Genomic DNA, 72,089 nt, shown 5'->3' on the forward strand with positions numbered 1-72,089 from the left:
TCAGTGTTGTGCTTGTAGCTATGAGCTTTTTATTGCAAAGCAGTATGCTGTTGAAATGTTTCATTAATCTAAATTGTAGTCAAATCAACTGTATAGAGCAGATTGCAGTTAGAAAATGTTGAAAGCTAAAAATAGCATAATTAAAGCAACTTTCTTGTACCCTTTTTCACTTAATATTTCTTTCAACTCTCAGAGTTTAAATTCAAGACAGCAGTATTACATTTAACTTATCTATCATCAGATATCTGATGCCAAACAATTTATTGAGTTCAAAATCGTAAAAGGTTTTGTTACCTCTTATAAGGTAATGAAGGTGAATGATTTATCCAGTATCTGGGTATCTTCAGGGAACAAGATGTTCTGAAGTTTGTAGGTAGGTTTTTTTTTACCTCATCAGGACTGAAAAGCAGTCTGAAATTTTTCTTTTTTTTTTTCCTCTTTACCTGTATTGCTCTTATTTGTTCATTAGAAGTCTAAGAAATCTCATTTTAAAGTCCATCTGACAAATATCTTGAGATCTAGAAAGATCCTAGTGGAAGAAAATGTAAAAGTGAATGATTAAATTTAGACAGTGACTCGGAAAAACCCATACGCTTAGGTTGAAGGCACACAATCCAATCTTATGTTTCTAGGTAGAACATACAAAAGACAGCAAACTAGGAGCCAAATGTTTATTTCCAGCTTCAGATCTTTTTGTTGCTCAGCAAATTGAATAATTATGGTTGGATCTGCAATTTAAGCAGTGTAATTATCCAGATTAGTAGACTATGCTTCAGATTTCTGGGAGAATGGGTATCATTTTTCAAGTCCTACTGGCCAGGATAATTGTAGCTTCCAAGTAAGCAATAGAGGATGATGGTTGCTTTTAGTCTTGTCCTAATAACCAGAAACATCAGGGCATCTCAAGCTCTTGTCCCATGAACAGATTTAATGATGTGTAATGACACTACAGACCTGGTTTCTCTGGGCAAATAAAAATGTCTCCCATTTTTGATCATTCTATTTGGAGCTGCACACTCACCTGTTCCCTCTCCATCCTTAGGAATGCAGACACATTCCTTCATTACTGGATTTATATAACATGTAAAGGTTCCCAGTAAAGGGGAACCTTGATTTAAAAAACAAAAGCATACAGAATCAGCACAGTGTACAAAATACTCTTACATCTCAGTTGCTAAATGTAAGGATTTTTCTGATTAGTCCTTTCTACTTTGAGTGATTAGTAGTTTATGTTGATTTTTTGGAAATGCTTATGATTTCTTGATTTTTGGGCTTGCCATTTAATCAGAATTGAAAGTAATAGCAAGTAGTAGGTGCAATCTCCTAACTTGATTTTTGGCAGTTCTCTCCCCTTGCATAACATTACCAAATTCTGAGGATTACAGACATTACAAAATAATAGACTACCTTCTCCTTATAACTCACATTGTATTGATTATTTCCCTTCACTTTTTAATGTCTGAATTTCCCTTGTGGGGACAAGGGATTTGCAGAGCTTTTGTTCAAAGCTTGAAAAAAATAACATTAAAGCAATAATTTGTCAGTGAATCTAAGAATTTGTTCTTATGTTTGACTTGAAACCTCTCCAAATCATGCTTAGTGTTTATTTTTCTGGATGGCCCAGTGCTGGGAAAACTTAAATGTGCCTACAGATCTATCACTCAACACTTGGGATGTATATTTTAATAACTTAGACATTTAAGTGACTCTAGAGAAAGTGGATAATTCTTTGGAATGCTTTTGAATGCTTTATTCCTTGGGAGTGCCTGATGCAGCTATTTAATGGTGGACCATTCTGATCATTCTCTAAAAGTGTTATCATTTTAATGAGTCAGGCTGGATCACTTCTAGAAGAGTAGCTCTCTACGCTTGACTTCAAGAACACAAACTGGAAAATACTGCTAGACTCTATAGTTAAATTCAGAGGTTCAGTTAAGTTGCTTCACATAACTGGATGTTTTTCATGTTGGCCTGAAATGGGTTCTCTTCACATATGTGCAAGATTCTGATCCACACAGAGCATTGGGGTATTTGATGTTGTCAGAGAATGGCATTAGTTAAAATGTGCTACATCTTGTATATTTGAGTCTACTTGGTTCTTCTCCTTGCTGTCCCTAGGAAGAAAGTGTATGCCTTTCATCAGATGTGATCTTTCATTGGAATTCCACTTTCTACTGCAACCAGATAATTTCTTCCCCCAAAAAGTGATTTGGCCTTCTTCAGGGCCCAAAACATGTTTAATGACTGACAAGCTGAATTTGCCCTCTATATTGTAACCAACATTTCACAGAAATCATGAACTACAAAATGTTTTGTTGCTTTTTCTCCAAGTTCAAATTGTATTAATAAGGTCCAGTCAGTCAAAACTTTGAACAAAGATTTGAACATCTTTTTCTTTGCGAGTCAAAGACAGTAAACAAAATGAGAGATGCTGGGAAATGTTGGAGTTGCTTTCTCCTTAAAACAACAACAACAGCAACAAAACTGAAATGAATTTAATTTCTGGCCAACTACTTTTGGCAGTGTCTCCTGTATCTCACACTAAGCTTCTAAGAGGATTATTGATTGTACATGGTAGCAGCTTCCAGTTTCCACATTAGCCTTAGGAGGAAATTAGATGATCTATAAGTAAATACTGTAAGCGTAAAAACTGTGCTGAGGCCCTTCATTATTCATTTGAATTGGATGTTTTGGTTTTTAGAAGACAACTCCATTGATGTTATGGATGGTTTTACTGTTTTGTTTAATGTTTTATTTATGTTGGAGTAGAAAGCCACTTATCATGTTACTTTTTAGTATAAAAAACATTAAAATATCATTATTCTTTTTGCAAGCTCATTGTGAAATGAAACCCAAGCATTTGCCCCTTTCATAATCCTTCAAAAATACTACATTTATGCTAGATTTAATTAGTTAAGCCTTATTAGAGGAAAAAAAAATACTTAGCATATTTTAAAAGCCAGACCATTAATTTAGATTCGTAAGCATAGATCAAGCTGCCTACATTTGGACATCCAAGTTGGGAAATTTCAGAATGCTTTGTAATTCAAATTAGTTTAATATTGAATAATTGCCATAAACAGTTTGCCTTATTAGGTTCCAGTAAAAAAATTGACTTTGATTCTCAGATTAACATTGAATAACAGATTATTTCAAGAATATTTGATCTGAATATAGATCATTAAGTAGAACAGGGAGGAGGGAAAGAATTAAGCTGATTAAAACAAGATTCATTAAGTATTAGTCCATACTGAATGCATATACTGCCTATTTGGTGAAAAAATTGCTGTAATAAAAAGTTAGGGAACAGTTTAATGAGCTTTATGAAACAAATTCAATGTCTGCTAAAACAGAAACCTCTGAGAAAAAAAAAATTAGAGAGATGAGACAAAATGAACACATTGTGTAACAAAACAAATCAAAATATCTGACCAAAGTCAAGACTTGAATAGCTTCTCTATTTCCTTCTAATTTTCTTAGTGGAAAATAAAATCCAACAAACAAAAAAACAAGCCAAAATAATCCACAAGCAAGCCTTTAAGACATTTGTAGCTACTTGGGTTGATCTTGCTAGTTGGTTGTATTTTGTGATTCTTTATGGATTTGAAAGAAAGATTTCAGTGTTTAGAGCTATATGTTCTACAATTTTTTTATTAAAGATATTCCCACTAGGTAGCTGGTTTTGAAACGTACTGATTATTTAAATCCTTACTTTCTCTAAGGACAATTCAGCAAGTGAATCAGGAGGGAGAGTGAGCCTGAACACATGAATTTGGTAGAAATCTCAGTGACTTGCTGGCTCAGAATTTGAGAGAGGTTAGCATTTTTATCTGATATGACACAGCACTCTCCTCCAGTGAAACATTTTTGGTTTCTGTTACCAGAGAGATTTGTTTTTCAAGTGGACTGCCAAGCTCCTTGCTTTTATCTCCTGCAGGCACTTGAATGTATTTTTTGAAAGTGTTCACTGTGGTAGGTGGAGAACTACCTCAAACTTTACAATAGGTGCAAGATCATCTCACCTTCAGAACACTGTTCAGGTTGGAGGCTAACTGAAGGCTGAAGACTTGCTGCAGACTGGATTTCTGTGCTAAATACTTCCCTTTCTCCAACGTTAACTAAAAGAATATGAAGATGACACTGAACACCCTAATTTATTTCTCAGAGTTTTTTTTCTGCGTGACTTCATCCCTGAATTTCCAGTTTTAGCATCTTAGCAGTTTCACACCCTGTGACATAAAAAATGGATTGTGTCAATGAAACAATGTAATTGGTTTCTTATGATTTTATGATACTTTCCAAAATATCTTCAGTTAACCAAAAAATAAAATGGATTTGAACAGCAGGCAAATTGTTATTAAAAGGATTATGAACTTTTATCTATGCTGAGCATTTGCCACAAGCCATTTAGATGTGAAATTGAGAATGAACAGAAATGTGGTTTTGTTTAAAGCCATTTAAAGAACTCTTCATTTCTCCTTCTCAGCTGATTTTTCATTTTTAAAATTGTGTCTTCACTTGGAATCAAGAATTGAATTGAGGGCCTGAGGGAAGCAAGGGGAAAGGGGAATGGGTCACAATTTCCTCCAAGGAAAATTTTGCCCCATCCTTCACTAATGGTTTCCGTAAAGTCATGTGCTCTGGAAAAGTAGCAAGTTAAAGATTCAAGGAGTATGACAGTAGAAGTGCCAGAAGTTCCAAGCTGTTTAATCACCATTGCCATTGGAATATTTCCTGCTAAAAGCAAGCTTCCCAATAGTCGAGTTGTATACTTAGAATGTAGACATTTTATTATACAACACTTCAATTTTAGAAGAAGTGTTTACTTATAAAATAGTTTGGGTTGAAAGCACATTTGAAAGTCATCTAGTCCAACCCTCTGCCATGGGCAGTGACATCCAAAGTGTTGAATTTCCTCATGTTGATGAGGTGCTAAGAACCTCTTCTGCTAATTGCTATATACCATTTTGGAACTGAGCAGTTTTGTAAAAGCAATTTGTCAATTTATTGCAACAGGCCTGCCTAATTTATGTTGTGAATCCCCCTAGATCATTGGTGTCAATGGTTCTGTCACCTATTTTGGCAGATGAGTGAAATATCTTTCATTTTCAAATGCTTAGAGTGGTCAAGTAAGCAGGGGAATTCATCAGCTTATGTGGAAATAAATAAAATATACCCTTTTGATCATGCTTGTGCATATTTGTTGAATGCAGTATGAGATAATTTCTCCTGGGAGAGGTAATGGGAACTGAAAAAAAGGATTAGCTCGTATAGCAAGGCTTTAAAACTTTTAGTGTAGATTTTACTTTAAAAGTTTGTTCTTAATGAGAGCAGGCTCAATATTAGCCAAAAGAGGTGGACCGACTGTTGGGATATTCATTGTTTGTTTTGTTTTTTTTTTGTTGTTGTTGTTTTTTTACATTGTATCCATAAAATTTTTGCAAGATACATATGATTTCTTCATTAAGCTTATTTACCACTTGGCAGTTCTGCTTTTGTTAATGCTATGTGCTTTGCATCTTTAAAGCTTTATTTCCCACATCTTGCAAGTTCATTCTTTCCAGGTCACTTCCTCAGGGCTGAACAAAGCATAAATTCAGAGCAAAGAAAGGCAGCATGAAACCTGGGCATTCTACAAAGAGACCTTTGTACAAACCCCAGACACACGCACAGGCTTTGCTCTAGACCATCACCTCACATTTATGCTCAGTGCTCTCTCACCCAGGAAGAGAAGTGTGGGCCCTCAAGAGCTCATCTAAACAAAAGGTCATGGAGGGGTAAATACTCCAACTGGATTAAGTCGTATCAGCTCTTACTCAAACAGTGCATTTCAGTCTCCTCTGCATCCCAGCAAAGCTCAACAAATAGAAGACATAACATTATCTTCTGGTTTAGGAGTTCACACGTGGGTTTTGGAGCAGAAGATTCTCGTTTGTTTGCTGTGAAGCTCCTGTGAGCTGGAGCTTTGCAGTATCATGGCAGAGAGAGGTAAATGCAATTTCTAATTATGAGAATCATAACTTTGAATTACCTGACTTTCATTTCAAACCTAAACTATCTTAACACAGTATCAATTCTCATTTCCACATTTATTTCCTCATTAAAAAAAAAAAAATCTTTGTACCTGATCCTCTCTTCCTTCTGATGTGAGCTGTGCTCTTCTGAGGCAAGCTACCCTCCAAGAGAGTGATAGTGGTTCTTGTAAGTCAGCTGGGACACTGAATATAACAATAGCTATTTCTCTATTTTCTGAATCTGGTAAAATTGATTTATTTTTTTTTACTGTTCATTATAATAATCGCCATTACCAAAAGCTATATTCTGTGGCACTTGAACACTATTTGCTTAGTTGGTTAACATTTGTTGGATTTATTTATGCACAATCCAGTGTCACTTGATATGAAAACTTGCCAAGGAATATATTTACTTACTATTTAATCTAACTGTAATATAGAAGAGGTGCAGAACCAATCATAAGTCATAAAATAAGATAGCTGTTCTTCCTGTTGTCATTAAAACAACAGAACACTCTCATTAGGCATCACCTACTAAGTCTGATATCAGAGGACCAAGAGCAATTAAATTTTCAGTCTAAAATAGTTCAGACTAAAATAAAAAGTGTTGAAATATACTTGGTGAACCTCTGGAAACAGTTCTTAGTCACAGGTAGTGAACAGCATTAAATTTTTGTTTTATTTTTTTGCTTTAATTCTATTTTAAAATAATGGGGTATGGAATGTAGTTAAGAATGAGCTAGCAAGCACAAGGACTTGATATTCTGTACATTTTTTCAGACAGAAAATTTAAAAATCATGTGTGTTTTCATATGGCCTCCACATATGTAAAGGAGTCCTGCACAGTTGTCAAGTCCTTTTATCTGTGTTTGTTAACAAAGAAAATGTGAAGTAGACACATAGCTTGTCGTACAAATTGAAGAAACTTTCTGCCAAATATCCTTCTTTTCATTCCTTCTTACTGTGTGAATCTTGACAACAGTGTATTTTCACAGCTTCTGTGTGCAGAAACTGTACTGGAACACAACAAATTCTCACTATTTCTTGAAAATTACTACCTGTGAGCCAAAAATTAATAATAGCCATTGTCAGCAGCACATTGAGAAATATAGTCTCTTTCCTAAACTTGATGGTTTGCATTTGAGCTCTCATCACTAAATGATTTGCTTTCAGGATGCAGTTCTTAGTATTTGTTTCTTTGTTGATCTCTTCAGGTGTGAAATCCCATCAGCAAGGAAGTACTGAGGCAAACCTGCTGTCTGGATGGATGGGCAGTAGTTTGGATGTTAGCAGCAAGTTTGAATAAACCAAGCCAAGGATTTGGACCTGAATTTGACAGTGAATACTGAGACAAGACTTCCCTCTTATACTTCCATGAACATATAGAAAGCTTTGATGTCATTGTGATCTGCAATGGTTTGTTTTTCACATCAGAACAGTGATGAATAGGAAAAACATTACTCTGCCAGCTTGACTTTTGATAGTAACTCCTCTCTTTACCCTGACTAATAGTGTTCCTGCCACCTGTAAATTTCTATGGGATTGTTTTAGAATTATGTACGTGCTTTGTTAAATAAGAGTTTCTTTGGTATTTGAAGTGTGCTGGTTGTCTTGCTCACTTCAGAAATTCCGGCTTGCAGGTTAAATTTCTATTAAAAGGCATAGCATTGAAACTAATCTTCCAGTAAATTAATTAAATGGTTTAATGCCATGAGAAGTGCTGAAGTTTTAATCAAATAAAAGTGCAATCTCTGGGCAAAATATTCCCATCTCCTTTCACTTGGACAAGCTATGCCTGGTTTTTTTACTCTTCTTGTACCTGCTGCATGACCTGCAGCAGGGATCATACTAGCTGCTACAAGAATTCACAAGAAACACCTGATTTCAAATATATAAGTGGTTACATTATTTGTAGAACCAGAAACTTTCACATATTATTAAGACGTTCACCTTGACATGTTTTTCTTTACCCTCCTTCTGCTCATATGCAGTCTGAATTTACTTGATATAACAAACTAATATGTTTCTCCAATTCTGGGGTCTTCTGTCTGTTTTATCAAGCTGAAAGACTGAGTTATAGAGCATGGTAAATATATCCATGGTAAATGGATATATATATACATGGTAAATGTAGTTTATACAATGTAATTGGAAATCTAGCCTAGCTCTTACTGCAAGTGAAAGGAGAAAACTAAAATAAATTGAGTTTCTCTGGTGTCTTTAAAAGACGTCTTAGGTTTGGGAAATTCATATCAGAAACTGGGAATAATCTACAAGCATCATGGAAAAAGAAGTCTGAGGTCTAAAGTCTTCACAGAAATTAGCACTTAGAGCAATTCTTTTAAAAGTTTGTTATTTAATCCCCTAGTGTTGACTTCTCCAAGACAATAATGTAGATATCTTTCACATAAGATAGATCTGAGACCTGGATGCTGTTGTATCACCATGATTATAGCCTAAGGAGGATCAAAATCATGCCCAGAACCTCAGACTGCTTTACATCCTCACTTCTCAGTTTGGAAAGGACTGCTTTTCTATGTATTTCCTATGAACACTTCACTGAAACCTTCCTTGGTTATTTTGCAGCTGTGACCTTTCTGTCTTTATTCAAACTGGGCTCTGCAGGGCCTGTTAAATCTGCCATGGAATTCTCTTCTACCACAAACCCAATAGTGCATTTTTCCTCCTCCCTTCAGTAGGGTCCCAGGCCATCCTGTGATCTGTAAAATATTGCTCCCAGCATCTACTGCTAAACAGTTGAGAAATGGACTTTAGAGCCCTCTGGAAGAGAGTCACTTCTAAGCTGACCTAGGAAGTCCAGTTTTCAAGTTTTTCTAGTTTTAACTACAGAACAGAATTTTGCCTTTTTGTACACTTTAGTATGATTTATACTGCATTAATGTTGTGGGGGTTTAAGATTATTAAAAAACTTTCATTTCTACAGCAAGCCCAGAACCTAACAGAATAAATCCCTGATTTGCCTACAAAATGGATTCAAAATTGTTATGCTTTTGCAATCAGTGTCTGATATTGGACAGCACTGGAGACAAGACTGAGCTAATCATAGGTATAATTAAGCTAAAGTAACAATTTTTGACTTTCCAGCTTCTTGCTCTGTAAAAATATCACCAGAAAGTACTAATTTTGAAGTCTTTGCTCAAGTAGATAACTTAATCCTCTGTGTATAAAATATTAGTTAAACAATATTTAAGTATTAAAAAATGTAAAATTAAAGTTGCTACAACATCAGACACCCTGAATAGATTAAGATAACATCAGGAAAGAGAAAAGTCCAGTGGAAAATGGCTACACATCTGTCATCCTATTTCTTTTTTTCAGTTCTGAACTCTGTAAATAAATTTATTAGACATAATTGGTATGGGTTTGGATGAGATTAAAATCACTTTCTTTTCATCATTTGGACTAATTCTGATCTCTGCATTATATTATATTATGGAAATAAGAATAAAACACAGAAGATAACAAGAATATTTTAATTTGTTTGGTTTTGCCAACTAGAACTCACAACTGTCTGCATGTGAGAATGAAAAACTCTTGCAATTTTTTAGCTTGATTAATTTATAGGTGGAAGACAAATGTGTATTTCATATAGTATCTGACATGAGGATTACATATAGTAGTGAAGAACAGGATGAAATCTCCCTTGACAAACAGATGAAAAATTTGTTTAACAAGACACTGAAAATAAGGCATAAATTAAATTCTTACTTTTATCATTCACATGAATTTTTTTTAATCTTTATATGCTGGCTCTTTCTGAGAGGACACTAAACAATACAGAATTGAGTTTTGGATTTTGTTTGTTTTTGTCAGTGAGAGTAATTTCCAGAAGAGGTTTTGTAATGACTCAATAGTAAGTGATTTCTTGGCCTGTAAGTATGTGTAGACAAGAACCTGTGCTAGCAAGAATTCTGATTAAATGACCTGCAGTAAGTTTTCTTGAGGCTAATGGTAAAGGATTTTTGTAGACTGTTCCAAAGTATTCAGTAGCCAAAGAAACTTCAGTTATGTTTCATAGTAGCACTTTGCCTAATCTGTCCACTTAGCAAATCAGAAGCATATAATTTCAAATGTAGTAAATGTGACCTTTTTAAAGATTTCTTTTTCCCCCCTCTGGCAGGATCACTGATCTCCTACCAGAGAATCTGTGGCATACACTAATACATTTTAAAAGCATGGAGAGCATTACGTGGGAATGGGTTTTAGTTTTACTGACGTAGAAGTGGACTATAAAATACACAAACCAGTAAGAACTTAGGCTACAGCTCCTAGGAGACTGAAGCCAAGCCCAGCCATCTGTGATCAGAAATTTGCAACCTGCTGCTGGTCTGACACTGGTGCATATGTGGTGCTGTGATTGTGCTTTTCAGAAGCACAGGTCTGCAGTGAAAAAGTGGTTTTCCACTCCCAGATTTGTTAACTGTATGCGTCTGTTCTGTGCTGGTGGAAGCGAAGGGGGCTAAAAAAATATCCCTTACAAAAGTGAGAGAGCAGGAATGCAGGAGCCTATGGGTAACACTTTGAGGGAGCATTTTCATCTCAGTTCAGGGATGATGCATTTGTGTTCTGTTCAATTCGACATGAGAGGGGGCTTTCCTTGGGTCCTGGTGCTAGGTCTGTTTACTGGCTGGATATTGACAGCTGTGGAAATGCATTACCATGGAATTCTCCTTCAGAATCCTTAAAACATCTCTAGCTTGAAATAACTGGGATAGATGAGAGGTTTTAGGATTATACTGCATTGGTTTACGTAGATATAATTCTCTTTAAATCCTAGAGAATATCAGAAATCAATCCAGTGTCATGGATAATCTTGGTAGAGGGACACTGTTGCTGAGCTGGTCTGTTCAGGTGAAACAGACTTTTATATTCTTTTTTATAATGCCAAGTATTTCAAAGAGAAGTTTATGTTCTTGTCTGCTGTGGCAGCATCACATGGCTGGCTGTTACATTTTACCAACCTTGCTCATTCCCAGGATTTTGCTAGTTCTCATAACAGCTGTGATACACCATCTTTCTTCTTGTGATATGTGGTCCATAACTGATTAAACTACAAGGGCCAAACTTCTGCTTTGGTTATGACATTGAATAATTCCTGCTTGTAAAATCACTTTCACAACGATGTTGGATTGAATTTGAGTAGCAACTGCAGTGGCTGAGTTGCACCCAAAATCTTGCTTGAAACAAACTGACCTATGGCTAACTACTGCTGAGGAAGACACTTATACATTGCTTTATAGAGTTTTATTGCAGTGTACAAAAGTAGTTTTACTGCCTTGCTTTTCCTGTGCTCATGATAGTTTTCATCACTTTCATAGTTATGTTGAGCTTTGTCACAAAGAAACAAGTTTAAAAGTTTTCCCAAACCATGGAAATTGAGATCTAGTGACCACAAGGTGGACAACCACTAGTTTAAGTCAGTCAGGTTTTTTTGTTTGTGGCATCTGTGCAGCCAGCAGCTACCTAGAGAGTGTTTTAAATCTTTTATTTTTTGCTTCTGCTTTAGCTTTATTTTTCTGTTTCTAAATTTACTGCCTGTCTGTATAATAACAATTAGCTCTTCTCACAGTAAAACACTAGCTCCACTGTGATTTTTTAAAGCAAAAATGCTTGCTTTCACTTTATCAAGTTGCGGGAGTAATTTCAGACATGAATGTAGTCCAAAACATCTTTACTAACTACTGCATTTTCATCTTCTAATTTAAGCAATAAAAAGTGAAACTGAGACCACAGAGGAGTCTATCATTAGTTTAAGGAGAAGCAAGCCTTGCAATCCAAACCTTCTGCTATGGATAGACCCATCATTCAGATCAATTATGAGATCTTTAATCTGGACTCTGCAGTGACTTTTACATAATAATGCTGTCTTCGAACTGCATTGATGTGGGTCACTAGTGAGCATTAAAAACAAAACTGAAATCTGAGATGCTGTAGTCAGAAAGCAAATGCTGAGGGCTGTGGTCATGACAGTGTAATTTCTGTTTCTCATGATCTCCTGGGATACCACAACAAATGAACAGAGAGCTTTCAGCTTCTCGAGCAAGGGGAAAGAAGAATCATCATCCTTCAGAGAGAGATGGAAATAAGAAAACTACACTCCACTTTACAACATTAAACTCTCAGTTGATTTTTGGTTAACTCCTAAGTTTATGTGGTTTAGAAACAGTTACAGCAGGACTTTCAATACTGAGACAAGCACAGGAAAGGTTACATATACGACCCTTGTTCCGGTGATGCAAACCCATCATATTTAGGTTTATGTGCCCTGTGTTCTGTCTTTCAGCAGTATTCATTTATTGGTGAGCTTCCAATTGGTTTATTTCTCAGAAGTCTCAAGAAGATGCTTATTTGTTGACAGTCTTTCCAGTTATCTTTCTTGAAAACACAACTGTTTTTTGTACTGTTAATTCTCAGGTCTGTTTCCTCAATGTGTTCATTTCAGATTTGGTCCCAGGTTAATTATTTCCCTTTCAGTTGAAAGTGTTAGAAAGTCATGTTTAGACACCATTGTGTTGTAGGTCCTGTGCTTTTCCTTTGTAATAACCAGAAGAGCTTTAATCAAAACTCAGGTCTCTCCCTGCAGAGGCTGCTGCACCTGTAGAAGATAATGAAGGTGGTGTTAGCAGAACCAAGTGTGCAAGTCTTTATTTACTTAAGTATTTATTTGTATACTTCTAGGACATCAAAATGTCTGCCTTCTGTCTGTCTTCCAGAGACACTAGAGAGAGCTTGGCTGGAATGTGATACTATAATATTGCTTGGAATAGCACCTTCAGTTTTCTGTGATCAGTGTCCATGTTTCTGTCAGTAACAGGAAGCAGTGCTAGAAGTTTCTTTTTCTTTCATTGTAGGATATATCTCATCTAATATTCGGTATTTGCATGTTTTGTCTCTGTCTGGATCATGCACAGTTAAGTGTCCTATGGTTCTTCTTGCCTCTATGGCACACCTTTGGCCATCTATGGCCATCAGCAGGGCATGTTCTTTGTGCAGGTACAGGGAAAAGGGCAAATGAAGGAATTCTTGTAACATTCGCTCAGTAATTTGCTGAAATAGAATCTAAAATATCTTTTAGCATTTAAACAATGTCTAACTGAAAAAAAAATATCAGAGAGCAAAAGATTGTGTGTGTTTTCTTCTTACAGTAAAGGATACAAGACTTGTTTTGCCACCACCACAAGTTAACAAAATTCACTCAGTACAGAAGAGATGGGAGTAAAGGTTGCCAATTCAACAATATTGCATACATAGTGCTACAATGGTCTGTGTTTTACTTTTGTAAAGCAAATAAGGATTAGTTCAGTAATTTGGTAATTGGTGAGGAAATTAATTGTTTGAGATGCAGAGATTACTATGCAGTCAGAAGTTCCTTAATTGATCAGAATTTGAAATAATATAATCTTGTAATATAAAGTAGCATATTATATTAAGGAATGCATTTCCTAATACTGGTAACACTTTTAGAAAACTTAAACCTTCCTACTTTCAATTCCTCTCTCACCTAGATGAAAACATGGTCCTGATGAGCAAAGAACAGCTTATGCTCCTTTGTCAGGGTGCTTTTTTAGTGGTTGGTGTTATATATATTGAAATTATTTGGTATTATCACTGACCTCTAGAGTGAACTGTTCTTTACCACAGAAACCAATCAACTCTCCTGTCACGAGGCCCTCAGCAGAAGCCATTCAATTGTAGTCTGAAGACAAAATACAGTGAGTCTCTCTTCAGATAAAAATCCCACTTTGAAAAATGCTAGGTTCCAGGAATTACACAAACTGCAGTTTAAATTGCTAAAACTTTTTGAGAGACGTTAAAGGTTTAGGCATTTGCCTTGAAGCACAGCAGAATAATGGAGACATTTTCTAGCTAATTCCAGTCACAAGAAGGATATTTTTCCACAGAAATGTTGTCCTTTATCAGCAAAGTAGCAAACCTTTATATAATTGGTCTAGAATTTCTGCTGTTTTTTTTAATGGCTTTTAAATTTCACAGGGCTCTGGAAGACTGGTCAAGTACCCAAAGGAATGGAATGAGTAGCGTATGTTATATTAATGGATTTAAGGACATTTTTTCTTTGAGGCAGATGTGTGCAGTGATGGAATAAATTTACAAAAAGATGTTTTCAAGCACTTCAGAGACTTAAATTGGACCAAGTTGTAAATTCTGATTAGCTAAGGTGGAATGATCTTAGAGCTACATTTAGCTCACTCAGATCAGCCCAATTCTAATCTAGGATGTCATTTTTACAGTGTAGTCTTACATTCTATTTACATGATTCTCATTTTCTGTGACTAGATACTTGACATTGTACAGGATACTATTGTGGGTAAAATTTTTCCTGGCTCCTTCCCTTTTCTGTCACCTCAAGGTGGTGAAGGGCCCAAATTTTGTGGTGTATCTTAAATAGCCCCTTAGCTGCTTTCTTTTCATTATACTTTTTTTAAGTTGTTGGAATGATAAATTCAGTCTGAGAAGCATAGTTGATGTGGACTCCAAAATTTGTAGTTGAGATTTTATGAACTTTGTACAGAGATTGTGTGATGTAAAAGAACAGAAGATTGGGGGGCACTGTGTTAGGATAGAATTGCTAGCATTTCTTCAGTAGTAAATAATTTTTAGTTAGAATTCTCAGGCATATACCTCAATATGTCTTCCAATGTATCCATCACTTGGATTTGGAACATTGAGAACATAAGGTTATTAAAATTCTCTACATCAGTAAATGATTTCTATTGTACAAATAATGGATCTCCTGTGTAGGAGAAAAATAATTTAGAGCCTTAGTTTTATTTTATTTTTTAATCTTTCTGCATCCTACCAAAAAGAGTATGCTGTGAAGAGCTGTGAATTTAGTTCCAGTACTTGATTGATTCTAGCTGAAATCTGAGCTGGATGCTCAGAATTAATTTATGCTGGAATCTCACTGCTTCCCAAGTACAATTATTCAGAAGTGGAGATTTCATTACTTTGCTGTTTTCTTCACAGACTGCTGCTGATTAACCAGAATGTTAAGATTTTCTTTCAGTATCTGATGAAGCTATTTTTGCTTCTTCAAAGTAAAACCTGCTGAGATGAAGTGGCAAAGGCACTGATGATATAAATGGCACACTGTGTCAGCTCTTACCTCAATCAGCCTTAAATAAACATTTGTTTGAAATGGTGAAACAATTAATGTAAACACAAAGTATCAAATTCATCTCCGGAATGAGTCAGTGCCCAACTACTGACTCCTGCTGGTTTATACTAGTGTCCAATCTAAGCACAATTATGTCTGTCATAACTTGTGAGGTTTTCAAATGACCCTCCCTTCAGACTCCCCTTGGTAGAAAATGATCTTCCAGTAGGAGAAGAAATAAAATAACAGAAGTTGGAAAATACATCAGGAGCTCAGAACTGGGCAGGTACCGTTTGAAACAGAAGTAATTTTAGTGTGCTGACACGTGTTTCTTGGGAAGAGTGATGAAAAGAGGAGAATTCTGTGAACACGCTGTTTTAGCTAATATGAACTCTTCATAGAAGACATTTTGAGAGAGAAATTCTGCAAAGGCAGTTCAATATCAGAGGTGAAGGATTATGCTCTCAAGTGTACATATTGTAATGTATTGAAAGTTTCCACTAGTTTAAAGGTTTTTTTAAAGTAGAATGTATAACACTTGATGAAACATAGACTAGTCTGACCCTCTGTAATCAAACTGGCTTTCTGTGCTACTGTGCTCTTCTTGACTCCTTAGATCTTCAAAATTTAGTTATCTTTCATCTGCAGAGACAATTATTTAAAAGCTGCCTTCAGTTTCCTCTTTGAGCTGTGAACAATTTCAAAATCTCAAACAGGGACAAAGAAGTATCCAGAAATAAAACTATGAGCTCAAAATGTTTTAAACTGTGCAATAATAGATGTTATTTAGTGTTATTTAATGTTTCTTACTTTACAAAAATGAACATTACACTTTAATATGGATTTTCATAAACAGCCCCTTTTCATCAGCAGAAAGATGTTGAACTCCAATGTTTTTTCCTTCTATGAAATAAGCAAAACTGGAGTTCTGCATTAGTTTTGGAGCAGAGCCCTTCAATTCTGTCACTGCTAATTGGCAGTGTTTATTCTGTGAAAACTCTAGCCAGAGTTGTGTCCACAAAGAACTTTTCCAGTCTCTCAGCTGATTAGTGTTTCACATGTCTGCCATGACATTTTGGGAAAAGAGCTAGTTCTAGGGAAAAAAAAATAAAAAAACAAACTAACAAACAAAAGACCCCAGACCAAATCATAGACAAAATTATACTATTTTGGAGGGGGAAAAATGAAAGAATGCTTTTTTTAAAAAATAATGCAGGACTTTTATCATTCTACTGGCTGTCTAGTTAGGTACCTCCTGTGTTGCTATAAACAACTGATTTATGTAACCAGAGAAGAGAAATATGCACAAAGTGTAGGGAGTTGATGTTTTCTCTATTTCTTTGCCCTTGGGTTTTTATCTATGTCATTAAGTTGTACGAAAAAAAGGATTTAAGTTTATAAATGAAAGGAAGCGTCCAGACTAACTCAGTAAATTTGGATTCTGGAAAAGTCAAAGAAGCTTTTTCACAGGAAAGCCTTGCTACTTCCACTGAAGGTAACACAAATGTTATGAGCCGTTCTTTGGAACACCTTCATTTTCTCCATTCCATCCTATATGCACTTTGCTCCAGACAGAAAAGATTGGCTATATGAATCTTACAATAAATTGGATAAATTGGGGTGATATTTTAAAACGTAGTATCTAATGGTTTCTTCTCTCTGTCTGCTGCTAAACTGTTCAGTGGGTAGTCAAACAATTTTCACAGTGGTCCTTACCAGCAGTCACCTCACTGCTCACCACAGCTGCAGTTTCATCCCACTTAACTCTTGGCTTTTGGGTGGTCAGCTACACAGACAGGATTGGCTGGTTTGCTTGATTAGTACTTCTGTATTTAAAGGCAGATGTATTTCTAGAAAATATAAATATTATCCATAACAAAAGGAGATATCCTGAAACCTCAATGGAAAACCAACATATTTGTAATTATAACAGGAGAACTCCAACTTGTTGACTGTACCAGTACAGTGAAAACCTAGTTGAAAGATCAGCTTGTCATACTATTTATAATATTAAGTTGTATTTGGAATCCTTCATTGCAATGGCACTGTTTTGTTTTGCAAGAAAAACCAAAGGAACTGAATTGTTGTGTGTTAACTACAAATATTACTGAGTTTTAGAATTTTTTAAAATGAAAAATCATTTTCTCTATGTCCCGAAACATGACTATGTAAATGGTGGTTGAAGGGCTTGAATCTCATTTTGTATAGAGGACATTTTAAAATAAGACCCTGTAAATTCAAGAATGGTTCAGTCATGGAATTAGAGTAAGAATATATTTATGAATTATTAATATTAAATTATATACATCAGAAATACTATCTTCATTGTTCTGCCTCATATGATGCACATCTACATTAACTTTCTCTGTACCATATTATCTACAGGACATGATATACCTTCACTGACACACTTCTTTTTTATTCAGTGACAATTCTCTTATTTTCATTCCATTTTATCTCTAGTCATAAAAAGTAATCTATATTTAATATGGCTGAATCCAGCCAGGGGATTAAAAATCTAAAAATATTTTTACTCCAGCATGTGCCTACAGGCTTTTATTACATGGCATTCACTGTCAGAGCAGAGAAGGATGTGGTCAGGAGGAAATTGGTCAGTCTTTTTGATCAGGCAGAATATTACCTGAATTATTTTAAGAGGTGATAGGGAAAAGTTTCTTCCTAGATCGAATTTGCTTTGCTGAACAAGGCAGCCTATGTTAAAATGTTGTTAATAAGTGATTTCCTGTCTCAATCCCCTCTCCAATACCTGTAAAGGGAACATGGCCTGGAAGTGTTCCATATTATTGTCTAAAAACTTCTAGTAAGTGTACTGTGAGCTCTAGATTTTGGTATATGTGAGGATGTTTCTCTTTGTTGTGGTGTTGCCCACCATGACAAGTGTAGGGAAATACAAAGAAAGCACAAAAGCTATCAAGAAAACTAACAGATGCATACAAAAGACACCTGTAAGAAAGCAAGCTGATACAATTTCATGTACAAAATCTGTCTGGATTTCAAAAGGAACTGGATCACAGACATAGATTCTCTCCCTGGCTTTCCCTGAAGAAGATATGTAGTCTCATCTAAGTAGCTCACAAATGAGCTATAGACGTATTTTGCAGTGAATTTTTCCCAACTGGTTTGTCTTTGAGTTCATTCAGCCTTGTATGATTGTATTGTTCATTGTTAAAAATTGCTGCAATTGCACAGGTGATTTGTCTTGAAATGTTACAGGTTCTTTACGTTCTTCAATTTTGCTTACAAGGTACTGATCTCACTACCTGATATTTGGAATATGAAAAGAATGCTGCTTTCACTGGACTATTGAGCTCCAGATTTTTCTTTTAACTTGTTGTTCTGCACACCACTGTACATGATTCGTTCTTATCCAATTTTCATTTGACCTTTTGCCACACAGTGCATTCTGATTCAGTTTCAGGTGAGAAGTGTATTTTGAAACATTGCATATCATTAATGAAGGTGAAGTATTTAATATTGTCTATTACGGGAGTTGAGTTGACTACTAAAACATGCCTAAGTTACTCTCTTCCTATTATGGTCTATTTATTTTAGCTATACTTGCTCAAAGCAAACACATGTTTAAAAAAAGTCAACAAGACTTCACTGATGACACTTTGTTTCTGTTCCAAGTCCCAGCTCCATGCCTGTCCTGAGCAAATGAGCCAGGTTGTGGGCAAATGTGCCAGAGCCTGAAGGGCAGGAATCATAGTCACAGCCATTTCCAGCTTTCTGCAGCAAACCACATTGGCAGAGGGCACTGCTGGTTTTCTTTCCAATGGGCTCTTGTCAAAGGGGGGAGAATTAGAACCTTGTTTCTCCTCTCACTTAGTTTTACATATGCTTGCTAGGAATGAGATATTTCCAACTATGGCTTATAGGGCTCCAGCAGAATCTTTTCAGCCTGGCTGTCTGCCAAGAAAGTAAAATCTTCAGAAAACACAAGGCTATCATATTTCCCTGAGATTTGTGAGGAAGTTGTGTGTGTATGTGCACTACAGAGCACTCATGCAGTAACCCTGATGTTTCTCCAAAAGACTGAGTTTACTGTGTAGCTGATATATTGCCAAAATTCTAATTGTGGTTACCATTTTTCTGAACAAATGTATATGCTCACTGTAGTAAATCAAATGTACTCAGAATGCAGATACATAACAAATATATGTGGAATTTTTGGACATATGGTGACCTGTTTGGTGCTGCTGTGTGTGCATAGCTGATGTGACCCAAATACAAAATAAGTAGGGTATATATGTACATATGTATGAATTACAGAGAGGTGATTCCCAGGGGAATTGGGAAAATCTCAGGAGTCAGAAACACGCAGGGATACACTGCATAAAACCTCGTGAGTTACAATGTTTAGGATTTGAGGAGAAATAATTAATAAAAGGACTGTGCAGGAGTTGTATGACTTGGTGGTTTTATCTGTCCAGCAACAGCTAATATCATTATAGGCATTCACAAATTATACCCCCGTCAACATTTATAATTTTCTGTTATAATCTTCTGCATTCACAGATGGGACCTCTAAACAGATCTTTCCAAGTATAATTCCAGTCATAATTCAGTTTTCATAGTACTTTGCATAAATGGCTATTTTTTGATGATACATTGCTCTAATTCATTACAGCACTTTTGTCAGTTCTAGACTGGGAAAATTGACAAAAAAAGCCAATTGCTTTTCATATAGTTTTGGTTTATGAAAGAGTTTCAGAACCAAATTGTGCAGACATAGGTCAGAGGGAAATATGATGCAATTTATGTATTTCATGGTGTTGAGCGAGGAAGGCTAATACAGAAAACAGTGTTTTATAATTAACCTGTAACCTTATTGACTTGAAGCATGTCAATTTTAAGAAAAGCATCTGTGTGCTTGACTAATCTATATTAACCATTGTAGTTATCCTTATAAAGAATAAGCTCATTAATATTTAAACTGCGCATTAGCTGCATCTCTTATAAGGAGATAATATTCCCCATAACTTCCATTAATTATCACCAAATTAACATGGACTGAGAAAAACTGATTTGGAATAAATATTTCATGTTTTAAGACAAACCTGAGTAAAAATGATAACAATACTTTTAATAACCCATTATCTGCTCATTTTAGAGTGCATCTGTTTGTAAAATAGATACAGCTAAGTTTTGGATAGAGATTGGATCATGATGGACTTTGGACAGCTGATCTCTTATCCCATATTGCTTTCACTTTGTGTTGCTTTCCATTTGCATGTTCTAATTGAGCCTAAATTTGAGCACCCATGGAATAACTGTGATTTCCCAGAGCTGCAGTACTTACATTTCTTTAGTACCCATTGATCTGTTTATAGTCTCAAGGTTAAAACATGCAGTTGCACAGAGATATGTGTTGTAAATTCGTGGAATCTGGTACCAGTGAAAGCTTGCTGTATAGATAGGACGTCAACTGAAGCTTTTCTCAATACAATGCAAATTTTATAAGCTACTGCTCAGAAAACAGTTTTTGTGCAATGACGTGACAGGACAATCTGAAAATGCGCTCTGTGCTGTGTCATATTTATTTGGCTTTCATTTGAAAACATAATTCCTGCAGGGAATTCTGTTTCAGCCACAGAACGGAGGCCTGTGAACAGCTCTTCATTCTGCCTGAGTGTTCCCATATGAATTGCTGATGTTTAGGAAAGCTCACAGTGACAGAACAGGAGACAGCAGCTTTGTGCTTAGATGACAATAGTCTGTGTCTGTGCTAACAGCAACTGGCACCATTAACTACCTATCCATAGACTGAAGGCAGAACAATTACCACTGCATGCATTAGAATGATGAAATCCACTCTGTTTCTATAGTAACAAGAGTGACAAATTATATTATGACCTTAAGAAAGTACAATGTGACCATTTTTTTTTCCAATGTTTTTGCAGTTTTACGAGAAGCAGCAATTCTCAGAGAAAATAATGCTTGAGATGATGCACATAATTGGCAAAGATAAAGGTAAGATGCACTTCACCAGTAACAAAGAGGTGCACAACATACATTCAAGCTGGAATGTTGATTTTGACTTTTGTTATGTAGACACATACCCAATTTAGCACTGTCTGAAGGGGATTCTTCTTTTCTGTTTACCACAAATAATTTTAAGTGGAATCATTAGTAAAAATAGAGTATGAAAAAATATAATAAGGACTTTAGGAAGTCTAACTTCTGCAATTGTTTTGCCACCTGGTCTAAACTATCTTGTGATAAACAGTTGTATATTCTGAGCTTTTTCCCTCAGAAGCACAACAAAGTGTCAAGACTCTGTAAGAGATTAATTCATGGATATGTTTGTTATATTGCAGCCTATCCAAGCTAGCATGCATTTAGTTAGTTTGTTTGTTAGTAGCAGAATGCTGTGGCTAAATGTTTTGGTAGGTTTTGAAAAAAATCTATCTTTATAGATATTTTATTAATATTATAGTATGAACCTCTTGAGGGACAATAGTTTTTGAGTTCTTTAAACTGATTTCAGTATTCTGTTTTAATATTGCTTTGTTTCATAATCACCTCCCTTTACAAATGATGTATCATGTGTAACTGTGCAATCATTTAATAAGTCGCAATTCTTGAAACATTTAATAATTTGCAACCTTCCCTCTCCTTACGTCCTTGCTGTGCCCAAAGCCTCTCTCCTCATTATGTGCTAAATATATGGAGTGTTCCTAGGAGCCCCTCTGGAGCTGGGATCCTCTGCTATGAGTGAAGGATTATGGAATATCTCTTCAAGTTACCTCCAGTTTCAGGAGTGTGACACTAATCCGTGCCTGGTGATATTTCCTTGTTTGTTACAGAGGTGATCAGACAAAGAAAGGAGAACTTAATTGTAGCTCTGTGCTAAAACATCCTGTTCAGTCACTTGGTGTTCTTCTTTCTTTAGATGCAGTAATTAATTGCAATCTTGAACTGACAAGATTTTTTTTGAAACTAAGATAAATTACTAGCCTTTATCATAATTCCAGGAGTATCTATAGCCATGTGTTTTAGAGATGTTTTTAACCTCCAGCTTATTTTAAAATTCCATTTCACTGCAGTAGAACACAAAATACAACAACATATTGCATTCTAATGTCCCTTTCTAAGCCCTGGCTTAGATTGCTGATTTAAACTGCATTTTTTTAAATGCATGTGGATGTTTTAAGTTTGTTTTTTTTAACTGTGCACCCCAGTGTTAGAAACAGGTCCTCTCTGCACTGGCAATTACAGTGATAAACACAGACATTTTTCTTTAAAAATGCAAATAATTTTATTTTAGGTGATGAGCAAGCATTCTGTTCGAAGTCTGATATATTTGACTAATATTATCTCCATTTCTAAGGGGATTCAACTGAGCAAATCAGAAAAGTGAAGAGTTAAGATACTGAATATTTCTAACATCTAGATTTGCATATTTTATATGCAGTCAGTTACAGGAAAATAAATCTTGCCACTCATTAGCCAGTTTTTACATTATGTGTGAATTAGGAGATTACGTGACTGTCATCAGAGCCAGCAAGGAAATTACTTAAATAGAACAGGAAAAATGAAGAAGATTGCTTTTGTTCATGAAAAAGAGCAATATTCAAATTCACCTAACACAGTTCCTCTTCTGGAGCACAAATGGAATAAGAAGCTCTGTTTAAGGCACCTAATGACACTACATTTTCTGACTTCATGAGATCAAGTGTGGTGTGAAAAATAGAGAAGTCTGGTTGTACTCTGACTGTACATTCTTCATTTTGATTTTGATGATTCTTATAAGTATGTATGTATGCATGTTCTCTACTACTCTTTGATAGTTCATCTTTGGATGGAAGGAAGATTATCAAGAAAATTTGTGTGGAATGGAGAAAAAGAGGAATGTAGGTTACTTATGCAGTTCTTGGAACTCCAATAATAGGATTATTTTTTCATAGTTACGCAGTTATTTTGCTTGCTTATTCATGGAAAATATGTAGAACTCTTCATTTGCACTTCCTTGGGGTCTTTTATAACTACAAAAGCTGGTTTATCCTACTCAAACCATGTAGAATTTCCCAATTATTTTATGTTAGAGAGATAAGATGACCACCTAAAAAAAAACCATGGGGCACCCAAAGGAGAATGTTGTGAATGAAGAGTTAATGTTACAATTGATGTACAAGTATTACATTAATCTTCTAAATTTCAATTAAATTTAGAAGTAACAAATCAAACTCCAGCTAATAATAAGATCCTTAGAATAAAGGAGATTAAGTAATTAGGCTGTGAACACTTGTGAGTACACATTGCTTGTTAAGTCATAAAAAGCTGAAGGATCATAACAATGGTTAACCAGTAAATTCTGTTCCACACACAGACATGCATCAACAAAATATTACTGTAATAATATTAATATTTCATTAACAAACAGTGGTTTGTAATAAGCAGTAAACTGAAAAAGAACTGTGATAAAGACAGATAATCACTGTGCTTTTTAAGGCAAAATTAACAGCTAAATATGTCTGATTTTAGTTAGCATGTACCAGATTGACTTTATATTTTAGTGACAATTTTCTACTTGCTGAGCTTGTTTGTTCATGCAGTGTTTAGACTATAAAATCGTTGTTTCTTAATCCCTACATCAGCATAGCTACAACATCATTAAGAAATTTTCATTTTTTTTTTCCTCACATTGATAGGTGTGCAATTATATGTTGTTGCTCACTCACTGATCCTTCAAAACTGAACAAAAGTGAAAAAACTAAACTGCAATTCTCTTCATGAAAATACCTCAAGCAAGTTTGCTAGTTTTGGCAAATCATGGTGAAGATCAGGGTACAGGATTCTTTTCAAACTAGGTGCTCATTTGGAAATGAAAATGAAAAAATAGAAGTAAAGTGAATGAATGACAGCTCATTTTATTCTGCTGCATATGTTCGTCTAGGACTAACGTACACAATATTTGCAGTTCATTCTTGTTTGCCTTCTTGTTTGCCTAAAGAATTGTGCTCAAGATCCTGAATGTTAACACAAGCCTTGAATTCCTGTTTGTATCCCTATTTTACCTCTGCTGCTACAAAGGTTCAGAAATAGTTCTGCTTTTTGGCCTGGAACTATGCAGAGTCTGTAATGACAGACTTCAGTGATGAGCAAGTACAGAGAAAGTTCAGTAAATAAAGAGGAAGGCTGTGGTTCCAGTTTCCAAAAGAGAAAGGCTATATGCAGGACGTGGCTTTCAATAAAGCTTGAAGTTTCCATTCTGTGGTTTTAAACATATGAATTTCAAATTAAGCCTAGGGTGGCTTTGATCTGGTAAGATTTTATTAAATGGAATATATTTCTAAATTTTCCTTGTATCTTGGCTTCCATTCTTTAAAGAATAATTCTAAATTATACAGACCAATATGAAAGTATTTTTAAAGTTAAGTAATGAGAATGCCAAAGGCTGATCTACCTATATAACCTGATTTTTACCCTTGTTCCACCATTTCTGCAATATCCTTTAAAATATTAATTTGATAGAGAAGCAAAATGTCACATAACTTGCATATGGATATGAATGTAAGTCATGTCTCAATGGCATATGGCATTCAGCTAAGCCTGGTATAGCTGACATATGTCTGAGTAAAGTCTCTTTTTGGTATTAGGTATTTAAATTTCTTCCTTCGCGTTTGCTGTAGATAAGATGAGATGGGACATTTATACCAGTCATAGAGATATCGTTTTTCTTCAACAAATTGTTCCTGTTTACTTAAACCTTTCCAGAGAGGCACTGGAAAAAATTGCTATGCAGAGTGAAAACACCGACCTCTACTGCTAGAAATAAATTCCATTTGCAATAAACTGCAGTCCAACCCGACTTACTCTGCTGTCCATAAATTCATGACATCTCAAGGACTAGAAGACTTCACTCTTCTGCTGTCCTTGCTTGCTGGCCTATGCTGAGGGAGCTCAGTGATATTTTTTGGATGAGGTATCAATAGTCTGGTCATTGCAGTCTTTACCTTTGATTTCCAGGTTTTTGCTAGGCCATTGTTAAATCTGTGAGCACCTGCAGTGTCCAGCAGAGGGTCCTGCTCAGTTCTTTTAATGCCTTATTCTTGAGTGTGGTAAGAAACATTGGGTCCCAGAGTGGAACCACCAACTTGTCATACTGCAACAAATCTGGATAGCAAACCTTTCCAAAAATTGGATTCACTCCTCTAACGTTTCCATAGCAATATCAACTGCACATTCTGAAGTGAAAGTTTTTAATTTTATGCGAATAACTGAATTAGGGAAGGAGCACTTAAAAGCTTTAGATGTATTCTACTATCCTAGACATCCATAATAATAATGTACCTTAACTTGAATTTATTTTAGGAAAAGGAATGAGAACAAAGAATTCTTCAGTGGCAGAATATGATGTCTTTTAATTATGTAGTTTACAATGAGTGCAAAAAAATGGAGAACACCATTTGTAAAGTTAAATTGAAACACTAAATGAAAGTACTCAGAATTTCATAGTTTCATGAACTACACTCCTGAGTGTAGGCTTCTGCTCTTAGCTTTATTTCCTATAAATTCAGATACAATAAAGGAGATGTATATAAATTATCTACCACTGCAAAGAGATTCCTGATCCAAGCATGTACATTCTCTTCTTTCATTTCCTCCTTAATCAGCTTTGTACTGTGATCAGCTTTCCAACTTTTGCTTTCTGCTGATGTATAGCCTTGGATTGTTAAAAAATACCCTTAACCAAGAAAGAAATGAATCAGAAACGTCAGGATAAATTTACCAGATTTTTTACTACCTAGTGTGTATTAAAGATGCAAATCTAAGGAGTACACCCAGCTGGCATACCACAAAACACTGCTTTTATGGTGGCAGATCTGTAGGGCTTTTGATGCTGCAGATAAGGTGGCCATGCAGGACAGTCAGTGCAACACTGTGGCTGCAGTAAGGGACTGCATGACAGTTTAGCTGGAGTGGTTCTGGTTTTTTAAAACTGTTCTAAAGGAAAATGTTTTTCAAATACCTCTTCTCCACACTGCATCAAAGATCCTATTTAGTGAGACCTGATTCATATTTAGACCTCGAAATTCAATAGTGACCTGTTAAAAATACATGAACTGTTTGGAACTTGCTGGTTGAGCAGGAGTTTCAGAGACTTAGTTTTCATTTCAATCCTAAATGGAAACTGCTGACTTCTTTAAAGAATCTCTCCCTTTAATTGTAAACTTTGATTGCTTACACAAGGCTGTAAGTTTGGGCTTGAAATGATAAAGTACAAAGCATGCAGTTCCAGTGATTTTTGAAAGAGTAGCCTTTTAATCTGGTTATTTAGTTTCATGTTCTTTGTTCTTTGCTATTTAAAGTTTGGGCATAAGTTTGTGCTCCTGCATGATCCTACAGTGACTTCAGAACTGTTAGTGGTTGTTATCCTCAAAGCCTAAACTGCCCTCCTTAGAGTACAGGAGTATGTCATTAGTTCAGGGCTGTGTTGTTATCTCTGAATCTTTTTGCATCCTTGGATTTTCAGCTTCTAATTCCAACACTATCACTAACTTAAATAACACAAATAAAATGAAGTCTTCCCAAACCCACCAATAATTCTCAGTTTATGTAGCCATATATATCTGGATGCTGGCTGAGATTAGATATAGATCTCCCCAGTGCTTATTGTTTGTGTTTTGTTTGTCCAGCCTAGAATGGAATGCTACATAATGCTGCAATTAAACCCTGATTTCTATATAAAATATGTTAAAAGGACCCTCACACTGTGATGACATAACAGCAAACACAGTTCTTTCATTAATAATTTGTTAGCATTGCTTGCTCATGAAGAAGCTAACCACTCTTTCAGCTTCCATTTTGCCCCTTATGTTACAGAGGAAAACATGGCATACTCTAATTAGAGTGTAATTCTGTTGGAAACAGAGCCTCATTGATGGCCAGTACAAGCCAGGATCTTTCTTCAAAAATAATGGAATTCAAGGAATTATGGTGGTTATGACAGGAGAGAGCTTGTCTTTGGATTACATTATCACAGCTACTATTTTGTGGTTTCAAAAGTCCAAACTCATTTTATTAAAGGATTGCTTTATTTTTAAGATGGGGAAACTTCCTTCTACCTAATGGACAACATAAATCCACATGTGGGTATTGGGAAGGGAAAAAAACCCTGTGTTTTTGGTTTGTCACAAAGCTGTTTGCAATGCAAAACTGCCTGTAATTTCAACGTACGAATACAAGCCTGATTACTGCATTTGAGGGAAAGCTATTTTTGACAATTTAACCTCCTTAAGTGATACAGTTTTAACCACATTATCTTTGTGGAGCCCACTTTGTAAGGTGCTGCTGCTACCAAAATAGCTGTGGTTGGTGTGCTGGTTGCCTAGCTCTACTTAGAGCACCATGGGCTCTTTTTCCTATGTAAGTGGAGCAAATCATATTATACAGCAAGAGAATCTTATTCTAGGCTGGTTATCTACCCAGAGACAAGAAAAATCATGCTGAGAAAGTAAATAAGTCTATAACTGTTTAACTGCAGAGATTGTTACACAGCAGAGGAACTGGATATTGAAGTATTCTTTTCCAGTCTTGTTTTTAACATGTAAAATGTTGAACTGAAATGTTGGACTGGGAGACTTGCTACCCCAAAGTTGTCTGGCCTTACCAGTTAAAATATATGAAGCAGTGGAATAGACTTCTGAAGAAAAATGGCTGATATGGCAGTAAAAGACATAAATTCAGAGTTAGGATTAAAAATAAAGACAGGAAAGCATTTGAAGGCATTTGGAGGCAGCCATGGCAACCATTTAAATTCCTTTTTTTTCTTTTTCAATTACATTGTCATTTAAAACATTCTAGGCTTTCTGACTCAGTTTATACAAAATAGAGTTATAAAAATTACTTTTCCAGAAAAAATTACATTTTGTTCTATGTTCTCACTTTCTTGCCTTCATATGATGGCAAATATAAGCACTTTTACACTGACTGAATTATTTCCCTATGAGATCCTCCTTTATTTATATTTTGAAAAGAGAAGCTCTCTTTTTTTTAATTCTTTTTTTTTAATTCATGAAGCTTAAAAGATGTGCACGCCAATTCTTACTCAGAGATTATTTTGCATTTTGTTGCAGGATTCATGCATCAAACATCAGTGTAGCTTAAGAGTACTCTGCCTGCTTGATTCCTACTTAAATGTTTCCAAGATGTTACAAGGCATGTGAAATACAGATCCAGATCTAATTTAAAGGGTTTTGTGCAACCATGCATCACAAATATAATACCTAGGCAAATCATAGCTATTTATTTACAGGCCTAAAACTGCACTTAATACTTGCCTTATGAATAAAATATACTGCTTGCCTGGAAAGCTCCAGACCTTGAGCTGTACAGCTTTGACCATTGTGATTTGTGATACAACCTTACCTTATAAAAAAAAATGAGGTCTGTAGGACTACAGCTAAACTTTATAGTCTTAGTAATTTCTAATATGCAAAATATCTCTGAGTTCTGAGACCTGCTATCAGTTCTGAGTTCCAAGTTTAGTGGTTACACTCAAAGCTATGTGAATTAAAATAATGGTTTAGACAGTAACACGTCACTAGTGAAACTAAACCATGGTGTATTATTCTGCAAATGGTTTTAAAAGAAAAGCATAACTTAATACCTATTACTCCCATGTGGATATTAAATTGTATTTTAGCATCAGCTAATGTAATAGAAGTTTAATGTATAATAACTCCTGTTGAGATTAATTTAGTAGCAAATTAAACATCTACCTATGAATACTCTATGAAATTTATTCTTCAAGGACCTTTTTCAGAAGCAGACCTCGATTCTGATATAGAAATGTTACTGAATTGATTAAAGGAGCTTTTTAAGTGAGTAGTGTGCCCTAGTGCAAGCAGCATTTGCTTACACTTCATTACACATTTCATGGTGTGATGTGCCATCTAGTGTCACACTCCCCAAAAGGAGGAAAACACTGCAAAATCAACAGTACATTTGGAGAGTTAGGGGATTTTCTGAAATGTTGGGTGTTCAAGATTAAATTGAGCATAAACAGCAAAGAACTAACGTTCACATCTGGTTTTACTGACTGTTTCATTTTAATACTTGCCATGAAGTTCTCTGTTCAATCACCCTTGTTGTCTGTGGATGCACATCTATTCAAAAACTCTTTTCCCAGCTACAGCCATGCATTTTGGTGCTTTTGCCTAAGGAACTGTTAATACCTGTAGCATCCTATATGAAAGTGCTCACTTCATGCTACACTTACAAAGAAGTTAAATTACAAAGAGAAACTATTTTCTAAGGGCTTCAAAATGCACATAACTGGGCAGAGAAAACTGTTAATAGCCCCAGAGATTCTATAAGGATTACTCACACAATATGTTCTGTAATGCAATGGTGTATTCTTTTAATAAGCTTAATTGGTCAATATTGACTTGCTCTGCTTCTATCCTACAGACAGATGGGATTTCATGCAGTCAGTACATATGTTATGCATGCTTAAAGACCTTTAACAAAGCTATTAATACCTGGGGGTTTTTTTCCACCTCACACAATAACCTAATTATATGTCATTCTTTTTCTTCAAAACAAGAGGGAGGAATGGAGAAACTCACAATATTCGAGTTATTTGTGTTTCTGATACTTATTTTCTGTGTTTGTGTCAATTTTCTAAATTAGCCACATTTTTAACAGTTTCAGGCAAAGCAATGTAGAACCAGTTTGTTTTGTGGTCTGGTAGCCATCTCATCTGAAATGGGAACTATTTCAAGTACTTGCCAGACAAATACAACTTTATCTTGATTGTAGTTGAAGAACAGAAATGGCTTATAGTTAATAATTTCACTATGATGGTGAACTTCAGAATCACTTCATTTCTGAGTTAGCAGCAGGTGAAGTAGGAGACTATAATATTAAATGGTACATCTAACAAAAATGCAACACACCTTTTTGAAAATTAATGTCAATTTAAATACAGTAAAAAAGCTGCAGATCTTGGTGGTTTTAATGAATTGAATAGATTAAGAATAAAGAAGGTAATTCTGAAAGGTAATTCTTCTGGTTTTGTATAAGCCAATTATACCACTACTCTTGTTGCATATTAAATTTTGTAAAAGGTTATATTGAGTCTTCAGTGCTTCTGTAACAGAAAGAGGCAAAAAAAAAATTAAAAAGCCAAAAGTGATTCATACAATTCCCATAGTTCACTATCACTCAAGGAAATTGGTGCTATACACCTTTCAGTGCATGTTCATATAGGCATGCCACTCATACTCACAGTTTTGAAAACTTTATTAAGTATGCACATGAATTTAGGGTTACATGACTAACATTTTGACTGGGATATAAAAATGTTACCTCACAAAATTAGTTTTTATGGGAATCATAATTAGATACATAGTAAGAGTGTGAAAGAGCAAATTGTTCTGTTCATTAGAAAGTCTGCCTGCAGAATTCTAATTTCACAATATTTATTGGCAGTGGTGGTGTAAGTATTGTGTGCAGCAGAAGGAGCTCAGCTTGACTGTTCAAATCCCAGATGGAACTTGGGCTGCTGGTGTTTGAAAAATTCTATATTTGAATTACAAATTCCTGCAAATGTTGATGCAGAAGAATAATCATGGAACAGGAAGAAATCAGAAAGCTGGAAAAGTAGAACTGATCTGAATATATTACCTTCCACTTTGGATGGCGTTTTCCTGACACTGCTGGTGTCTGACTAACAGCTCAAAATGTCAAATGAAGCACAATATGGCTTCTGTACCCCAGGACAGGATGCTCATCAGGCAAGTTATTTGTCTAGAGAGTTCTTAGATGCATATTAAGTCAAATTAAGACACGGAATACCATTTTTTATGTCAAAATCTTTGAATAAAAATCTTTAATATCACGGGCATTTAAAAACACAAAATTGATATGACAGATTTCTGGAATATTGCTACACTTGCATGGTCTTTAGCTGTTCTTCAGCTGGCTGCCTGTGTTACCCTGCAGTTTTAAAGCTTTGGGGATGTAAGCTTTTGAAAGTCTCTGCTAGGATGTAAAGGTTATACCATCAGTTTATAGAAAACATCACACCTGCTTCTCTGCACAGTAGGAAATAAACTCTGAAGAATGGGTTTTTTGAGGGATTTTGAAAGAACAAATGAAAGTGTATGTCATTTTGCTGTAGTCCTTTTAATGCATAAAACAAAAAACAGAAGTGACTCTTGCTCTTATCTTTTGAGGAAGTGGAAGGAAGAAATATACATTCAGTTTTGTTGGATGAGAAAATGCCACTCTAAGTATTGTTACAGTGGCTCTGGGAGTCTGCTGGCCTTCATGTCAGAGCAAATGCTGAGTGTTTTGTCTGGGGTTAATACCATGACTAAAGGGAGACTGCAAAATACACAAAAGAGGGTTCCAAATCCTGAGAAGAATATGCAGAGACAGAAAGAATGAAAAAGAAAGAAAGAGGTATATAATGGGCAGAAAGAAAGAATGAATAAATGAGCATTATGAATATATTTAGGGGAAAACAAATAAAAGGGGAGGGCTTGACAGGAAGATAGGAACTTACAAATTAAATACGAAGTATATAAAGATGAGGGAAAAGAGTTCTTACATATCTGGAAACAAGTAGTGTTTCGTAGAATCCTTAAAAAAATATAATGTAAAATTATTAATGGAATCTCGTCGTAGGTCAAGGTGTATAAGACTCTTAAGTTAGCCTTGACTTTGATATGCTAACTATCCACTCTGGCATAATATATATAAAAAACATCCAAAAATGTGCTGCCTGTCATGTGTGATCTACTTTTCTGAAAACCTGTTCCCATAGCAACATTGCTATTGCATGGTATGTAAGCCTAGGTATGTAAGTAGAGCAAATTAAACTTAAATTTGTGTGTGTGCACATACTTTTTCTTGCTTGAAGAAACACACACACACACACATTGTGTGGGTACTCACATGGCATAGTGTATGTTTTGGAGCCCAGGACACTTGGTTGGGGTCTTTTCTCACCCAGATACCAATGTATTGTAGAAATTAATTATTTCAGTAGTACCAGAAAGACCCCAAGGCTAGAAAACACAAAACTATAGATTAAGTTCATATTTAGCTCTATATTTTTAAAGGTTTCAAAACATATTTTTGAAAAGAATACATATTCTGTGGAAGTAGATTACTAACTGCAAACCTTAAATTCTGTCTGTTCTAAAGATTAACATTTAAATTGTGTATTTATGTTACATCTTGAATTAGGCATGTTGTGATAACCCAGTTGGAGCTTGTTTGGTTAAAAAATTACCAGGGCTCTAAAACACAGCATAGTGGAGTGAAAACCAGGCCTAGCAACCTATGTGGTGAATTGCCAGAACCAGATGAAATATGCAGCATCAGCTGAGAGATTTTATTATTGTTTTATTTTTTTTCTCTTTTAATCAGGTAATGATGAAAACATAAATGGTAACATACATAATGATCATAAATGCAGTAATAACTCATCCAGAGCTGCAAAACACCATTTCTCATGCCAACTTTATGTGTAAACTCGCACAAATTATTTATCTCTGCACCCCTACCTTGCTTAATCCGGTTGTGCACGATGACAATGGAACTGGAGCGTAGGTGAAAAATGAGCAAACATTTTCCTTCAAAGAATAAAAGGGGGAAGCTGACTGCAAAGGAACCAGGATGACCTCCGGTGTTTGTGTAGTGTTATTTAAATGGTGAACAGAGGGGAGCCGTGCGGGGAGCGGCTGAGGGCACTTGGCTCGTTCAGCCTGGACAAGAGATTGAGGACAGAGCTCATCGTGGGCTGCAGCTTCCACAGGAGGGGCAGTGGAGGGGCAGCACCGATCTCTTCTTGCTGTGACGAGACCCGAGGGAAGGGCTGGAGCTGTGCCGGGGGGAAATTAGGTTGGATATTAGGAAAAGGTTCTTCACCCAGAGCGTGTTTGAGCACTGAACAGGCTCCCCACGGCAGTGATGACAGCACCGAGCCTGGCTGGACTTGAGGAGTATTTGGATGATGCTCAGAGACACAGGGAGGGATTTTTGAGGTGTCCTGTGCAGGACCAGGAGTTAGGCTTGATGACCCTTGTGGATACCTTCCGAGTCAGCGTAATCTATGATTAGATTTTCATTTAAAATTTCCTACATGAAAACCTGTCACTTCTTCTGTTTCTAGCTGCATTAAGCACTTCAGAACTCTTGTTTATTAGAAAGCAAGTTGCACAGATTCAGATAAGATGGGTTGAGATGTTTATCTTGTATTGCATAACAATTTTACCTTCCTAAAAATAAAATGAAATTCCAGTGAATTCTAGAGTTGCGTATCTAAGGGTTAGCAGATTTCTGCAGGGAGGCTCCTGCATGAATTCAGCCCTGATCTGACAAGCGTGTGTTGCTATGGCAATGGAGATTATTGAGTGTGAACATACTGCTGCAGCTTGGTGACAAAGATGAAGCCTAATTTTTAAATTAATTCTTATCTTAAAATTTAGAGGGAAGTTTTGTCAATCAACCTTAGGAACTCTATGTAAACTTCTAGAGTAAATTTCCATGTTACTAACAACTTTATAACTTTGCTTTCTGTTCTGCAGCTGGTGTGCTTGCTGAGCATGTTCAGTCTAACAGAGAAAATGGAACACACAGCTTTCCTGGCTTAGTTTCCAGCTGCAGAAAAAAATAGTAGCACTTAACTACAGAAAATAATTTTTAAAGCAAACATCAGTCTGTGTAAATACATTATTGCCTGCATTTTCTAGCCATCTTCAACAATGCATTAGCTCTGCCAGATCATCTTCTGGCAGTTACGTAAGGAAAATTAGTCTATTTGAAAAGGAATGTCTTAGTTTCCATGGTGCTCCTCTAGTTTTCATGGGCATGTTTGCAGGTTAGAACTCTACTGTGAGTAGAAAAAGCACTGAAATAAATGGAGCAGAGAAAGGCAATGTAAAAAGATATTGAAGAATAAAGAAATTACACAGTAAAGAATAATCCACATTAGGCACTACACAAGTCAGTACTTCTACAAGTTATCAGATCACCCTGAGAGGCACATAAATATTTTTCTCTTCTTGACATCTCTGGATTTTAAAGAGTCAAAGATATTGCTTATTATTAGCAACATAGAAATGAAACATTAGGAATTGCTGTAATGTCTGGTTTTGTAGATTTGTCTTTAGCTGGTGCTATGCAGTGCTCCATTATTTCTGGACTGGCCATCAGGTGTACATTGAGGAAGTTTCCATAAGATCATGGACTCATACACCTGGTTCTAACAATTCTGACTTAAAGGAGGAAATAAAATTAGTCTTAAAATTGAATTTAAACCTACTCTTTCAGTTGGAAGCACTTCCCCCTTGTTCTTTGGCTAAGTATCTCAGTGAATGAGACACCACTCCCCCCCACCCCAAAATACCAAATATCCACAAATACTGTAGAGCTCAGCAGGAACACAACTAAGAGTCAGCTTGATTAAAAAATAAAAATGAAAAGTCTTCCCTCTGGCAGAGAATCACCATTTTATAGTGGAGGATGCAAAGCAGCAGTATTTTCATTAGCTTTGCAGATTGCAAGGTGCCAGTTCTCAGTTACCTTTGTCAAAAAGCAATTGTATCTGACTGGACTTTCCAGTGGATTGACTGTCTCAGCCAGCATCCTGCACCCAGCTGTGTTTGAACTGATCGAGTGTCCTCTGTAAATCTAATCATAAATATAAACAGTATCTTCAAGGGCTCATTAAGACGATAATTACTAGTTTTGGAAACATCTCTAATGAAACCCTGCCAGTCTAGAACTGGAGTTAAAAGTCACAAGCTAATTTGAAAGCACAATATAATAAGTCTCTGGACTAAATGTGGTTTTTTTCAGGTAGAAGTTTTGAAAATTACCAGAAATAGAGAATTCAGTAATGAATTAGAAGCTGTGTTTTCTTCCATAGTTGACTTTCCAGGGCAAGTCTAACTTAGAAAGCAGACTGATGGTAAATCTGAGGAGCGTTTTAAATGCAATAAACTCAGGTTTGAATTCTCTGTAAAAGGAGAACTGCATAAACACACAAATTTAGAATCAATTTTGACAACTTAAAAATGCTATCTTTGGTCAATGATATAACTGCTGTCTGTCCAAGGGGCTGGCCCTGATGCTTTTGCTGCTCTAGATTCATGCAGACACCCACCTATTGTCCCTTTTCTAGCCATGCAGTGCTAGAATTCAAACACTGGTATTTTTCTAGGAGAGCTTCTTAACCAATGAACATTTTGTTTGCCAGCTCTGGGGCAATTCAACACCTGGATAAACCAAAGAGTAAAGTTGATGCATCCAGTGAAAGTCTGTATTGCAGTAAGTGCCATGTATCTCTCCTGCTTCATGTGAACAGTAACACAACAGGACTGACTTGTTTGTCTACAAAATATGAATGTCTTTAAATTCAAGTGTAGCAGAATTATGGTAAAACTTTGGGAATCCTAGATAATAACTGACAACTGCAAGCTAGGTTTGGAACTTGCATTGGGATTTTGCATCTCAAATTTAAAGAGAAGAGGAAGTAAAGACAGGTTTGCATCAAGAATATAGCACTTCTATTCAGCCTTGAAATAACCACATAAAATAAGAGTGCTTAGGAGGTAAAAACTGGAAACAGTAACTGAATACATAAATAAAGAGTAAGGAGAATTTCTCAAGTGATTCACTACATTCTTCTGTTCTGAAGTTTGCCCACCCACTCCTACATACCACCTCCTGTGGTGCAGGACATTTTAATGTAATGTGGGAGTTTAGCATACAAATTCCTACTGACTGCATTTGTGCATAGCTTCCCACACACCTTTTGAAATAGGGTGCCTTATTTAGAAAAGTAAATGAGTCTTATAGCTACATCCCAAACTACAAGTGCAGTGGGTTGAAAATTGCCATTGCATCCATTTTGAATTAATAGGCTTTTCATAATTTTTAACTTTGCTACTGAGACAAGTTTGTGCATCAGCTCTGAGCAGTTGGTAACACAGAGAAGAGTGGTCCTGTGCTGAGGACTGGAGAGCTGCAGATGCAGCATCTTGAAACAAGGATCTTGCAAAGATTGAAATCACAATACCACTGAAGTCAAATTTGCTCTGTTGTTGACTCACTGCTTGCCTTGATGACACACACAGAGCTTGGGAGAAAACGAGTTCTTTCTCTGCAACCAATTAATAATAAAATTATAGTAAGGATGGCATGACAACAGCAAAGGAGTGATTAACAGCTTATCAGTAAAAGTTTGTGACAAGTCTCAGGAGCTTTCAATGACGTGCTCTGGGCTGCTTCAGTTTTGTGAACAGTCAGTTTTGTGTCTTACAGGAATCTCCAGAGCCTGCTCCTATTTGCTGAAGGCAGCCAGAGCTTCCCAGTCTCTTTTGGTGCTGTTGGTTGGTTCCTGGTTGCAACTGGAGCTCAGAGCTGCTGTTGTAAAACAGGTGGAATGTAAGGTCAGGTCTAAACCCTACTGCTTATTATTTATCACAACTTGATTCATTTCAGCAGAGAAAAATATGGCATTTCCTGTTTTCAAACTGCCATTTCTTTGTAAACAGAAGTATTTTCTGGACCATGCATTTGCACATTTCTGAAAACTCAGTCTGATCCTGACCTTTGTATTCATTAGTGAAACCAGACAAATCAGTTTAATTTCTCAATTTACTAATTGGAGTACAGGAAATAGAAACAAACAAAAAACAATAACAAATTAAACTGTTTACTCTATTGACCTGAAACATTCTGGAAAAAATTCTGACTGAACATACACTTAGCATTTACAAAAGCCTTTCGGAAAGGAGTAAGTGCATGGCATCTCCTTCTACTCCATTAATGTATCTTGTTTCTTAAGGGCCTGGTGCTAGATGTTTATTCCCAAGGACTGCCTTACATTAAGTATAAGACAACTTTTTCATGTAGATTTGATTCCAAATCCTGGTTGCTTTATTGTACAGAAATAGGGTGATGTTAAACCTTAAGTATTATAAAAACTGTATTTAGATGAAAAACTACATAAAGCTTTGAATATGTAAATATTTAACAGAGACTAGAAGCAAAGAATCATAGCAGAATTTCTCCTTGTGCACCTCACTGCTTCTTGCTTCTGAAAAGAACACTTGCTAGTAGTTTGTCACACTTGGGCCTACATCCAACAGGTCATTATTATATGACAAAATGGATTTATTTTATGGATTAACAAAAGCTGGCAATTCTTAAAAATAAATTTGCTGAAACTCTAACTTCTGCTATGTATCAAACTATTTCCTTACCTAAATCCTACGAGATATCACCACAAAAGGTATAAAATTTACTTTGCAAATTTAATCCTTCTAGGCTGATCATAAACATGTGAATTAGGTAATAAAACTTGTCTTGTTCTACTGTTAAACTGCAACAGAGACAAATTCTTGTGTAACTTAGGTATACACCTATTCTAGAGATGTATAGTACTGTCTTGTGTGTTTATGTCCATGTCTCAGTTGTAATAAATAAGTGATCCTCCTCAAAAAGTTAATAACAAAAACAGTTGGAAAAGGAATAACATGGTGACGATGAATTTATTGCACAGGCTGGTCTGAGCAGGGAGATGAAGTAAATTATGGTCTGCACTCTTAAAATGGAAGACATGAAAAAATGGCAAAATACAGTGAAACTTGTGGTCTTTAGGTGAGTCTCAACTTCTTAGCTAGGAGCTGAGACATCTTCAGAGCTGAAGCCTAGAACCCAGAGCTGGGCAAGTCACTCACCATGAATAGTAGAGGTCTCTGAAACCTGCAGTGCTCAATGACTTCCAGCTAAATGGAATTAGAGAAAAGGAGACAATGTTTTCCATCTCCACATGTAAATCCAGATCCTTTGCTGCTTCTCACAGAAAACATTCTCTTAAGACACATGATCTATACACGGATCCTGTGCAAGTATTGGATAACTTCAGGATTCCCAGACAACTGGAGTCTTTACTGTTTAGCAATCCAACATCACACTCTTCTGGCCAGGGAGCCTTAAGTTAACTTTTGCTATGTAGATTTTTATGCAGGATGCCAGTAACTGCACTCCAGCTAGTTACATGTTTTTCTTTCTCTATCATGGACTCAGAATTTTCCTTTTGCTTTGATGAAGTAGATTTTAAAAACAAACACAAATACATCATAGCCCCATAGACATCATTCTACCAGCCCAGCCTCTCACTTGTTCTTGCTGCCTGACATTTCAGTTCTCTGACTTCCTGAGTCCCTTAAGCTCTGAGCTAAATGCTATCTCTGTATAGGCATCCCTGCTAAGAAAACATGGGTTTCTTTAAGGTAGTTTGCCATTATTGAAGTATTTGGTCTCTCTCCAAAAAGAGACTCTACATTGTTGATTGTCAACAATTTGCTTCTGTCTCTCTGGAAGATTTTCGTGCTGTGTTTGGCTTTGGAAGGTTTATTTTTACATTAAGTGCTGAGATTTAAGCATCACTTAAGCAAGGAGAAAAACTTTGGCTCAATGACAAAAGCCCTGTTGGAAAGGTTTGAATTGAAGGCAAGGAGGAAAGGGCTTATGCCACTGGATTAGGAGCCACAACTAGACTGAGGAAATTTTTAGTGGAATATTTGGTGGTTTTCTTATCTTTCATGTTCATAGAACGGTTTGGGTTGAAAGGAGCCTTAAAGATCATTCTGGGCCAACTCCCCTGCAATGGCAGGGACCCTTGACACTAAACCAGGCTGCTAAAAGCCCCATCCAACCTGGCCTTAAACACTTCCAGGGACTGGGCATCCACAGCTCCCCTGGGCAACCTGTGCCAGTGCCTCACCACTCTCTCAGTAAAGAATTTATTTCTAATATTCAACATAAACCTACTGTTTTTAAGTTTGAAGGCATTCCCTCTTGTCAAGTCATGTCCTATTTTAGCTCTGTTTTTCCTCATCGTATCATAGCCTGGCATAAAAGTACTAATGGCCATAATAGAAACATGGAAAATGTGAAGTAACATAAACTTGGAAGTAGATGAAAAAACAAGGATGCACCTTCATAAGGGATAAATGGCTTTGGAACCTAGAGTTAGTTCAGCAAGATGAAACTACTAATAATGCATTTTCTGCATAACACATTCCTTAATTCACACATTACATTTTTCTGAAGTATTCTTTCCTCCATCCAAGAGTAGCATGGCTGCTTTGCCAATGATCCACAGACTGAGGATGGTTTAATGATAAGAGAACAACTTTGGAGTTAAAGGTGCATGATTAGATTCCACCTAAAGGAATTTGAACAATTTACCTGTCCGAGTCAAACAGGGACAACAGTACTTGCTGCATCTAGAAATACCACAAGAGCTCAAGGTTGAAGCAGTTACAACCAGAGTGAGGACTTCACACACATCAGATTATATCATTCTTCACATTATGATTTTACTCCTACTGAAACCTCTTTAACAATTGACTACAAGATTTGTCCTTCCAGGCCTGAACTGTGTAAAGCAGGGCCGGTCAATCCATTTTGGCACCTGCAGGACATGCTTTGGTTTGGTCAGTGAAGCATGTTCTCATGATGTGGATAGACAAGGACCCCTTGCTACAGCCCCCCTTGCCCGTGCTGTCTCCCAGATCTGCTTACAGATTCCACTGTCCTCTTTTATCCACACTAGTCACAAGAGTATTTAGTTATAATAAGTATTTAGTGAGATTTCCTATATTGTAATCTTTCTTTTTGTTTCTAATACAGGTACAAAGGCTCTGCTAGCACAGCTAAGATAACAGCAGCATTCCTGACTAATCTTAACCTGCTTAGACCTGGACTAGAATCCTTCTTTGACTACCTCAGACATAATCTCAAGAATACTAATAGTGATGAAAATACTCAATCTGTAGGCACAGTATTTTCACGCAGTCAAATTGTCTTATCATCTGTCTTATGATTTTACTCCCATAAGGCAACATTTTTAGCTACACATGGAATTGCAGCTTGGTCAATAAATCTGCCTTCCCAGTAAGATTACTAGGTGTGAGTCAGTGGCTACAAGCAAAGTAAAAATCTTGAGGTACAAGATTTATCCATTATTCAGCAGTGCAATAAGAAAACAGAGGTGACAGCATTTGCAGCACTTTTTTTTAAAAAAAACCACCACGTGATCTGTTTTGCACCTCATAGTACTATACACCAATCCACTCCATGAAGTTGTGATATCCACCTTGTGCTTTATTCTGAGCATGTAAATGGGAGTGAATATCTAAATCATGCCTTAGATTGTTTTACTCTCAATTGAATCAAGCTGGAGTTTCTTGCTTTTCACATCAGATAGAAAAAAGTTCCTCCAGTAGCAGAGTCTGCATATGTACAATTGCTTCAGGACAGGAAACATTTTGTGGCTATCAAACTTAGGTCTTAATTTCCCTGCAATTTTGTATCTCTCAGGTGAAATTCACACAGATACCATTCCACAGTACCTAAAACCCTTCTACAACTTATATACTACTGCCCTCTACTGCATATATAATGTAACCATTAAAGCAAACCTAAGATCAGTATTTTTAGTAAAACATTGGATATTTCTTGCATTTCCTGGGCTCATACTACATTCTGGTTTTGCCTAAAGGATGCTGATTTGGGAGCTAAATATTCTACTTCACTCATTTGTTGATGTGAATGACCATGAAGGACATTATTCTTAAACCAAAGCAAACAATTAACCTAGACCTTTGGAGGAAAACCACAACTCCAGCAAGAGAAAGTCAAAATCATCACTCAAAACTGCAACCCCATCATTAATGAAATGATTTAAGATGGCACAGCAAAGTAGCATCAATCTGCAACTGTAATTTTGTTATATGAAGCTTGCACAAGCCATGCTAACTCCAGTGTTACATCTATACTCCAGCATTAGACCACAGGTGTTCTCTCATGGCTTTGCACCTCTCTACCAGGCCTAATGTCATCCTGTCCTCTTCTTCCCTGTGCTCTCACCCTTCCCAGCTTCCTGCAAGAACTGGCACATGGCTTTGGAGCAGGACCTTCCCCATATTACAGGGCACTGGAAGAAGGTCACATTCCCCTTTTTCCTGCCATCATATGGGGTCATGAATCTTGCAGAAGGCATGAACAAGATCTGTGCTGAGACAAGATGTTGAAATAGTGCATCTAGGGCACACAGAGGAACAGAAGTCACTAACACTCAACTGGTATTACAGTCTTTATCATGTTAAAGAAAACCAAAACCCTGACGCTCACAGAATCACTGTCTAGCATTACAGTTTCTTCAGAGCCACAATGCATTATTTCTAATTGGAAAAAGACTGCTTTATACAGTTATAAAACTGTGTGGTCATCATGCATGGGTTTGTGGATCAGTTTGGAAACCAACTGTATAAAAGCAACCGCAGGCATTTATTTAAAACACTTCGCAACTGAGTAACTAATTTCAAAATAATTACCTGAGCAGAATTATAAGGCATCCTGAGAACCCTTTTTTTAAACACAAGACAAGCAAGTAAGATGAAAGCAACAAGAAATTGAATAGTCTCAATCCCACACCTCTGTAGATTCAAGAACAATTAACAGTGAACTCCAAATGTACCAAAAGACAGTAGGTGCATTTGGGAGATTAAGCAAGAAGTAATTACTGTAAGAGACACCAAACATCTTTAGGGAAGAAAAAGAGTACCAAGTTTTCATTTCCTCTGAGAACTGAGACAGCACAGTATACACAACAGGAGACAATCTGTATTAGATCAACTTTATTATATTATCAAATTTGACAATAAAATATTCAAAATCTGTTGAACACATTCATACACAAGAACATATAAAATGCCAGGCCTCAGAATATGTTCTGTACAAAATACTGGTTAGTGTAGAGCAGCAAAGTCACTGCCAAACATTCCCTGAATTTAAGGGGGCCTTGAACACGCTGTGCTCCAAGAACTACCTTAATACCAAACATTCCTTCCTTTGGCCTGCAGATCCTTTCCAATTATTGCTAGTTATTGAAGCTTTCTGTTTTTATACAGAATCACATAGTGACTCTGAACCTCTTCAGAAGTACTACGACAGCTGAAAGCTTCTTCAGCATTTTCTATACACTTTGTCAAAAATAAGAAACACATTTGGTCCTCAAGACTAGTTTTGGTTTCTGAAAATATCCTGGAAGAATAAAACTAAGTAAAAATTACAGAAAGAGACACATAATTAATGCTTTAGGTATAACAAAGATACATTAGTGAATTCAGACATTTCAGATGTGCAGTGTGGCAAAGCACCTGAGTTAATCCTCTTATCAAAGTGCCACATTCTCCTTAAAAGATTTTTTTTCAGACCTTTGTCCCCATAAGAATAGAGACAGCTCAATGCTGTAACAGTAATTCTCAGCGAGTCCCTGCAGAGGATCTGCTGCAGAGCAGCCACTCCTCACATGCAGAGTGCAATAATGCATTCACTTTTCAATGAGAACTGCATCCTAACATTCAAGAAAATTCAAATGAAAGGGCTGATGATAATTTGGGGGGGGAAACAAACACCCCACACTTTCTGGACATAAAACTACAGCCTGCAAATGCACCACATCCAACCAAAGCACACCAGAGGTGCTGTGCTTGCTCACACAGTACTTAGGACTCAGGTACACACATTGCTTTACAACAGCACAACAAGGCTTTCTAGTGACAAACAACAGAACAAACAAAAGCCTTGAAAAACCTTCAGCTTCATTTTACCACATTAACTATCACAACTTTAAGGAGACACCCTAGGGCTTGTCTACTAATGGAAAACTTGTTTAAAAATCTTTAGGCTAAAAGATACAGCCAACCAATCTCAGAAACACAGTACTAGGTTGCCAAAATTAGACAATAAGAGCTTTTTTCTTCTTTTGGGCCACAAAAAGTGTATTTAAAATGTACTAAAGAAAAAAAGATGAAAAAGAACAAGCATTTTTTTAATCATGCATTTTGGCATTTCAAATCACAAAAAAAAAAAACAAACCTGCAGCTAGATTCTTGCTATGAGAACTGAAAAGACTACTGATTAATGGGTAAGGATTCAAATGAATCTTACAAACATCCTCCAGATCAGGTTAAGAATTGTTTACCTACATTATTTTCTCATTTTTCAGCCCTTGATGTCTATGTCAGTATCCTGCAATACAGCCTCCAGCTCCATTCAATCTTTGCTTATTAACAGGCATTCTCCTTCAGTAAGAAATACAGATTGTGATTAGCTGTTTTCTGTCATTTGTTCCAATAGCCATTTTATTCAAAAATTGAGTAAGACCAAGGAAGAGCTTTATCATCTTTGAGCAGTCTTGGAACACAAGTCTGAAGCTTATCCAACTGACAAGCCCTGCATAAGATGGATCACTTGGCTAAAGGGCAATTTTTTTTATTTTTCATTTCAACAATTTTACATTACAAAGACTGTGGGCAACTCAGTACTTACTCTGGAAAAGTCTAGGTAATACTGCTGCTGGACTGTAGAGTTCTGGGCAAGTGAGGACAAGATTAATGATCCATTAAAAAAAAAAAAATCAGGAAAATGTCTACACTCCCTCCTCAACATAAGTTCTAGGGAAAAAACACAGAGGGGGAAACAAAACTACATAAGGAAGCTAAAATCTAGTAAGATATTTACTTGTTGAATGACCCTAGTTCAAATTGTTTTGAATTAACAAGAGACTTCTGAATTAAAACTAAAGCCTTAAAACTACCTCCTCGTTCCATTCTACAGTAGCAAGAGTTCAAGCCCATCCACATCTTATTGATATGTCCAAAGGCAGGAAACAATTTAGGCATGCTACCAAAACAGTTAAAACTTCAGCCTTTAGACAAATTCAGCTTCTTAAGCAATGAATCCTTAATCATTTCATGAGTTTCTGAAACTCTTAAAATATTTTTCTTGGAGAACCTAGCATTTTGAAATCATTCAAAGCTGTGTTTTCAGAAAACTAAGTGCAGTCTAATTGGGTGTCTAGTTTTGAAGCAAGCAAGAAAATACTTGAGTATAATTGTTTTTCCAACAGGTCTACTGTAATCAAGGTGGCAAATATGATGGCCTTTAGGCCAGCATTTCTGTGGAGGTCAGAGTTGAAATTACTATTTTAACATTGAGTAGAACAACACTGTAGGAAATTACAGAATTGCACATTCAGCAATTGATAGAAACATTTAAGGAACCACGTGTCCCAGCTTCTTGAAATAGCAAAAATTAAACTTGTAATCTATGGGAAATTACTTTTAGTCCTAAAGCAAAAAAAAAAATTCTTTTCAGTGGAATACAATGTTGACCTAATCACTGCTTAGTTGGGTAGTGGGATCAGAGCCAAAGTATTTGGCTGAGAACAAGGTTTATATTGCATACAACATTATGCTGGCTTCCATTCCCCACTCCATTTCAGAAGTTCACTTTTCTTCAAATATTGCCCACTATCCATTATCATTTCCACTACAGGAGGTTGTTTTCCACCCAGAAATTCAATTCCATACCTTATAGATTGTTTGCCAGTATTCAATTAGCTTTGATTTATGTGCTACTCCACACTGCTACAGCTATAACAAGTACCAACCAGTTTAGCTTCATTCCCTCATTGAGAAACAAAGCACAAGCTGAGAATTCCTCAGACTCCAAGCTGTATGTGATCAGGGATTCTAGAAGTTGATGAGCAAACAATTTCTTCTTTCTAAAATAACCCAGTAGGGCACCTAATAAAGAAGCTTCAAGTAATTCACACATCTATCTTTTTCCCCTCAGGCTGTAATAAATAAAAGTCTGGATTACAATAATGGTAGCACAGTTCCAGGCAGACCTCTTCCCTTTAACCTAGTAGATATGCACACTTGCAAACTAATCCACTGGGAACTGTGGATCAGAATATGCAAGACCCTTCAAAAAGCTTGCTGAGTTTGCCAAATTATTAATACCATTCCCTTGGGCATCCAAAACTGCCAACCTTCCTAGCTTTCCACTCCAAACCTGAAAAGACCACACAAAGGAACTCTGGGATCTATGACTCCAAGCAGTATGTGCAAGGGGCTGCACAACCTCCAAAAGAAAGGCTGTATGACCATTGGACACAACACCAGAGGCACCAAAATGCATATTTGACAAAATTTGCAGAATGTGAAAATACCATGAAGCATCATAAACACAAATCAGAGACAAATGGTCATTTAGAACACCAACACAACCTTTTAAAAAAGCAAAATAAATAATCCAAATATCTAAATATCAAGGGATTAAAAGGCATTTCCCCTTATTTAAGGGAAGGCATCACAGGTGAGGAAAATAACTATAAACACAAGGTTATCACAAATTAAAGAGCAGCTTTTTCACGTAGGAGATAGTAGTATCATTGGACAGCATTTCAATGTGCTCATTTCCTGAAAGCTCAAGCATCACCACTTCCTGTTTTTGCATGTTCACCCACTTTCTACATTGCAAGGCACTCTGTAAGTTCACTGTACCATCCCCATCGCTGTAGAAGATCTTGGGCTCTTTGTCAGGGAAGCTTTCATAATGGAAGGAGTCGGGGGTTTCCACACCGGTGCCGTACAGGCAGTGGATGCGCACCCCGGGCGGGGTCATGTCGTACACCAGGTGCTCTGTGTCCTGCCTCATCAGCCAGCCATCCTCAAAGTTAATGTCCCTGTAGAACTTCCAGTAATCCCGCAGGGTGTAGTTGGCTGTGGGTGTGCTCACAAAGACCTTGTCTGAAGGCCACGTGTAGTTGTAAGGGAGCATCCAATTCGTGGAAACTGCTGATCTCTGCTGGTCTCTGATCTTGAGTGAACTGATAACAGGGATTCTGTTGTTGTCACCTTCAGGGGGGGGAGAAAAGTGAAATTTCATTATCCCTAAAGCATGACATCAATCTTAATCAGCAGCAATTACTAGGACTCATGGTGATAATGTGAGTAATACGTTTGTTCCTCTGCCTTACAGTGACAATTTGAAAAGTTTTTCCTCATTTATGATTGTTGCATAAATTAACTTCTGTAAAATTACTTCCAAAAACTTCCAACGTTTAAATACGAGTTGATGGAATGACTGAAACAAATGTCTTAAACTAACACATGACTAGGTGATAATCACATGTACCTTTATGCACATTTTAACAATTGCCCTTCCATCTTCACAAAATCAAAAGCTGCTTAATAAATACAGTGATCACTTAAAAACAAACAAACAAACAAAAAAAAAAAAAACAAAAACACAAAAAAACCAAAAAACCCCAAGCCTTGAGACAGACAGGTATTTATATTCCTTATTTGTCTTCATTATTACAGTGGCTATCATACATCAATTCTTTTGTCAGCTGAACTTTGAATTTTATTTTCCATTATTAGATCTAGGTGGTTACAGCACGTAGTGGTCCAGGTCAACCATGCCATAAAAACTGAAATGCTGCACCTGAAACCACTATTCCTGAAAAATATACTCTGGTGCTGTTTCAATTCCATGGGGTGGCACTATTTCTTCAGCAAGAAGACACAAAGCACAGTAATGCCATCTTCAGGACTATATGGAGATACTGCTAGTCAAACAGATAAAGAAAACTCAAATTCACATCAAGAATCACAAAGGTCCTGAAAAACAGGTCTCATGATACTGTGTGATGTAACCACTGAACGCTGCTTGGCAGTTTTCAGCAAAGAAAGCCCAAGTTCTGAACTAAACAATGAAAGCAATGTGTACAAGATTTATTTCCAGTAGAACAACCAAACACAGAACCTGACTGTCCCAGCCTTCTCTTACAGAACTGTTACAAAGTGCTTCTCAAATCCTTTACCTTTCTCATAAGTGAAGTACAGAATGGCCAACACCACACTTAAACCAGCAGACACATCAGTCACAACAAAACATCAGGTGTAAGGAAGACGCTGCTAACATTTCAACCCTTTGACACATTAAAAATAGAAACAAACCAGTGTGAGCTTTGTCTTTGCTCACTGCAGTGGGATCCAGCAAAACTCATGTACAAGTAGCTGAAAGTATCACAAAAATCCCCAGAAAACATTTCCAGCCATTTACGTTTACCACTTTGATAACACAGCTGTGGATTTGATATGAAATTCCTGACATCACATATTATAAACAGGAATGGGAGCAGAAAGAAAGCATTCATAGAATGGCTTGTCTTTCCTGCTGAAATACAGTATTTTTCTTTTAAGAAACAATTCTTCAGCATACTAACCCTGACAATTATAGAAACTCAAATAGACCAATGCAGTCCAAGGGTTGATTGTGGATGAAGCTTTACTACAGATATTTGAGACAGAAATAGCCTAAGACTGTACATTCTGATATTATGTTTGCCAATGTAAATTTCCCACGACTCCTAAATTTCTGCTCAAAAACATGGAAGTTTAGTACCACAGATATACAGATTAAAATACAAGTGACTACATTTTAGTAGAAATTTAGCTATTCATTTTGCATTAGTAGAATTAGCCACTTTGCTTGAGACGCATTATAAAGCGTACAAAAGGTAAGAAGCACAAAAGTTTAATCCAACAGCAATGTGGGACTATGGAATTTTATATCATAGTGTCATTTTATGAGGGTGATAACACTGTCCACTTCTTGCCGTTTCTACGGCAAGCAAATATGTCAGATAAAGCCTGTGGGAAATGGGAAATCAATTTTTACAGTGGCACTTCAACAGCTTTAACAATGTGGAAATTGGATGTTTGTGTTGAGTCAAGTTTTCTAATTAGTAATGGAGTAGTGCACTACTGTTCAGAATCAAATGCCTTTGCTAAGCAAAGTATTCTTTGCTCTGTCCATGCATGGCTGGCTCTTGTTGTGTGTTTTGCATTTTGATGAAGTCAAATTTTTGATGTCAGCTTTGATTAGGAAGAAGATAGTGGATATCCAAAGCTAACAAGTCAGAAACAAGCTACAAAACCAAGCCAGAAACATCGAGAACTAAATGTCAAAGCACATGATGATGATGGTATCACATGATGGGGTAAGTGAACATCTTCCATCAGTCATTTTCAGTTACTTAGTGAAGTACATTATGCTGCTTTATTAATTTTTGTTGTTTTTTAGTCTCTGGCATATCCAGTGCGCTAAACCCACGATTTCAAAGATTCACTTTCCTAATCTGTAGAGTTAAAACTTTCACCTGACATTTACACTATGGACACCAGTTCCCCACCATCTCTACAAATTTCCTTTAATGTTAACCTCAAGCAGCTGTGTGATCTTTAACCAAAGGAAACTGCTGAATGCCCTGGAATCCTTGGTAGCTTTGCAATACTACAGAGAACAATCAGGCTGGTGGCAGAAGGGACAGAAAGAGAAGGCATCAGGCCAAACAGCAGACAACACAACAATCTGCTGAAAGGAGGTCAGGAGAGGTCAAGAAGGGAGAAAGCTCCTGATTACAGGATGTAAGAAATCTCAGTCCACCCCCACAAACATGAAAGATAACGGTGGGGTTGCAAGGCTTGAAACATCAAGTTGTCATCACTTACAAAAAAGTATTTTTCCCTTCATGGTACCTTAAACTCACATCCTGCAGTCTTACAGGCAACAGTCTCTTTTTGTGGATGACACAAAACACAGGGCAAAGCCTCAATTTACCTACCTGAAGCCAGCACACGGAGAGTTTTAGCCACTCCTCCCCACGGAGCACCTAATGACACATAATCCTTGATGTACTTTTCTTTCCAGTCCTGGGGCTGGCGGTTGAGGAAGTAAAGGGTGTACATATTGCCCATACTGTGGGCAATCAGGACAACAGGGCTTCCATATTGCTCATACAGCAGCTCTATCATCTTGCGAAGTGCCACAAAATATTCTTCATTCTCATCTAAAACAGACGACACCGTGATAATTATCAATTGTGAATGCCGAGCTTCAAAAAAATAAAGCTTTTAAATAACCATGTTGAACTGTCTGTGGAATTAATAATGCAGACCTTAGAAATTCCAATATTAAATGGGAAGGGTGGGGGGGTTTGTGCTTTGCTGAAATGGGTTTTTTCTGTTGTTCTGTTTTTAAGCAAGTTTTAAGTAGCAAGTTGTTTTTGTTGTTTAAAACAAAACCACAACAATGAGCTTGCATTTGCATCCAGGAGTATCCAGGCCCCAAGAACTAAACAAAATTAAATTTTTAGATACAATTGTGAAGGATGGGAGAAGAGATTCAATACATTATTTGCTGGCTAGGAGAGTCAAAATTTTGTTAAAGTAACAGTATATTACTTACTTGGTGCCTTTCTCCAGTCATAAGGTGCACCTCTTACATCTTCATCACGTTTGTAGCCCCAGTCTACTAAACTCTGCACCAACATATAAAAGTAACTTCCTGTAAATATTAGATAAGAGAGAAGCAGAAGAGTAACAGGGTTAGTGTAAGAAGCAGCTGTCAGACACTACTGCAAAACAAAGTTCCAGAGGCATTATCTCTGATACCATATGTACACACTAAACCTGCAGTTTGCCTTTAACAATCTAGAATGCTGCACACACATGAAAAAAATGAGTTGTGCTCACTATCTACCAAAATTGAGAGAGTATCTCTATTAAAACTTCTTACTAGTTGGCTGACCTCTCATTTTGGCAGCCAAATGTAGTATACACAAAGTGGATAAATTTTACTCAGCAGAGAAAAGTTTATCCTTGAACTGCAACATAATAATTTCTGAGGGGTTTTCACCAAAATCATAGCTTTTGATGATTGCAAATTAATATCAGGTAGGGTATAACAGCTGCCCTGGACATTTATTCTTGGAAACAAATGTTTACCATGTACCCCAAGGCAGAACTCTGGAAACTACTCCAAAACTATTTTTTTTTTAATATCTTGGGTAGTGAAAGAAGACTTAAGTAACTGAATATAAAGCTTTAATAACAAAAAGGGTAACAGTTGCAGACTGCATATTGAAATATGTTACTTTTTACAAGGTTTGACACATAGGATTTAAGTGTTACCAGGACTACATGCATTCAATAACAATGTCAGAACAGTCTACCGGACATCAGAGTCATATTTAAGTTTTGAGCAAGTGAAGAATTTAATCATAGCCCTGTTCTAGCTGTAAGAGCAACCTAGTGCAGATCATTGAGCACATCACTACCCCTAAAGAACAGATCCATGTTATGCACCTTGTGAAGCTCAGTGCATTACTGACTACTCAACTCCTCCAGTCTTCAGCCAGAGCAAACAACTCACAAAAACTATCAAACTCTGTTTTCTGAAACATGACTTCTAAAATAGTACCAAACAGAAAACCCTGCAAACACATCAATCCAGAAATCTTTTGCAGCACAAATGCAATTATATAGTTATTCTGACACCAGCTACACATTGTGGTACAATATCTCCCAATCCAATTAACCCATTCCCAAAGCCAAAGAACACCTTACTCAGAACTTATGCTTTTATTTCAGTTTTGCTTGTCAAGCTTCTGTCACAGAATTTTCTACTCAACCCATGTAATATTCAGAAAGCATCTGTCCTCAATATGCCTACTCAGATTTCATCCACCAAACCTAGATTTCATACAACACTAAATAATAATGTGGAATCTTCTTGTCTCAAGCTATCAGGCCACACAACAAACAAAACAATACAACGCAATCAAAACTCTTAAAAGACAAGTGACCTCACAGAACTGCAATTTGAAATCACATTTCAGAAGCTTGTTGCATAAAGACAAACTAGAAAAACCCTCCAAGTGACAAAGCACTCCAGACACAGCTTGTACATACCAACACTCCTTTTACTTGGGTCAAGAAATTCCAAGGAAAACGTCTGCCCAAATCCTGGGACTCTGATATCCACTCCATCTGGTGGTTCTGTAATCTTACTTGTTCGATTATATACCAGCCTAGGGAGGAAGGGAAGAAAAACAATGAAAAAAAACATGAAACATGTTTTATTGCCACATGACAACCCTCAACTACACTGGGTCTTACATTCTGAGTGCAGTACAAGAACTTTAAGTGCTATTACTCAGAAGGAGGAAAAAACCCAACCCAAGCAGACATGATCAGAGTACTCTCATGGCTAAGAGGTTATACAAGGCAAACAATTACTTTAATTACTTCAGTGCTTTATGTGCAGAATCTAAGACTTTTTGTCTCTGTAAAACTGAGTATATGGAAGTGCGACTGAACTTCATCTTTAAAATATAGTTCTTCATATAGTTCTATACCATTTGACTTTGCATCAAGCCACAATGTGGCAGTAGGACATAAAATACCTATTAAATCAGACATCCAAAATATTAACCTACCTAAAACTAATTAATTGCTATTTAACTAGAAACACCCAAACCAGCACAAGGGAATACTTGATCTCCTGATTAATAACAACTGGCACCTCAGAAAACATACTGAGGTAATGAGTGTTGTGTGAATATTTTACAGATCAACTTAGGATGTGAAGAATCTGGAGCTTTGAGTCAGGAGTTCATTTATTTAATCATCCCTATTGTTGTAGTTGGGGTTCAATTTGTTTTTAGTACCATATCAATACAATTGCCATTTCTGAATACAAGTTTTTGCCCCTAGATGGAGCCTAAGAATCTAAACTGATGCACAAATCTCTTAACAAAAATCTCTTTTCCATAAGGCATTGAGCAAGACAAAGAAGACTGCTTCACAACAGCTCAGTACACTCATAAAAGAGCAACGTGCCAACACAATAGTTTTTAATTGCACCAGCTAATTATTTATTGTTTCCATACATATAAATATATTATTTGTACAGGAAGACTAATAAAGCACATTGAATTATGAAATAGCATGAAAGCTTTAAATTGGGCAATTTTTAAAACCAATATATTTCCGGTGGAATTTCCTGTGCATCAGTTTCTGCCCATTTCTTCTTGTCCTATTGCTTGGCAAGAAAGAAAAAAAAACCTCCTCCATGAGATTAGGCCATAGAGTGTCTAAAAAAGAGGTGGAAGAAACTAAGAGAGCCTCTGCTCCTCATCAGCAATTACAGCCACCTCAGATGCAACAGAGCCACATCATCAGACCCTGTTAGCCCACCCAGAATTCCAAGTCATTCCTCTTACTCTCCTTTCTTGAATCAGAAAAGGAATTTAAAGGCAAGCCATTCTGCATGCCAGCCTAAGGAAAGGATGTAACTGCAAAGAGTAACATTTCTGATCTTACCTGATGTTATCAATCCAGCAGTCAATGATGACAGGCAGAAGCAATTCTAGATTCAGCCAGAGTGTAAAATAACTGTCTGTCTTCTTAGAGCAGAGATAGTGCACCACTGATGGCTTATCTAACTTAGCTTCCAGCTGATTACCCAAGTCCCCCGGAACTGAAAAGTATAAAAAGGGGAGAGAGAGCTAAAAAGGAGACAGTTAATTAAAACATATAGCATTTTCTGTTGTAGTATACACAGCTAAATACTGTAGCCCTTGTATACATTATCACTGCATCCAGAGACGCCATCAGGTTTTGTAATTTGAAAAAAAAAAAATACTACATAAGAAGAAGGTACTACATATACATTTTCCACTGAAAATATTTATAACTTTTCAAACCTCATTAGCTGAGAAACCAACATGTAGAATGAATCTGGATGAACAGCTCCTAACTTCAAAGAGCAGACTACACAGGAGAGTGTAAGGCCATGGGTATTAAAAAAAAAAAAAAAAGACTGCCTAGGACATTACCAAACTTATCTATGTTTTCAAGTACAAACTGAATCTGAAAGAACTTTTTCTTTTCAGAGCATCACAACTGCAAAACCTTGTTCTCTTTAAACAGCTGTCTGTATGCTATCAATTGGACATTAGAAATGTAAAAAGTAAAAGATCCTTTTATATTCTTTATCTTCCCTTCTTCACAGATGAGATTTTTATAGCAAAAGACATAGTTAGCTAACAATGTTAAAATGCAGTTTCATATTTTTACATTCAGGTTTTGGCAACAACAGTTTCACTTCTTTTTTCCTTTGGACACCTTACATCAGCAAGACTTGGAGGAAAGCATCTTGAGTATTTACACCTTCTTAAGACATAATCAAAGGAATACTGGCATTTAGTGTAAGGTTTATTCTTCATTATTTTTTAAACCCTAGATGGAAACATGAATATTTTCCCAAATTAGAATTAGTCTTAACCAAACACTAACAATTTTCAGCATCGAGTTTTCCGAGAAACTTCTTACATTCTGTTATGTTTAGTCATTTTTTCCTCGAGAACCAGAGAGGCAAAAACTTCCCCATAACTGAAAGGTTTTCCTGTATTAGAAAAATTTAGAAGTTGGGCACTTCTTAAGGGTTCCCTCCACTCCTTTCAGGTCCACAAAGCCCACTTTTTAGAGTGTGCTTGTCAATGTTTAGTTTTGAAGTTTTTTAATGCAGATCTACCCATACATTTTTTTCCCTCCTATCCACCACTAAAGTTTGCAATCAAAACAGTTCGAGTTCTATATAATATACTATAATATACTGATACTTAGAAATGGTTTAAGGAAAGAGAAAATATCTTTTAGCAGAATGCCTTACTTAACTGTAAAACCAGATGTGCTTTTAGAAAAAAGCTTATTGCAGAACTGAAAAAGGCCAAAACTTCAGATAACCACACTCTTAAAACCTCCAACCACTGGAGGTTATACCCCACCACAAGATGCACCTCAGTATTTCTTTATTAACCAGTTCTACCTTCTCATTAGGTTTCTAGGGTCTTTATTTTTGTCACCTTAATCGAAACGTTAAAATGACCATGGTTTATTTTAGGTCACATTTCAAGGACTCTGATATACTGGAAAGCATAGTAAGGGAGATTACAGCATTGCATCACACCCCAGAAAGTTTACTGAAGTTCAGTCCTGTAACCTCACAAAATCCTACTTAGTAATTGCCTAGAAAACTAAGGCAACTTGTTCCAGTCTCATGCTTCTGCTGTATCAGTGCTTTTAATTGGAAAGGGAACAGAATGTAATTCTATTTATATCAATCTTTCATGACTGGCCAGTTTCACCAGCAGATCTGCCAAGGACAGAACAGGTTGATTTTGTCTTCAGTTTCAATGCAAAACAAAGAAAAGTGACATTTTGTTCTTGCCTAGAATCTCACCTCCTTGGCTAAAAGTAAAGTTCTTCCAGCAAAGAAACCCTCCAAAGTCTTAGACAAACTCCTGGGGTATTAGAGTTTGGAGAACTTGCTGAGGTTTCCAAATTACACTCAATCAATCACAAGCACTCCTGCTCAGAGCAGGGAAAACTCACAGCTGAAGAAGTTTCAGATTATAGCCAAGATATATCTATCAACAAAAGCACTGAAAGCAGGAAACTGTACAGTCTCACTTGGACTTAATGGAATGATCTTAGATTAACTGAAACTTTCATTTAGTTAAGATATTTTATCTTCAAGCTTCTGGAGGATAGAGGCTGTGCTCCTGTGTCCAATTCAGGACACAAGATGAGAAACCTGACATACTGATTTTTTTCTCAAGGAATGATAAGGGACAAGATGAAAAATGGCAATTTTTTCAATTCTAAACAAAAGATAAGGGACAAGTTCTACCTATGCAAAGATAAATACTGTAGCTAAAAAATAAATTCTCATGTACAAGTATGATGCCTGCTTGTTTGCAAAGCAGGGATTAACAAAAATATTTTTCTCTGTTTACATTTCCATATCAACAGTGAAGCTGCTAAACACTATCATTCACACCCTGGGGCTTTTTTTATTTTCTAAAGTATATTCTGCAAACTGAAGATGATTCATGCTGAACCCATAGGAAACAAAATACAAATTCTGGTTTTAGAGATGGGAAAAAAAAACATGCAAGATCGTCAGTCCTCAACCCACCCAGTTTAACAGTGTTAATGATTTACATTTCAGCTGGCAAACTACTTCGTGTATTTTTTATAAGTAACAGGTTAAAAAATAACACATTGAAGATTAATTCTGTAGGTTAAGGATGTAGCTTCCCAAATTTTCTACGGTGGAATTTGAAAGCAGTAGAAAAACATCTTTCCCTTGGCTTTCAGGCCATACAGAAGATGTACCTGCAGGCAGAGTAATCCGTATGCAACTTTTCTCATCCTCTCATCTGCCAATATCTGCGGTTTCTAAGCCTTTTTGCTGGAAATATTCAAGAGAGTTCTTACTTCTTAAAGCCTGCTGACTGATACCAAAATAACTTGTTTGTGAAGTTCTGCAAAATACATCAGCACTCCTTAAGACCGGATGTCCAAGACAAGATCTTCAGCAGTACCCTGCTTCCCTAATTTGCAGCTGTGCAATTCCTCTGTTGATTTCAGAACTGAAACATTTGGAAAAACCAGATTTCTTATTCAGCAGAAAAAAGTGTTTCCATAAGATTTTGTGTTCTATCAGTTCTAGAACATCCTCCTTTTTCACAAAGAGGCTAATCCCAACAAAACTCACTCTAATACATCAATAAGCCAAATTCACGTCCAATATTTAGAGTATCCTTGGTTAATTTTTTGGTCTCATTTGCCCTGACAAAACTAGTAGATCTCCCTCTGGGATGTGTTTTCATATGACTAAACTGTACGGAAAAGCACATTTAGAAATATCATTAGAGTTTAAGAGAGGTAACAGACTGTGAATTGCAGCAATTAGCTTTAGGTTATGTTCCTACTCCTGCCTATCACTATCCTTAAGTCTAAGTGACAGATTCACAGTTCCCACCAAGAGACAACAAGCAAATTACACCCTAAAAGTGACTTGCCTTAAGATTTCTCTGATAACAAAGAAAAAAGATCATTCAACAAATGTCCAAATATGAGGATCCTGAGGGAAAAAAAAAAAAAAAGTACCTATTTAATAACAGAGTGGGGAGCCAGGATATTTTTTACATGGGGAAAAAGAAAAGAGGGCCAGCAGTTGGTACTTTTTTACTACTTTTATCTGAAATGCAAATGCCTTTCAACAATTGTAACTTTTTAACCAGTATTCTTTCCTCAAATAACTGTGGTCTTTTTTGTTCTATAGATTAGTCTTCCTTCAAAATGAACCAACTTTCCAGGAAAATTAATTTTAAACTCTTACTACAGGCCTCTGAGAGAATGTCTTGAAGTAGCTCACAGACTCCCTGGACTGCCACAGAAAAGGCCTTGTTTAAAATTAGGAACAAGAAAGCAAACAACATCTCACATGATACTTCCAGATACCTTGGATCACATGAGGCATAAACATTTAAATCACTCCTGACATCTAGCCAGCTGACCATACAAACATACACAGCTCAACAGCAGTCAGCAGGAATTCACAGGCAAAGCTCTTTTACATGTAAATCAATTATTAACAAACTTCATTTAGGTGTCTTTCTAGAAAACTTTAGCCAAATACCTAACAACTTGTTTGCAGAAGGTATCAGAACATTGATATAGTTATTGTGTTGAGTCAGCTCTAAAAGGTAAAGAGTTCAGTGCATCTTGACACTGATCTTATAAGGATGGGTTATCTGCTCCAAAGGTGTCTAAGACACAAGATAGTATGCACTGATTATCGATGGACTATATGAGAGAATGAAGGAGGAACAGCCACAAAAACTACTTGACATGAGCACAAAAGACGAGCCTGTTGAACATCAAACTGATATGAGAAATGTAAAAAATTATAGCTCATCTAACCATAAAGCAGATATGCAGAAGTAATTGCACAGAATATATGCAATATACATTTTTAGTATATATTTTAATAGAACAGAAGCATTCAGTGGGTTATTTTGGTTCTTAAAGGAGATTTTTCTGTATGATTATATCAGCCTGGCTAAATTGAAGCCTTTTAAAAAGGCACAAAAGCAAGTCTTCATCATACTTGGTCTCCTTTCCCCCAAAAACACTTGGGAAAGGAATCTGAGAGAATCACCTTAGGTTTTAATGAGCACTGTGCTTTATATCAGGTCTTCAAGCAGGTCCTGCAAGTAAAGTTTTGACTTTTACCTGTTTCATCTTCTTCTCTGGTATCACCATTTTATGAATACACCTCAATGCTTTTTTATTTAAAACTCAGAGAAAACTAAGCAATTGCACTGCAGTATTTTGCTGTCAGCTACTACCCATGGCAATTTGGTTCCTGGTGTTGCTCCCTTGGTATGAACAAACATAAGCTCCAGGTATAGTAGCTCCTGCTACTAAGGCACCTTGAGCGTGCACAGACCAGGTTAAAAACAACTTAATCCAAGTGGTGTGGTGCCACCCTCCTGTTCTTTGTGCCAGCTCCTCCACTAAAGTAATTCAACTACAAAATTAATCACTTCTTCCTCACCAGGTTATTTCCTCATGTTTTAGCAAGACAAAGGTCTCCACAAAGTGGCCAACAAACGTACAAGGAAAGCTGGGCGAGCACTAATGAGCTGCTAGACTGGCACAACTGCTGCACAGAACCACCTTTCACCTGAGCCAGCTGGGGGCTCTCCAAATCTGAGAGCTGCTGCCATTACAGCTGTGGCCAAGAGCTACAACGGTGTATTCATGCAGTTCAGCTCTTTTCAGATGTGAGATTCCTCAAAGCAGCAGTTTTGTCAGTACCTGGGAAGCAGAACAGAAGTTACCCATATATGAGCAACACCCCAAATTTTGTAAGATTCTGCTCTAGTTCCCCCCCTGTTAATTGGGTAAGCCTGGAGTGCAACTGCGAAGTGGGGTCATTACAGAAAAGGTTTGAGAGCAAGCTACATTGGGTCTTGGGACCATCCCAAAACATTTCTGAAGTGATCACTGTGTTGACAACATCCCTTTAAACAGCACTTTTCTTTATTCCTGAAGAGCAGGGGGCCAACTTGCCACGCACAGAGTACAACCAAACTTAATTCCCCTTTCTACTAAGGTGTGTTAACCTCCAAACAGATCAAGAGTGTTTTGATCATGAGAACCCCTTTACTGTAAGATAAAAATTGATTTAAAAACTGAACTTCTATCAGAAATTAGAAGTCTAGATGCCAGCCTGATAAATCAGGAGGATTTACTCTGTATTCCCACCTGGTATGGGCTCAAAATTAATCTCAAAATTGTATAGGTCTGTACAATGCAGCCTTGTCCCTCTGAATTTCTTTTATTTGTTTATCCAGGTGATGTGGGTTTTTCTCCCTTCCCCCAAACACCTGTGATAGGACAGCAGTTAGAATGTTGCCCTAAATTATTTTTCTTAGCCCTTCCATCATCCTCATCACAGTAATTCCTAAAAAGCTTATTTTAATACATCACTTATCAAAGAAGGATAAAGACTGGGCAGCAAAAAATCCAGTAAATTTTAAAACGCAGGGACTGACTAGAACACTAAGAGATGCAAATTCTTCATCATTTGATGAAAATTTACTGTAACAGCAAGAAAGTCTGGTGCAAAGCACTCGGGATAAACACGTGCTCAGCCACACAGTATTTACCAGAATGTCTCTTAAGGAAATGTAGGTCAGCCACAGTTCTTGGGGAATACATATACTTACAGTAGATCCATCAGTAGTAAATCCACACTTCTACAATCAGCAACCCTTTCTCCCAGTTGCCTTTAAATCTTTGATTCCTTCCCAGATAGAGGTCAATATTGGATCAGCAACTAAAATATCTCTGCCATCAAGAAGCTTGCACTGGAGCAAGTGCCAAGGCCTATTGCTACATCCCAGCACTACAGAGTGGAAAGGTGGCATAAAAGATTGTTTCTAGTCTCCCCAGACAGATTTAAAAGAATTTTTTCTGTTTCAATTCCTGCCTCTTAGGACATGCTTCTGTAGTTTCTACTTCCAAACCCACAGCCTATCAGTCAGTTCCACAGCCTTTTAGGAACTATGGATTTGTACACACTGCTCCCTGAGACAACAAGAACGTTTTTTAAAATGCTGCTTTAGAGTTTGCCCTTCTAAGTCAGAAGTCTGTAACATCAGTAACAAATTCACCATCAGAACTTAAATTATTATAAAGAACTGGAGCTTGAACTGAACAACACACCACCGATAATCCTTTTCCTTGTATTTTTCCCCATCTTCTTAGCTTTTCTTCGCCTGTGACCATCAAGGTTAATCACAAATAAGAACATGCAGCATGCTAAATATATTCACAGGACTGTCTACAGACATTACAGTCACCAAATGTAGTTGCTGTCCTGGGATGCTTAAGAATTACGGTTTCAGTAGACAAGTTATTAAACATTTAAGATTTATTTGTATCTTCTTGACAATGGATACAAAAATCAACTAACAAACATTACTTATTAACTATTATGATACCTGCATATGCAGTACAAACTATGTTGTGTTAACAGGTGAAACCACAGGCTAGTAACAAATACTTGTTCTTCATGTTATATGATGAAATATGCCTACTTTTTATTATTATTCTATAATTTAACTGCTGGAACAGACAATCACGCTTTCTACGTATGATTCCAACCTCTTGCACAAAAGGTTCATAGAGGAAAGAAGCAGGGATGCTCCGGGGTTACTTAATGCGCTCGAAGCATATTAAAGCGAGCCTCGTCCGTCCCCCACCCGCTGCCAGGCCAAGACAGCCCCAGCCTGAATCCTCGGCCGCCGGGCCGGGCCGAGCCGAGCTGCCAGCGCCGGGGCAGCTGCGGAGCCCGGCTCAGTGCGGGCTGTGCGGCCCCCGGTGCCCGCGGAGCCCGGTTACTGCCAGGGGCGGCGGGGCGCGCTCCCCGCGGCCGCGCCGAGCCCTCAGCGCCCCGGGCCCCCCGCGCCGCCCCGCCGGGGGTGGGTAACGGGGCCGGCGGGCTCGGCTCGGCTCGGCCCGGCCCCGCAGCGCTCGCCCCGTCGCCCCCGGCTCTTACCCAGCACCACGGGCGGCCCCGCGGGCCGGCGGCGCGGCGCGCTCCCGCCGCCGGGGCACAGCAGCAGCAGCAGGAGGAGGCTGAGGAAAGAGCTCCGTCCAGAGCACGGGAGGAGGCTGGCGCCAGCCGGCAGAAACATCGCCCCCGAGCACAAACCCGGGGCCGGGAGCTACCACCGTTATGCCGGGGCTGCCGCGGCCCGGCCGGAGTGCGGCCCCGCCGCCCGGCACGGCCAGAAAAGGGCAGGGCCAGAAAAGGGCAGGGCCAGAAAAGGGCAGGGCCAGAAAAGGGCCCGCCCGCTCCGCCGGGCCCGGCCCCGTTCGCGTCACCGCGGAGCGCGTAGGGCCCGGGCGGCCGCCGCTCGGCCCCGGCTGTGGGATCGCCATCCCTGCCCTAACCCCTGTCCGTGGGATCGCCGTCCCTGCCCTAAACCCTGTCAGTGTGGCAGCCCCGGCCGCAGGCGCGGGCAGCCTCCCCGGGCAGGCAGAGACAGCTGCCCCCCGTTCTTCTGGGGCCAGCAAGAACGCTCTAAGGACATGCTGAGTGAGGAGAGCGTTTTTCTGCCATTACTACGTCTACAGTTGTGTCGTGATAAATTCTAACAGCGAAAAAATGAGCCTTTGCTGCAAAACATAATCTAAAACTAAGTAGGGCATAAGGGGGCGTGGTCAGAATAATTGAAAGGAAAGCCGAAGTACTTGGGAGAGTCGTCAAAGGACTGGGCATCTGATAGAGGAGCTCATGGACATACCTGCACTTCAGGCAACACCCAACTAACATGACAGCTAATTGGTACAGAGGATCCCTGAGATCAGGTGTTTGGCAATACTAAGAGGGGAAAAAAAATCATTAGACCTTTATACATGTAACAAGAACAGGCAGTCCTATAATTACAGCAATTTGGAACCAGAAGTGTTATAAGCCTTCGTGCTTCAGCAATACCAGTTAGTAGGGGCTACGTGCTCTGTTTGGTGTACAGGTCATTTGGTGGGTGTCTGCCTATGGAGAGGAATGAGGAAGAGTATCCACAGAATCAGAAATTAAACAGAAAAAAATAGTACTTGGAACCAGTGTAATCACAGCTCTTGATCAGTAATGATTGTGCTGATGGGCTGGACAAGGTTTCCTTGATTCAGTCATATATCTACTGCTGTGGAAACACACTTTCTGAGCCAGATGTTAGGAATTCATGCTCAGGATAAAGCTATTTCTGAAAAGATTATTTTGCAACAGGAGAACTGCACTGTCTACTTCACAGCTTTCTACATGCCCCAGTGGGTCTGCTAATTTCCAGAAATATTGCTACCTTGGGTGGTTAATATATGAGCATGAACAATATGACAAGTGAAGGTGTGAGAGAAAGATGAGTAGAATTTCTGGCCTCACTGAATTCAGTATTCAACAACTTCTGTAATTCCTGAAGAGAGACCTGTCAGAGATTGTGTGTGAAGGCAGAATGTGGTATCAGATCAGTCTACTGAGAGGAGTTTAGAAAAATTGTGTTGTCTTAGCACATGGAAGGAGAAGGATGTATCTTCCTTCTTAAATAAGAGAAGAAAAAGCAACAAATCATTGAAGGAAGGTAAGGTCTAAATCTAGACTTGCCATTTTCTAGGCAGCAGCCACACCTTGTATGTTTACAGCCAACAAACCCTAAGACAGGTGCTTAGTCACCATGCAAGTGTTGACATGAAATGACCTCCTACTAAAACAAACTACAGGGTGTGCAAGTATGACTGACTGACTAAAACTGACTGCAACAGGGAGCCCAGTGTACAAATTGAAAGTTACAAAATGCAGCAAAAAACCTTATGGGAGGGTAAAACACTATTTAAAAGAACGACTGTGTCTGAAATCAGTTTTCTCTCATACTCAAAAGCCCCAAAATGCACATATCCCAACAGCCTGGCTGGGATCACTTGTGCTATGACATGGGGCTCAAGGAATGACACTTGTCAAGACCTTTACGTCTTGTGGGTTCCCTTGGATGGCATTGAAGCATCATCTTGGGACAGATTTTCTGTGCCTGGCTGCAGGCCTCTAAGAGCACAGGCCTTTAGGGCTCCACTTGCTCTTTGCATTTGTCAGCATTTACAAGGGTCCTAGTGATTATCACATATGTATCACTTCTGTAACCATTTCCTCCTTGATTCTACTCTGGATGTCTTCAAACCAATCTTAATATTTCCTTTTCAAATCTCTGTGCTGTTTTGACAGCTGGGAATGTCTCCACACTTCACTAAAATGCTCTCCATCTAATGCTGTCCCAGGAAAAGCTTTCTAAGCACTAACAGCTCTTCCTGCAAGCCCAGGCTCTTTAGATAATGGTCTTTCAGCTGATGAATCAAGCAACCTTTGTTTGTTATTTCTTTTATTGTCTCCTTTTGTGAGATCAGGACCATCTGCATTTAAAAACAAAGTGCATTAAGCTCTTTACCTTTGGAAGGTTTAAATATGCTCAGCAAATTTCTGTTTTCACAATGAGTGCTTGGTCCTATTTTCACTCACACCAACAAATCCAGGAACCTGGACACGTGGCATTGCTTTCCAGGTGTTGATACCCTGCTATTAATTGAGTCAGTGTAATTACTTCCAAGGGTTGCTTTGTTAGAAGAGCAATTCAGCTCTTTCTCCACAGAGAATGATTTGACAGCAGGGCATTTGTAGATTAATAGCAGTTCAGGAACATGACCGTATTTTAGCCACACAGAAATCTACCAGGCATCATCCAAGGCAGATTCGAAGAATAACAGAACCAACTACACATCTGAACTGCCAGTAAAATGCCAGCCAGCTCATTATTTTATGAAATGCATTCTATATACTGCTTCTTTCACATGTTTCTTATCTAAAGTTGGCTAGAAATGGAAGATGGAGTTGTTACAGTTAAACTACTGATAAAAGAAGGACTGCATCTTTTTCACTTACATATGAAGTGAAAAAAAATTGCTATCCATAATACAGAGGCCAGTTTGTTACCACTGTAGGTTTTTTTATGTGTATAATCTATTTTTTAAGAAAATATTATTTACTTCTTCCAAAAAAACCCACACCATAGAAATAAATTATATTAAATGCCAGAAACTACAGTGTCAGTAGTTTTATCTTTGTTTAAGACTCTTTGAGGGCTTGCACTGGCAACTTGACAAAGACTGTAAATTGGATGTGAGTTTACACGCTGGTTATTTAAAAGAAATAATCCTTTCCAGAAATCTACTGTTTGCTTAAATCTCTTTTATTTGATGGAACAGGATTCTCTGTTTGCCTCTGATCCTTGCCATTGAAGTGGTGTTTGTATTGGCTCAAATACTCTCAAACACGACTGTGCTGAGTTACACACACAAGTAGGAGACATCCAGTTTCAAAGAAAGATGTGAAGACAACCAAAAATGTTGTGACAAATCTACTCTGTCCTTGCACCTCAGCGCGGTAGCACAGTCCCAGAACACAGCCTGACATGCATTTGCCCCAGGCCTGCAAAGTCACTTCTTCCTTTCATTTCTCCTTGTTTCCTCAGTGCTTCACATCCACTTCCATATTGCTCCCCATGGTGCTGCTCTGTAGCATTAGGACACTAAACTAAACCTGTGTTCCTCATTGTCTTTCAGGCTAAATTTGGTTACAGTGTCAAACAGGGACTGGAAAAAAGGGAAGAGGGCAGTTGGGTAGTAGGAGTACTGTAATGCAGGTTTACATAACCATCAACCCACAAACTCAGAGCCAAGGTAGGATAACCACAATTAGCAGATTAACAGTTACTGTCATCTCTCCTATCTTCAAACCTTTAATCCATATAATAGAGATCATATTACTCTTTTGGCTAATGTTTTGCTAAAGCAAATCAATTTGTCCTTGTAAACCATCCATGTACTAGAGTTTCATAGTAGATTGTGGGGATTTAATTACTAACATTCAGAATTTGAGAATTCCTACTCAAAGAGAAATTTGTTAGAATCTGGGAACAAGAAATTTTTAGCAAGAATGCTCAGACTTAACTAGTGGGACTTCTAACTCAAGATATACTCAGAGCTGGTATTCTGGGTTGGACCACTGAAGAATTTTGAAATTGGAGCTAGGCAATATATAAAATTAAAAAAAAGAGAAAAGGTGGTATAGGAAGATAAAATGGGGAGATACAGTTTTGTGTGGGATGAATATATGAGTAAAAGTGTTGAAAATATAATCCATCTTGTGATGAAAACTGAGTAGGTTGAACCCTCAGGGGCAGTTTATGTCTTGCACAAGTTCCCACAAAGTACAACAACTTCCCAGCACATTGCGAGACTTCTAGAACCTGATTCCTGCTCTGCTGAGAAACTTGGGCCCTCTGAGGTAGAAAGGTGACGAGGTGGTTTAATCTGCAGACAAGGTACTATTTTCTGTGAAGAGATTTGGAGAAAAGGCAGAATTTGGTATGCTGTCACTGTAAGGCTAAACAAGTCTTACAAGACAGTGTGGTCAGAGAGGGCACAGTGACACAAGTCAGGCAGCAGCATTTCTGGATTCTAGTCCATACATAATGAAAAGGCAAGAGCCCACTGTTTAATAAGCAGTTTCATCCAGTGTCACACCTGTTGGGTATCCCAGCTGGACAGGGTGTCAGGGAAGTCACAGGGAAATAGAGGGTTTATAGAGGGAAATAGATATATAGATATAGGGGGAAATAGAGGGAAATCTGCTAGCTCAGAGCTACTTCTGAAGAGACACAATGCTGCTACTACGGAATCTGACAGATTAGTGACACAAGTGAATCCATCTCTGGAAACACCAGTGTGTCCAGAAGAACTGAAACTAGTATCAGTAATTTAGTCATGTATTGATGGGGATGTTGGTCTTTGTCTAGTCTCCCTAAGGTTTCGCTCACTCATTTTCAGTGCTAAATTTTTCCAATGCTGAGGGATGGAAAACCATCTGACCCTGATCAACATATGTTGAGAGACTTCCCTTCAGTCTATAATAAGCAATTTCAGAGTTCCTCTTTCGTTGGTGCATTAAAAAATGAGAGTTTTCCTGAGTTCAGATATGTAAAGAATTTTTTTCTTAATTTTTGTCTCTGAAATGTGGATGCAATCCCACTAAATGACGCATCTGTAAAGCAAATGTCATCTTAGATATACAGATGTAATGTCAATAGGCAACTCATTTATTTTCTATCCTTTAAATCCAGATTACCACATTAAAAACTAGATTTGAATAGGAAAACTGACTACACTTAAGAACCAAATAGGACAGACCCACATTTTACAAACGTTTCTTGATTAACATTAAAAACAAACAAAATTAACAGGATTAACAAAATTAGTTGTTAAGATCTGAGTTTTGTTTGCCACTGAATGTAGAAAGAAATGCCTGATCTGCTGTTCAGCTGGTACCATGTTCTAAAGCATGGGATAGATAGGCTACAAATGCACAGGCTCTTATTTTCCCATCTTTTGGGCAGATTAAGTTAAAAAGTATTGCTTGATGATTCCTGTAAGGACACAGTTCCCTTCTAAACTGAGGGATGCAAGCAGTTGGGAACAGTTAATCATGGGGAAATGGCTGAATCAGCAACATCATGAGTAGCATTGTGTGAGGCTCTGTCAAACATGTCAGTGCAAAAATACAGCTACAGGGAAATTAAGGTTGGAAGGGACTTTTGAAGGTCATTATTTTAATCCTCGTGTTCAACTCATAGCTGTGATCAAATTTAGATCAATAAATTATTTTGATAGTTCTATTGGGCAAATAAGTGAACATAAAGTGAAAATTCTAATAAAATTCTAATAATTTTTTTAACACATTCCTGGTGATAACACTGAATAAAGGACATTTTAAACAGGTGGCAGTGAACTGACCTGTCATGTTTTAACCTGCACAATGATATTTTAGAGACACTTGTGGACATATTAACAAGGAGACCCTTGCCAAAAGCTATCTGGGCATCATACTTTGAGAAGATGGATTTATTGGATTTTTTTTATTGTTAGTATGCTAAAGAAAGCCTGAGATGTTGTAAATATTGTTACCATGCTACACTGAAAATAGACTACCACTCATAAGAGTTTCTTCATGGCATGGTGGAATTAATTTGGCTATCTGTGCTTGGCAGCTGGATGTGAAGTTGCTCAGATTACACGCCAAAGAAGCCGTAAAAAATGGCATAGAAGCAGTAAAAAGCTTCTATCATGTGACATGATAACAAATTTTCTGCTGAAAGCAAGAAATACATGAGTGTTCCTGTAAAAGGTTATACCATTATGAGGCAATTTCAACTCTTCTACTTGGACCTCATTCTAACATAACTTGTGAAAATGGTTCTGCTGTGTTTGTGTGCTGCAAAGATGCATTGAATATCTGCAGAAAGCAGTTCTCTCAAAGTTGGTCTCTAACTCTGTTTTATTGGATATTTCCTCGTTTTGGGAATCTGCTAACAGAACTGATGTTTTTCTGTTGCATTTCTGTTCTTTATAAATGTGTGGATACAATCTGCTTTTTATATCCTTAACAGCTATCTTCCTGATATCTGTATAAACTTTTATAGAAGTTGGTATTACAGGATGACAACAACTTAGCAAGTCTCTTAAATTATAAATTGAACATAACACTGCTCAAAACTTCAGCCAGAGGACTAGAACATGGATAAAGTTTGTGACTGGATCTGTGATTTGTCATGCCAAGGGGGATCTCTAGTTATTTGATCAATGGATACTCCTCAGCAGTGTCTACCAAGAGCCTTAGACATGTGTTCCATACTATGTTGTCTGTTTTGCACTCACTAACAGATCCCAGCATGTTCCAAAAACCAGCCCTGTGTATCACAGTGTATTGCACAGAGCCAACACTTCGCTGGGGCAGCAAGAGGTGCCTGCAGCTAACCCCGAGGGCAGCCAGAGCAGCAGAGCTGCAGTGAGAGCTTCAGTGACACTGTGGTTGTGAGGATACCACAGGCCTTGGTGAATAGTCACGACGCAAAAGACAGGAAAACAGCCGTCGTGTGAGAGAGGGAAGTCACACATTTGCTGTGTCAGAGAAGAAGAGGTGTTAAAGAGATGCTGTTCAATACCGTGGAGGATTAAATGCTTCCCGTACAGGCATAATAAGACAAAAAGCTACCTAGAAAAAGGAACAGATACAATTAAAGCTGCCTTTCATACAACACCAAATAATGGCAATTTTAGATTATGCTTGACTTCTAGTGGTTTAAGCACAGAATAGGACTCACAACAGAGATATAAACGTCCACCAATCAGGGGATAACCTGTGGTTTAAGGATTACAAGGTAATTGCATCACATGAGGATTTCTATGATTGTGAAGCATCTGGAGCAAATGAAGGAAGAATGACAGTGACCTTTGGAACAAAATCTTCTAGATCTTAGAGCATAGACTGGCATTGAGAAAGACAAAAGCTAATTTTTTATTTCTTTTTGCTTTAAATGTAAACTAAACTAATCTCCAATTAGAAAAAAAAAAAAAAGGACATGTTTGAGTGCAGTATGGCCAGCCCTGTTATACTGCAGCAGGGTAAGATAAACAGACTGGAGAGGAGGGAACTTTGACCTCTGTGTGACTTAATTTCTTTCATTTTCCCTCATTAACACACTGTGATTTAATTGAAGTATTGAATTTCAGAACTAGTCTGTTCCTCTGCCTGAAAGAAACATAAAACACCTGGATGAAAAGACAGTGAGAAGAATGAAGGGATGATGAAAAGTATGGGATGATTTCTCTATGGGGTACAGGAACTTGTGTAGGTATATTCATGCATGTAAGAACTCTTCAGTGTGCAACTAAGAAATGAGTGGCAGATGTAGGGTTTTATCAAGGAAGGACTGTGGCAAGGATGAACACGAATGTGCTTTTCACTGCTTTTCCAGCAGATGAACTGTGGGGGGCCAGCTGGAGCCAACCCGAAAACAGCAAACAAACAAAAGCAGGTGGTTCCTCACACAGCATGGATCAAAGCTGCAGTGCTAAAAGTTCACTTGAGTTCAAGGATAGGTTTAGGAAGTCTACAAAATAAATGCCCACAAAACTTTATTAAACACACAGAAATCACCCCTGATCCAAAACTCCTCAGCTGTAACTGAATGCCAGAGAATGTGTAGGACAAGTATGGGCACATATGGCTTGTTCTTACATTCTTCTCTAAACACCTGCTTGTGGCTGTTACCAGAGACAAGATACTGGGCTGAAAGTGCTTTTTGATCTGACTCAATGCTTGAACATAAGAAATAAATCTGCCTAAAGCCAGATCATATTATTAGGCTCAAGAGTCAAATATAGGAAAAATATGACATCAGGTGATCTTTCAGTCTATTAGCTTTACATTCAATTAAATTCTATAAATAATTATATGTTTTAACTAAGAAAATGGTGCTACCACTTTCTTCCAGTGAAAATGCTTCATTTAATGGAGAAGGTATCCTTGTTCACAGTCATTTCTAATATTATATAGAAATTCTACAGAAACAATAGCTCACATCACAGAATGATAAAACATTGCCTGTGCCTCAAGTTTGTGTATCTTACATTTTTTTCCATACAGTATATTTTGTGTTTACTAAATAGCTGTAAGTGTGGCTCTGCGTAGCATCTCAGAATGAATCCTGACTACTTTTTGTTTCAGATTAAGAATGCTCAGACAAGACCACTCTGAAGAGCTGCATGGCACAGGGTGCTGATTCCTCTGGCTTTGCAGAACAGAATGTCAGGTATGCTAATTACTGAGTGACTGATCACACGGGCATTCCTAACACGCGTGGTGGCTGCTACAGAGCAGAAGAAAGATCTTTGTATTCCCCATAAAATTAGTACAGTCTGCTAATTTCAGCACCATTAACCAGCCTCCTGACACAAGGCCACAAAATCAAGACTTTATGTCACACTGGGACCAAGCTTAATGCATAAATTATAAAGGAATTAAATAAGTCTTCAAAGGTGCTCAAATCTTCTGGGCAGGGTTGTTTCACAACCCAAGAGATCACAATTTGATCTGCTTTTCCAAGAGAACACACAAATGGAAACTACACTGAAGGACCAATTGTTAATATAATTACAAAACTTTCCAAACCTTGGCATAGAAAATGAAATTTATTTATTAAAATTAATGTTATTTTTTGTCTCAGAGGGAGCTGTCCTTACCAGATCAGTTAAAACAGAATGTACCACTGGAAATGGATATGGTATCAAAACAGAACAGAGAGAGCTAGAAACATGAGTATTTAGAAAATAATGTGATGTACAAGACAAAAAAGACATTGTGCTTTTTCTCCATAATTTTATTGACATTTTAGTCACAAACGCCTAACCTTCTTATCCAAAAGAATCAGTTCAGTGGAGACCCGTGGCCTTGAGCGCCGTGCACCCCGTGCAGAGAAAAACTCCTCCGGGTGTGCAGGCTGAGCCAAAACCCAAGGGATGGTTTCCCAGTGCCGCCCTCTGTTCCAAGCGCAGGAGCGCACGGACAGCCCCTGCCAGGTGGGCACAGCGGCTGCCGTCTGCTGCCGCTGCTCAGGCACTGCACAGCATCTCTTTGTGTCAATCTGGTTTTAATCACAGGTCCTTCAAGAAGACGTGCTCTGCAAAACGCTTTCTTTCATCACTGCTGAATAACAAAAAGAGATATTGATCGTATAGCAAAATAATATTTACGTGCAATCCCAGTAAACAAGGTAGAAAAAAAAACAAGTAATGTTTGGCAGCAAATCATCCAAGCAGCATTTGTCATCTGTAAATTATTACTCAAAAGTATTTTATTTACCCAGTAGCAGCCGTGGTGCCAGATATGTTTATATGGTTAAGGATTTTGGCTAGCAAAGGTCTGTGTATAAGTAGCTACTTAGCAGTAGCTGATGCAGAACCAGCCAGTCTTACCTTAAATAGTAACAAATCTGTACATTTACTGTTCAAAAGCTAGTGCTGTATCAGGACACTAGAACTGTATGCATTCACAATGTCAAGAAAAGGTGTCTCTATAAGTTTTTCCATAATCTCTGCATAATTGCTATTAATATTCCCAATTATAGTCAGAGTTATGAATACAGTTCTTCACTATCTTAATTAACACCTCTAACCTAATGCACCTGGTATGTCTGTACAAGGAAAATATTTCCCACCATGGAAACTTGTTCTGATGGTCAATGATCAGTCTGTTAGGACAAGAAAAGTGCCAATATGTAAGCATGTCTGATGCACACACAACAGGTGGCTTGGAAGCACTTCCCTGTCACAAGTACTAAAGCAGTTTTCCCCTGAACATAACAAGCAGGGAACCTTTTCTCTACCCAGCCATACAATACTATTGTTATTTGCCACTGAGCTGGGTAAGGAATACAAATTTTTAATGGTAGAATACTGACTAACACAGCACAGAATATTTCAAACTTTATTGTGCAAAAATACACATCTTTTATTACATTCTGGAACCAATCCCAAGTTCTTCCTTAAGTTATTTTCTTTCTGATAAAGCAGCACTTGGGAGTGTTCTTATTTGTGCTTGCTGCCCCATGGGCTGCTGTCACAAACACTGCAAGACCTTAAAAATGTCTGGTTTGTGTCTTTTCCTACACTTTCCTGCACTTCCCTTTTCAGTAATTGCAGAGCAAAGACATTATTAGCTACTGCACCTCCTCATGAATTCCACTTATATAGGAGCTTTCTAATAATAAGAAAGCAACAATTAGATCAGCTGTGAAGTAGCCCATAGTTCTCTGATCAAGGCAGAGGGTGGCACTTTCACATTGTCCTCGTATGGACTTGAGTGTTTTATAAGACATTTGCACAAATCCTGGAAATACACCTCGATTCAGTGGCTGAAGAGCTGATGGGTTCAGACTAATTACTTCTTCCCTTGCTCATTAATAATAAATGAGGTTATCACATCAGTTTGCAGTGTCTTTGCAGATACCTGATACTTAATAATCATTATTCTACAATCTGTTACTAAAAAACATCCAGGGAATCCTTCTGAAGACAAAATGTAAAGAGGATTTTAAAAGTCTTCTTGGTAGAGGTCTAAATGCAAGTTCTACATTCTGGATTTGCCATTTGCCATGCATTAGCTACTCTGTAAATCATTACAGAGATGCTCTTACAGCATGGAGGGATGGCTACCCTTTGAGCAGAGACTCATAGCCCAAAGCTATGCATTTTGAATGCACTCTCAGCATTTTGAAGTGAAATTCTGTTTCTCAGAATAAATATGCAAAAGGTGAAAATATCAATTACAATTTGTATTTGGGGATGAAAATACAGCTGCTTGAAATGCTCACTGGCAGTGTAAAGTACAGAACATCCACCAGAGGGAAGCTCATGCATTCATTCAGAGTAAAATAAATAACTTCAAGGATGAGAGAAACACACACCTGATATTTAAGGCAAAGCAAATCCTATTTAAAGTGTTTCGTAGCAGTAGCAGGGACTTTTTGAGCTTGGAAAGTTTTCAGAAGTTACTTGCCGATCTAAAAGTAACAAACTTAAAGAAAGTTTCCTGTATGGATGACTGACCTACTGCACTACATATAATATGCATGTACACAAAAAACTTAAAGTAGGTTTTTTTTTTTAAACATACAGATGCAGCCGAATTTCACTGCTGTGATGAAGTAGACCAGAACTTCTGTGGTCCGAAGTCCAAATGTATTCATTCATTAAAGCCCACCCACATGTGGCCACTAGAGTGAGTAAGGTACCGTTTAGACACTGTTTTTAGCAGTTATTGACTGCCCCATATTGCTCCTCCTGTTACTGGAAGTATTTGCTAAATTGCCCATGAAGTTTGTGTACTACTGATTTAAATTTGTTAAGTAACAGTCAGACACTTTTAGAGAATACTAAAGACAGCTTACAGTCTGAAGTTTTCATAGCGATCCAGCAGTCACAGAGAGCTGCTCAGCAACAAGCTCCCGAGCTAATGCTAACTCTGATGTCTGAGATATTTAGTCTAATAGCCTGGCTTCAGAGTCTTACTCAAGAAAATCTTAGCAGTTCAACACTTCTCTGGGATTTTTCTGAAACAGAAATTCCAGACTGTGGCTGCAGTTCAAACTCATTTGTTTTCTTCTTTAAATGAAAGAGACAGCCTGAGGCAGAGGCCATCTGGCAAGGAAATTTCAAGTCAAGTGGAGAAATGTGTTTCTCGAAAACGTAAGGCCAGATGCTTCAGAAGTTCAACCACATCCATACACTGCTGGATTAGAAGTATACCAATGGTTGTTCAGACAGCTGCTCTTTTCTACCAAAAGTAAAGTTCTACCAAAAAAATCCTGC

At 37.5% G+C, this 72,089-nt stretch overlaps 1 protein-coding gene across 1 annotated transcript; it reads right to left on the minus strand.

The window, feature by feature from the left end:
* Positions 1–41,836: 41,836 nt before the first annotated feature.
* Positions 41,837–60,041, minus strand: PLA2G15 (phospholipase A2 group XV). The gene is made up of 6 exons (XM_062499938.1): positions 59,839–60,041; positions 52,239–52,395; positions 50,826–50,944; positions 49,321–49,419; positions 48,698–48,922; positions 41,837–45,920 (listed from the first exon to the last, which is right to left on the minus strand). The coding sequence occupies exons 1-6, from the start codon at positions 59,975–59,977 to the stop codon at positions 45,409–45,411; spliced, it is 1,251 nt and encodes a 416-aa protein (XP_062355922.1). The 5' UTR covers positions 59,978–60,041; the 3' UTR covers positions 41,837–45,408.
* Positions 60,042–72,089: the final 12,048 nt, after the last annotated feature.

The sequence above is a fragment of the Cinclus cinclus genome, chromosome 11 (genome assembly GCF_963662255.1).
Source record: "Cinclus cinclus chromosome 11, bCinCin1.1, whole genome shotgun sequence".
Taxonomy (NCBI): domain Eukaryota; kingdom Metazoa; phylum Chordata; class Aves; order Passeriformes; family Cinclidae; genus Cinclus; species Cinclus cinclus.

Excerpts from the sequence above, each read along its gene's own strand:
- PLA2G15 (XM_062499938.1), bottom strand. The coding sequence starts at position 59,977 with ATGTTTCTGCCGGCTGGCGCCAGCCTCCTCCCGTGCTCTGGACGGAGC. Across the intron at positions 52,396-59,838 it reads GGGGCCGCCCGTGGTGCTGG|TTCCGGGGGACTTGGGTAAT; the intron begins GTAAGAGCCGGG and ends TATACTTTTCAG. Across the intron at positions 45,921-48,697 it reads TCTCCGTGTGCTGGCTTCAG|GTGACAACAACAGAATCCCT; the intron begins GTAGGTAAATTG and ends CCCCCCCTGAAG.